At 41.2% G+C, this 69,218-nt stretch overlaps 6 protein-coding genes across 6 annotated transcripts; 2 read left to right on the top strand and 4 right to left on the bottom strand.

Annotated features, from left to right (window-relative positions):
• Positions 1 to 14,469: 14,469 nt before the first annotated feature.
• mrpl22 (mitochondrial ribosomal protein L22) lies at positions 14,470 to 18,373 on the bottom strand. Its single transcript, XM_034240647.1, has 7 exons — positions 18,303 to 18,373; positions 18,163 to 18,205; positions 17,166 to 17,301; positions 16,995 to 17,060; positions 16,056 to 16,133; positions 15,748 to 15,817; positions 14,470 to 14,766 (listed from the first exon to the last, which is right to left on the bottom strand). Exons 1-7 carry the CDS (start codon positions 18,325 to 18,327, stop codon positions 14,558 to 14,560), a joined length of 627 nt encoding a protein of 208 aa, XP_034096538.1. The 5' UTR covers positions 18,328 to 18,373; the 3' UTR covers positions 14,470 to 14,557.
• Positions 18,374 to 18,606: 233 nt separating this feature from the next.
• On the top strand, positions 18,607 to 38,866 carry gemin5 (gem (nuclear organelle) associated protein 5). Its single transcript, XM_034240649.1, has 28 exons — positions 18,607 to 18,863; positions 20,037 to 20,191; positions 20,384 to 20,565; positions 20,995 to 21,134; positions 21,301 to 21,399; positions 21,782 to 21,914; positions 24,429 to 24,594; positions 24,932 to 25,144; positions 28,330 to 28,415; positions 28,805 to 28,887; positions 30,216 to 30,352; positions 31,105 to 31,178; positions 31,528 to 31,709; positions 31,859 to 31,998; positions 33,120 to 33,291; positions 33,397 to 33,600; positions 33,693 to 33,749; positions 33,840 to 33,959; positions 34,071 to 34,166; positions 34,463 to 34,600; positions 34,909 to 35,056; positions 35,309 to 35,428; positions 35,567 to 35,777; positions 36,168 to 36,434; positions 36,597 to 36,759; positions 37,530 to 38,019; positions 38,354 to 38,441; positions 38,614 to 38,866. Exons 1-28 carry the CDS (start codon positions 18,722 to 18,724, stop codon positions 38,773 to 38,775), a joined length of 4,368 nt encoding a protein of 1,455 aa, XP_034096540.1. The 5' UTR covers positions 18,607 to 18,721; the 3' UTR covers positions 38,776 to 38,866.
• A 1,001-nt stretch (positions 38,867 to 39,867) lies between these two features.
• On the bottom strand, positions 39,868 to 48,524 carry cnot8 (CCR4-NOT transcription complex, subunit 8). Its single transcript, XM_034240651.1, has 7 exons — positions 48,395 to 48,524; positions 47,279 to 47,479; positions 46,870 to 47,063; positions 46,099 to 46,260; positions 42,701 to 42,845; positions 40,696 to 40,806; positions 39,868 to 40,266 (listed from the first exon to the last, which is right to left on the bottom strand). The coding sequence occupies exons 2-7, from the start codon at positions 47,393 to 47,395 to the stop codon at positions 40,138 to 40,140; spliced, it is 858 nt and encodes a 285-aa protein (XP_034096542.1). The 5' UTR covers positions 47,396 to 47,479; positions 48,395 to 48,524; the 3' UTR covers positions 39,868 to 40,137.
• On the bottom strand, positions 42,855 to 46,068 carry LOC117562771 (zinc finger BED domain-containing protein 4-like). Its single transcript, XM_034240650.1, has 2 exons — positions 44,168 to 46,068; positions 42,855 to 43,922 (listed from the first exon to the last, which is right to left on the bottom strand). The coding sequence occupies exons 1-2, from the start codon at positions 45,556 to 45,558 to the stop codon at positions 43,589 to 43,591; spliced, it is 1,725 nt and encodes a 574-aa protein (XP_034096541.1). The 5' UTR covers positions 45,559 to 46,068; the 3' UTR covers positions 42,855 to 43,588.
• A 466-nt stretch (positions 48,525 to 48,990) lies between the features above and the next one.
• Positions 48,991 to 58,065, bottom strand: fam114a2 (family with sequence similarity 114 member A2). The gene is made up of 14 exons (XM_034240653.1): positions 57,835 to 58,065; positions 56,911 to 57,149; positions 56,406 to 56,505; positions 56,152 to 56,253; positions 55,958 to 56,061; positions 54,961 to 55,095; positions 53,884 to 54,048; positions 53,664 to 53,787; positions 53,474 to 53,559; positions 53,087 to 53,185; positions 51,151 to 51,275; positions 50,983 to 51,055; positions 50,837 to 50,890; positions 48,991 to 50,422 (listed from the first exon to the last, which is right to left on the bottom strand). The coding sequence occupies exons 2-14, from the start codon at positions 57,127 to 57,129 to the stop codon at positions 50,321 to 50,323; spliced, it is 1,488 nt and encodes a 495-aa protein (XP_034096544.1). The 5' UTR covers positions 57,130 to 57,149; positions 57,835 to 58,065; the 3' UTR covers positions 48,991 to 50,320.
• A 695-nt stretch (positions 58,066 to 58,760) lies between these two features.
• LOC117562773 (microfibrillar-associated protein 3-like) lies at positions 58,761 to 63,004 on the top strand. The gene is made up of 3 exons (XM_034240652.1): positions 58,761 to 58,966; positions 59,704 to 60,043; positions 60,890 to 63,004. Exons 2-3 carry the CDS (start codon positions 59,749 to 59,751, stop codon positions 61,597 to 61,599), a joined length of 1,005 nt encoding a protein of 334 aa, XP_034096543.1. The 5' UTR covers positions 58,761 to 58,966; positions 59,704 to 59,748; the 3' UTR covers positions 61,600 to 63,004.
• The last annotated feature ends 6,214 nt before the right edge of the window (positions 63,005 to 69,218 follow it).

Genomic DNA, 69,218 nt, shown 5'->3' with positions numbered 1-69,218 from the left:
GAGGGGAGATCGTGGACAAAGAAGAATACTCTAATGAAATGAAATGTTATCACATGGTTTGACGATGACAGAGGCTGGACACAGGGTTCAGCCTAATCTGTAATCCGGACACTTAGACTTGAAAACAGGTTAGTTACCAGTTTTTTAGCTCTGCCTAATTCATGATATATCAGTGCTTATATCTGTTGTGTGAAACGTATTTACTTCATTACTGTAATTGAATTGTTAGCATGTTGCATACTATAACTGTACAAACATCCTGCACAATGTACTGTGGTAAACTTACTTTTATGCAACACAGACACTGACCAACCACTATATATCTTTGTTGTTTATCTGAAGGACTGAGAAACAAAGAGGTGCCGGTGGAAGGCTAAGGGTTTCCAATGAGGCACAGGAAGCAGCAGTTACAAACTGGGTTTGGGCAAACAATGCATCACACTTAGAGAGATCCTAAGCATAGTAACTATGTGCTGAGATGCATGTTGCACAGTGTTATCTTTGAATAAAATGTGATTTTGTTCAACAACTCTTTTGTATTTCTTCATTTACTGTATTTCTGAAACTCAAGCAATCTTTCTCTGCAGACACCTCTATGCACAGAGCACAGCCCATAACAGATGAGAGTGCTTTAGAGTATGCTCAGCAGTGTGTAGTTGGGGTGGTCAAACCATCTAGTGTTATGAATGAAGTGTGTTATATTTGGTGCAAAAGTTTGCATTTAGTAAGTGTTTTTGTAGTTTTGAGGGCAGTTTTTCATTTAGCAGGAGAAATGAGGTGTTTTGCACTTTGGGTGTGTGGTTTTGTGAGAAACTGAGCAATTAAAAAAAAATGTGTGTTAGCAATCGAGAAACTGTAATTCAGTGAGATTCAGGTCAGAATTAGATCATTAATTTACAGACCTTATAGATCATCTTCAAAGAGCTGGTTTATATTCAGAAAGATTAAGACCGATTCACGACCACGAAAGAGTATTCAACTCAGTTTTTCTTGATTGCTAACACAATTTTATTTTTTTTAATTGCTCAGTTTCTCAGAACACTAAACACAATTCACAAAACCACACACCCAAAGTGCAAAACATCTAATTTCTCCTGCTAAGTGAAGAACTGCACTCAAAACTACATAAACACTTACCAAATGCAAACTTTTGCACCAAATATAACACACTTCATTCATAATACTAAATTGTTTGACCACCCAACTACACACTGCTGAGCATACTCTAAAGCACTTTCATCTGTTATGGGCTGTGCTCTGTACATAGAGGTTTCTGCAGAGAAAGTTGCTTGAGTTTATCCCTGCTGGAGATCAGCAACAAGACCATCATGTTCCCCAGCACTCCTTCAGGGGAAACATCAGGTTTGGAGGAGGCTGACCGCAGCTCAAACTTTTCTGTCTTCTACATCTGGGTTTGAGTGTTACAGCAGCTTGTTGTTGGCAATCTGAGCAGCCTTAAAACAATGATTTAGAAGCCTGATAATGTGAAAACGGTTTCAAATCTTCAGACTAATGTGGTTCTCAGTAATACTCTGTAGGCAGCATACTATGTTTTGTGTTTCTGTCGGAGATTTATACTCTGTTTTTCTACTTCAGAGGCCCAGCTGGGGGTGCAGAATGGCAAAGTGGAAGTGAGGTGGTACCTGTCATCATTTGCTCCTCCATATGTCAAGGTGCTTTTTCTTTTTACAATTTCTTTCTTCTGTCAACTCTTCAAGAATCAGCGGCTTTAACTTGTTAGTTTATTTCTTTTATTTTTTCATTTAGTTAGTCTCTGTGTATCCAAAAGATCCATCATTTGTTTCATGATTCACTTTGGTATTGGGTTTATCTTGTAAGTTTCGCTGGATGTTGTTGCTCAAACATCCAACTGTGTCTTTTTACCGGGCATTGAGTGAAAGCAGTGACTCAGGCTGTAGTCTCTTTTCTCTCCACAGGGGGTTGACAACACAGGAAATGTTTACCGGGCTAAGTGTGATGGCATTGTTTACCAAAACCCAGTTTGTAACTGCTGCTTCCTGTGCCTCATTGAAAACCCTTAGCCTTCCACCTCTTTGTTTCTCAGTCCTTCAGATAAACAACAAAGATATATAGTGGTCAGTCAGTGTCTGTGTTGCATAAAAGTAAGTTTACCACAGTACATTGTGCAGGATGTTTGTACAGTTATAGTATGCAACATGCCAACAATTCAATTACAGTAATGAAGTAAATACGTTTCACACAACAGATATAAGCGCTGATATATCATGAATTATGCAGAGCTAAAAACTGGTAACTAACCTGTTTTCAAGTCTAAGTGTCCGGATTACAGAGGCGACAGTAAATCGGCTGAGATTAGGCTGAACCCTGTGTCCAGCCTCTCTCATCGTCAAACCATGTGATAACATTTCATTTCATTAGAGAGTACTCTTCCTCCTCCTCTCACTGTCAGCCCAGCTCTTCCTCTTCCTCTTCCTCTTGCTTCCATGTTGGCTTCCATTGTTGCTGTAAGAAAGTACTCACCTGTGGTCTTTTTATAGTGCTAACATCCTGATTGATGAGCCAACAATGATGCCATCAGGTATTTGATCAGGTGGAACGTGTTTCTTGATCATTGGTCCATGTGTGAGGCATTTTGAATATCAGTGTTTTAAACCTGAACACGTGACTTTATGTCAGATTCCTGTATCTTACGTGGAGAAACGTGTGCAGTGCATGGCAAAAAGTGCCATGTTGATTTGCAAATTGTGTGAAAAGCTGAAAACGTGTTTAGAGTTTTGGATATTTGAGCCGATGTTTTGCTCTTTGAGTGTCAGTTAAAACAATTGTGCTTTATGTATAATTTCAGTGTGTTAGCAATCGAAGAAAAACTGTAAACCTAAACTGCTCCCAAAGCCTTGTCAACTGTATAATAGAGAAAGGTTAAGAACAAGTAATAATGTACGTTAAATTCGCCATGTTAATATGTACCCAAAACATCTATCCTAAAGAACTTACTGCTTTTGTCACACCTCGTTCTTGTCTGTAGCTCTCTACTATCGAATTATTTTAAATGAGATCCCTTCCTTAAGAAAGTCAAAATAAAGTTTGAATTAATGAATTCAATAATTGAAAACAGACATGGAAATAATACATACTTTATGTTCATTAAATGCGTGGCCTTAATTGTCCCCTGCAGCTGATAATGCTTAGGTTTACCTCACAAAAGATTGGATATAAAATGATACTTCTGCTTCAAGTTATTTCTGTTCATGATCACCAATTAGATGTCAGCAGCAGGAGAGGAGGTCTGTCTCTTAAGTAATTCACAATACATTACTGTGAGGTTCATTACGCAGGTCTCATTTAGTTGACTGTTATTATCCCATAGTGAACTGTAAAAAGCACAATTGGGTACAACTGTTAGTCACTTACCAAGAGCCAACTACTATAATGCATGCACAGGCAGAACAAAAACAGGTCAATACAAAGATAAGCAGTGTGCCAGTACTTTGTGTCTGCCACATGATGAAGTCCTCTTCGTAGAATTCCCTTTGGAGTGAGTAGTGGATTTCACAGCTTCAGTCTTTCTGTCTAAAGTTGCTAATGAATAAATTACATTGTATGAAACAGTGTCTTTTATTGTGTGTTGATTCACTCCACTGCTCCCTAACAGAATGAATCTTGGTGGAGTTAAGGTAGGACAAATGCTTCTAACGTGTTAATATTTTCTTGTTTTGTTTTTTTACTTTGTCACTCTACAAAATGCACTTTACAGTGATTTAGCTCCAGATGGATTTGTGTGGAAAGGATTCACTGCGGGGCTTTGGCATCAATGCAAATGCAGTGGTGCTTGTCATTCATGGCTGTGTGCCTGGACATTTGATTAACCATTGTACAGCTGAAATGAAATATTGAAATGCACACGCACAGTGTCAGAATTACACAAAGTCAATTTTACTGTAACATTCTTTAATAGTTCTTTTTTGCTCAGCCGGCTGCACATAGTCCCTGCACTGCAAGGCTCTGCAGCATGCGTGGCAGATTGAAATATTGAAATGAATCTTGATGAATAGAAAGACATGCAGCGCACATATCCAGCAGGGTTGTGGCAGATTGGTTTCTGTGTCTCTGGTTTCATGTGGGATGTGTTCCGTTGGAGGAGTCTGCAGATATGTTCAGGGAAACTCAGTCCTGTGATACGTGTTGCTGCTGGATCTTCTGAGGAGCAGTTTGGAGCAGGAGGATTCAGATGTGATGCAACAGTGACACCCAGTGCAAATCAAATACAGTTAACTTATATCACCATGGATTTGTGGCTAAAGGGCTGGTGGATTGCATTTTGATCACCTCTTTCAAAATGTTCTCTCAAAACAACACTTAACACCTGGCTTCCACTCCTTAATTATTTGACTTGCTTTATGAAATACATTTCTTAACAGTGATTAGTAAAGCTTTAATTATCATGTATGCTTGCTTATTCAACTGTTATCATTGACAAACTGTTCACTTGCTTTCTCTCTGCAAGGATGTCAGTTTGTGCAGTCAGCTCAACTAGGAAAGACTTGATTTAGGAGTGAAATAAATGTATTAACATTGGGAAAAGTAAAGTTTAGAAATGTGAAGAGGATAGAGATGAAGGAATATCCCTTGATGGAAACTGAACAGAAGACCTTAAATGGGAATTGACCGCAGCATGCTCTAGAAAAGAACATTTAAAATGTTTGGCAGCAAAGACTGGCTCATTGATATATTGACAAAATCTGACATAATTAATGAGGGGGTTACCATTCTTCCTGAATTGACTCCAGCTAAGCATCATTTAATGCTGATCAGCAACCAGGGGCGCTGCAGAATAGCACACATATTTTTGTGTTCTTCAACAAATCCTTAACAAAATCAGAAAAGGAAGGTTAGAGTAATGCAGTTCTGCTGTTTAACCTACAATTTCTCTCCAGCTCGCATAAAGGAAACAGCATATAATGTTGTCTTTCTTAAGTGATTATAAGAAGAAGGTGATTTAACAACCCTGAACAAACCAGGATCAGACCCCAGGGATGACCCAGAACACGCTGAAGAAATTGTATTTGGCCACTGGAGTCCTAAAGTCTGACAGAAAGCAGATGAACGATACCCAGGAGGAGCTTGAATATGTGGCCAGGATAGGCGCTTTCACACTGCGGTACTTTTCCCACAAAGGTTCATGTGAACTTAGTTCATGAGAACTCTTTAGTTCTCATGAACTAAGTACAGATCACGTTCACACTGGAAAAAGTCCCTGGGGATGGATTAGGCAAATGAAGCCGCTGACGTCACTTGTTCTTCTTCTGCTTTGGGTCCCCTTTGGGCCGGAAGTCCCCGGAGTTAGGGACTGGCTTCAGTAGAAGCTGCTGGGACTCCCAGCAGCTTCTACTGAAGCCTTCCGAGTAAATCGCCAGAATGCCGACACCTCCTCATCTCCACCACTCCCATGTTTTATTTTGTGTTGCCATAAGTTAGTCTCTCTGCGTTTCTGCGCTGGGTTAATGCTAATGCTAATAATGCTAATGCGAGGATAATAAAATGGCGGCTTCACAAAACTTTTTGGGAGTTTTACGGGGCGTGGTTTGCAATCCTTCCAGCCAATCAGAAATGTAGCTCTTTTCTCACAAAAGAGCCGTTCGAAAGTCCCTGCTCTCTAGCAGGGACTTTCGAGGGGGTAAAAAGGTTCACATGAACTAATTTTAGTACCGGCTCTTTTTGGTGTGAACGGGATAAAAGAGTTCACATGAACTAAGTTCACATGAACCTTTGTGGGAAAAGTACCGCAGTGTGAAAGCGCCTGATGAGAGATGGGTTACTTAAGGCTAAGTTAGCTTAAAACAAAGTGCTTGTCGGATCACAGAACAGCATCTGAGACACCATTTCAACAATGAAATTGGGGTTCTGGTGCCATAGTTGCAACAAACCATAAAAAACTGAATCTGAAATGTGGCGATGGACCGTGTGTGCTGAGCTGTGAAAGAAAGAAAGCAGGGTTTGGATGTTTTTCTCTGTTTGTGTGCCATGGAGACCTTTGATGAGAGAATGTCCAGAATGTGTGTCGTTCTCACAATCTATATTACATTACATTACATGTCATTTGTTAGACACTTTTATCCAAAGTGACTTACATACATTCAGTACTGTGGACAATCCCCACAGGAGCAATTTGGGGTGAAGTGTCTTGCTCAGGGACACAACGACATGCTGACTGCAGTGGGACTCGAACTTGGTACCCCCTGTTTCGAAGTCCAGCACACTTTCCACTGAGCCACATCCACCCCATATATCTATGACGGCTGGCTTTTCGCCACGTCTTCAAATGTGTTCAATCGGAACAGGCATGAACGCTAGTTTATGAAGCATACGAAAACGTTTTCTTACTTTCGCCCAGATGAGTGACAATCATTTGGTATTAATAAGAAGGGAACAATAAACAATTTAGAGCCGCCTTTCCAGCCTACAGGTTCTACATAAAGCTGCAGTATTGTGTTGAAGCATGTGATAAGAAAACTAAGTCTGTTAAGAAAGCCTTTAAGTTGTTGTTCCTAAAAACAAAACAACTAAAGCATTGAAGTGCAACAAGAACAGACAAGTGCTTAAGTACTTTTGTTTCTTTTACTTTCTTCCTTTTTTTCTTCTTTGGAAACAGATGTGTTCCTACCAGATAGATAAAGACTGTGAGCTTTTTTTTTCTGTGTAGCTTTATTGGAGGCTGTCCAGAGAGCTAACAAAATGTTTTGTGTCTGGATTTGTTTCTCAAGGGCACAACATCCAGCGGCGGCCAGCAGGCAGCCTGCTCTGTGGTGTTTGTGCCCAAGATTTCATTTGGGAGCTAACACCATTTTGTGGCTGTCGTTCTCTGCACACCGCCACCACAGAGACAGGGGGAGTGAAAAAATGGGAAAGTTAAGAGGAAATGAATAACACCCCGAGGCACTCCCCACACAACTGGCTTCTGATTTCTATTTGTTTCTCAATCTGGGCCTCCGCTGCACTGCCCCGGCACAATGACCGACAACCGACATTAAAAACAAATGAAAGGAAGCATCATGCCATTCCATTATTTCATCCAGGTGTGTGTATGTGTGTATGGTGGCCCGCGTTGTGTAGCACATGTGCTTGTGTACAGTACAATTTAAATCACAATTTCACCCATCGGGAATAATACAGCCCAGACTACTTGAGTTTTTCCTTCAGTTAATTCCCAACTCTAGCAGCACGTTTTCTTGTCTTTTTGCTTGACGAACTCATGCTTGAAATGAGACGATACATAATTCACTTCATGTAGGCCTACACACTGGACACCATGACATCCATTTGCTGGGATGCTGGGGGGTAACAGAGAGGAAAGTAGCTTGGTTTCTTGTTTTATTATCATTTATTTAGGTGACTTCTCATGAAATCCACAATAGGGAAAGTAAATGTTTCACCACACCAGCGACCCCAGACAAAAGACATTTGGAATGAAACGCTTAAGAAATGCTGGAGATGATTCATAGTTTGTCCTTAAGAAAACAGTGACTCTTGATTGTGGTTTGAATTGAAATATTGATTTAAAGGATATTTTTCAAAAATGTTGTGTGTTGTGTTTCAATGGTATAAAATGAAGTAATATCTTTGGTATCTGCGACAACAATTCGGCATCAGTTGGTCTCCAGGAGCGAACAAGAACTGTGTGCCTTTTACAGTTTTAAAGGGACCCTGTTATGCTCATTTTCGGGTTCACATTTGTATATGAAGTTCAAAAAAAGGTTCAGAGCCATGTCTGCTCTGATTGGTTAGCTGGCCGGCTCTGTTGTGATTGGTCTGTTTAGCGATGTCCCGCCCCTTAGCCTATCACGTACAATGTGTTGGAGCGCTATAGCCAATATAATCACAAGTGTTACGTAGTGATATTATCATGTTACGGAAGTTAAACAAAGGGATCCAATGGAGGCATTTCAGTCAGGGGGAGTGTGTGATATTTTAGCCTTGGGAAACACCTATATAACACACTATAGGAAAGGGAACCCCCCCCCCCAAACAAATAATAATAATGGGGCTACTGTAATGAAATGGGAAATACAAAACATTTCCCCTTCTTTCTGCATGTTTGTGTTTGTTCTCAGAGTATGTGAAAGTCTACTGGAGGGGAAGATGATGAAGCCTTTTGCTCTTTTCAGAAGTCGATGCTACTTTATGTTGTGGGACCGAGCCTGCCTCTAACCCAGTGGTTCCCCTGGGGGGCGCAGAGGCATGATAGGGGGGGCCCGAGAGACCAGGAGGAAAAATGGTTATAAAAAAAAAAAGATTAAAAAAAAAAAATCATAATTTTAAAAATTATTGATTCGAAAATAATATGATGCAGTACTATTACGTCTGGGTCTCTGTGTTTCATTAAAGCTTGGCTCTGTGTGTGTGTGTGTGTGTGTGTGTGTGGAACGAGCCATTTTGTGTGCGCGAGCAAGAGAGAGAGCGCACCGTTACTGGAGATCATTGTTGTTAGCTTCTGGTGCTAGCGAGCTACGCTAACAGATATAAGAAGAATAAATGAAATACTATATGACAGTAAAAAAAGTTTAAAAGGGTGATTTCTAAAATATCCATAAAGAAAAAGTAAATCTGTTTAAAGTTCTGTTTCATATGAGTGTTGAGAGATGTATCCATAGATCTCTTCATTTTGCTCTCAAAGTGCACCAGATTGATGCTTTTAACTTCAATATTTAAAAATAAATCTTCCCGGACGAGCTTGCCCCCGGACCCCCCTATGTGAGGTGAGGACCCCCCTATGTGAGGTCCACACACCACCTATAAAAATAGCACTTGACCCCTGCTTACACCTATATGCCGTGAGCTGATTATCGAGCTTTCATTGTAACAGTCACACTGTGTATTTGCGTGGGGAGTGTTGCAGTAGAACATTCCCCTGTAGCGACCGGTACATTAATGGGAAACCCTAAATGTTTGAGCACCCTCTATGAAACGTCAAGCTACCCCACAGCACCCCCAAAAGAAATCTCTGGCACTGCCACTGAGCCTGACTTTTTGTGTTGGGGGGGCCCAACTTTTTTTTTTCTCCAAAGGGGGGGCCTGACAGAAAAAGTTTGAGAACCACTGCTCTAACCTGAGATTGAGGGCATGTGAAATTGGGGCCAGCGGTTGGCATTTTATTTGAAAATTCACTGAAAGCTGCAGAGAGCTGACAAGGGCTTTAGGGGGACGTGGTGACAGGCAGATACACGAGCTGGATCACTCACATCAGGAACAGGAAACGAGGGCCAATTAGGATCAGCAGAGACCAAAGCACTGGGCCTTGACAACACTGAGACACTGTGAGATTTAGAAAATACTAATTCCCAAAGAAAACACTTTTTCATATCAGGATGTTTTCTTTGCCTCTAAATGCAATTTCCTAGAGAAAAGCTGACAATAATAATCAGAAATTCTAAAGAGAATACAATAATAGATTGATAAGACATAACAATAGGCAAACATAATTACATCCTGCGGAAGCTTAAGAAAAAAATGCAAACCAGATTGAATAAACAAGCAATTTTCACATCAGTCCTCTGATAGAAACAAACAATAAAGGGTTGTATGATGTGCAGTTTAATATTAACATAATCATATTTGTATAAGTAGCGTGACTTAACCTTTAAAATCACAATTTAAAAACAAGAAGCTCTTCCAGTTTTCGCCAGACTGAATCTTCATAGCAAAGCTTGACACTCCCAACTTAACGTTTTCTGTGTGCTACGGCAGCTCCGAAGATGTCTGCAGGACACTTCCTCACTGAGCAGTGGGCGAAGTGAAGAGATGAAGAAGTGAAGCTGACAGGTTTATACTCCTTGGAGTAATCATGGTGACTGCTGTCACCCTGCGTCCAGCGCCGGCACAGATCTAAAGTGTGGGGATGGTCTGTCTCTGAGTCTACTGTCCTCCTAACACGACTGCCAGACCCATCACAGTGAAGTTGTGACAGTTCCGCAGACACACACTTAAGGCGTCACAGGAGTAGTGGAGTAGAGACGTTATTTCAGGAAGTGCTGTGGGACATTTTTCCTGTGTCTGCCTGGTGTTTTAGTGACTTGCTGTTTGCTGGAGAGGGGGTGGCAAACATCAATTGTGGTATCAGATTTTACCCAGCCACTTTTTTAATGACTACAATTGAAAATTATGAATACAAACCACAAAGTTACCTACCCACAAAGTTATCTAGTTTTGTTTATTAGCGTTTACATTCTCACTCCCAACTCGTCCTATATTGACGTTATGGCAGGATCACCATGATTTGGAAGGACTGAACAAAACCACATGGACATTATATTATAGGGGAGAGTGGGGTAAATTGAGATTTTTTTTAGTTATGCTGTCCTCTAAGCAAGGAGAAATTACACATAGTAAAAATGAAAACACACACCTATAATTCAGGATGTCTCCTATCAATGGCAATAATAATAATTAATATTTGATCAAGGGCAGTGAAAATATTACTTCTAAAAAAAAATAAAAAAGTCTTGTGGCTCAACTTGCCTCAGTGTAGGGGTAAGTTGATCCAGGTCAGGGGGTAAATGTAACCACGGTTCAAACCTGGGCATACCTGTTCAAACCTGGGGATACCTACAACAAATCTTAAAGGTAACTATAAACTATAAATAACAAACCAAATACAAGCTTAGTTTTTCAAATATTTTTAATATAAATTTCGACTGAATTGATTGATTTTTTTTAACATGTTAAAAGGAAAAGTAATCATACAAATGGTGATACAATTTCATACATCTTACCAATCAAACACAGGGTAAATTCAACTTTAAATGTAGCCTACAATTAGTGCTGCGTACCGGTACGCCGAACCGGTACTGGACTTGTAAAAAGTTTCGGTTCAAGTCCGGTTAAAACCGGAACGTCGGGAACCGGTACTTGGACTCGCAAAAAAACTAGCACTTACGTATATTCTGGTGTCGGTGGTTATTTAAACATTCCCTGATAAACGTTATTCAGCGTCAATCAATGAGTGCTAATCCCAGTGTGCTCAGTGTACAACATCACATGTCATTTCACCTACGATTCATGGTTTGAAAACATAGCATTTCGCCACATGCTAATGATAACCGGAAGTGAGGAATTTTCAGAATAAAAGTATTAAGTTAATAGTGTGAACTTCCGGTTTTTTCAGAATAAAACTGATTTAAATTAAATAGTGTATTTAATTCAAAATTACGCCATATCAACATTGATTTTAATTGCTAACAGTATGTATGTACATCACTATGTATGTAGTATGTACTGTATAATGTACACATGTAGAGTTGTAGAAAATACATGGTGTACAGACTGTACAGTACACTCTGACTGTACAGTCACTATTGTAGCCTATACTGTATAGTAGGTGTGTAACAGTGTAATGCGTATAGTCTACTCTACACTCTACCTTTCAGCAACGTTTTAGGGATTTAGGCTCAGTCAGCTCAGGGACTGTTTGGTTACTTTAGTTTGGTAAATGAAATAAATGTTTGAACTTTGTAGTATTTCACTGTAGTTGCTGTCATAAGTCATTTGTAGACTAAGTGGCAAAACGTTTTTTTTTTACATTTGTACTTTGTAGAGAAATGTAGACACAAGTTGGAAGGGAGCACAATAAACCTGACGAGTTTGAATGTGAGTTGATTATGAGTTAATTTTCAATTGATAATTAGCTCACAATAAGTTCACTTTAGTTACTCACACAACTTGACACAAGCCATGGGTTCAGGTCCGGACTTATAAGTCTGAACCTGAACCTGAACCTCTGGACTTAAGTCCGGACCTGAACCTGAATGTGAGTCCAGGTACGCAGCACTACCTACAATGAGCTGTTATTATCAACTTGGCCTACTTTCATTAATTTACTTACCCCAAGGCCCATGGTTCACTTTACCCCATAGCCACCATTTTAGAAAAAATAGCCTAGCATTAAAATTCAGAGTCATCTTTAGCTTAATGATTCAACATATACAATATATGTGTTTAAACCTAGATACTTTTTTTGACATGACAGCCGATATAGCTGACATCTAGAAAATGTATTTTGACAAGCAAAAAACGTTTTTTTGTAAAAATGTTTACTTACCAGACCACAATGAGTATCTTTTTTTCACAGGCAATGAGAAATGGGTGGAGCTTGCATAATTTCTGGTCACTTGATTACAACTACACTGAACAAAAATATAAATGCAACACTTTTGTTTTTGCTCCCATTTTTCATGAGATGAACTCAAAGATCTAAAATATTTTATATATACACAAAATAACCATTTCTCTCAAATATTGTTCACAAATCTGAAAAAATCTGTGATAGTGAGCACTTCTCCTTTGCCGAGATAATCCATCCCACCTCACAGGTGTGGCATATCAAGATGCTGATTAGACAGCATGATTATTGCACAGGTGTGCCTTAGGCTGGCCACAATAAAAGGCCACTCTGAAACGTGCAGTTTTGCTTTATTGGGGGGGTCTGGGGGGTCCGAAAACCAGTCAGTATCTGGTGTGACCACCATTTGCCTCACGCAGTGCAACACATCTGCTTCGCATAGAGTTGATCAGGTTGTTGATTGTGGCCTGTGGAATGTTGGTCCACTCCTCTTCAATGGCTGTGCGAAGTTGCTAGATATTGGCAGGAACTGGAACACGCTGTCGTATATGCCGATCCAGAGCATCCCAAACATGCTCAATGGGTGACATGTCTGGTGAGTATGCTGGCCATGCAAGAACTGGGATGTTTTCAGCCTCCAGGAATTGTGTACAGATCCTTGCAACATGGGGCCGTGCATTATCATGCTGCAACATGAGGTGATGGTCGTGGATGAATGGCACAACAATGGGCCTCAGGATCTCGTCACGGTATCTCTGTGCATTCACAATGCCATCAATAAAATGCACCTGTGTTCGTCGTCCATAACATACGCCTGCCCATACCATAACCCCACCACCACCATGGGCCACTCGATTCACAACATTGACATCAGAAAACCGCTCACCCACACGACGCTGTCTGCCATCTGCCCTGAACAGTGAAAACCGGGATTCATCCGTGAAGAGAACACCTCTCCAACGTGCCAGACGCCATCGAATGTGAGCATTTGCCCACTCAAGTCGGTTACGACGACGAACCGGAGTCAGGTCGAGACCCCGATGAGGACGACGAGCATGCAGATGAGCTTCCCTGAGACGGTTTCTGACAGTTTGTGCAGAAATTCTTTGGTTATGCAAACCGATTGTTGCAGCAGCTGTCCGAGTGGCTGGTCTCAGACGATCTTGGAGGTGAACATGCTGGATGTGGAGGTCCTGGGCTGGTGTGGTTACACGTGGTCTGCGGTTGTGAGGCCGGTTGGATGTACTGCCAAATTCTCTGAAACGCCTTTGGAGACAGCTTATGGTAGAGAAATGAACATTCAATTCACGGGCAACAGCTCTGGTGGACATTCCTGCTGTCAGCATGCCAATTGCACGCTCCCTCAAAACTTGCGACATCTGTGGCATTGTGCTGTGTGATAAAACTGAACATTTTAGAGTGGCCTTTTATTGTGGCCAGCCTAAGGCACACCTGTGCAATAATCATGCTGTCTAATCAGCATCTTGATATGCCACACCTGTGAGGTGGGATGGATTATCTCCGCAAAGGAGAAGTGCTCACTATCACAGATTGTTTCAGATTTGTGAACAATATTTGAGAGAAATGGTTATTTTGTGTATATAGAAAATGTTTTAGATCTTTGAGTTCATCTCATGAAAAATGGGAGCAAAAACAAAAGTGTTGCATTTATATATTTTTGTTCAGTGTATAAGGCGTTGCCTGGTTACAGGGGGTGGTTCAACTTACCCACTGGCTCAATTTACTGAGGAAATAATGTACAAATTAGAACGAGGTAAGTTTAGCTTAACATTCACTGCTGCTGCTTTGCTGTGCACTTTATCTGGAAGCGATGAATAAAGCTGGCATTGATTTGTGGTGTGGTACTTTATTTATCTTATTATCTGTTTTGTGTAATGCACTGCACCTATCTACCAGCAGCACTTTGCTTCCAGCAGCTGATTTTGTTATTTTTCAATCAATTTCCCAACATTTTATTCATTTAAGAATTATAAATAAATGTAATCATTGTTCATTTAATGTGTTAATTGCCAGCAGTTATAAGCAAACTGTACAACAAAATGAACATTAAATAAAAAAATCGCCTGACTATTAATCGCCTGACTGGACATGATTCTGTTAAATGCATCTCAGGACTTTTATGTCCAAAAGATACAAATTTTAAGAAAAGGAAAATCAAGGTAGCTGGAATAGGCTTGTCAAATAAATAAACTTGAAACTGGCAAGCAACCTCCCGAATGCAACCTTACACAATTCATGTATTTTAAATGGGCTTTATGATTTCTGACTGAACTAGTCATCAGATAATTTTAAAGTGCATTACTGATGGAATAATATTTATATTCTATATATTTATACAAAATACAAAAAATAAGTAAAGTTTTATGCTTTATTTACAAAAGTCAAATGACACACACACATACAGAGAAAAATATCATGTGAAATATCCTCCTATCAGCAGGTCTACAGGCTGTGGACGATGGTTCTGCTCTTGAGGTACTCGACGTACTCTTTGGCCTGGTCGAAGCTCGTCCTCTCCTCCACTTTGGGGGGTGAGCCTTCCACCAGCTTGACAAAGTAGTGACAGTTCACTTTGTCCATGATGCCGAACCTCCCGCGACCGTGGTAACGGATCCGCTTCAAGTACCTCCCTTTGCCAGAGTTGGACTCAGCTGCAGGAGGGGAGGGGGTGTGATAAAAGAGGGTGTGAGATAAACAGAGAGAGAGATATGGTAGAGAATACTCATTTAATTTGTAGAGGTGACTTTGAATGAAAACCGGTGAAAATAACAAAGATTGTGCCCAGTTTAGGCTTATCTGTAATAACGTCTCTACTCCACATAAATTACTCACACAGCACAACATCTGGACTCAAAAGAATGTACTGCTTTGAAAAAAGAAGACCTGTATTTACTGAAGGTCATTTTCTGAATTCTGAATTTTGAATTCTTGCTTCAGGCACAAAGGTTGAAAGTCTGTGACAACTAATAAGGTTTCAAGTAAATAATTAGGGAAAAGCTAATGTTCTCTATTTGTATGGATAAGTCTTTACAAATTCAATTCTACATATTTAAATATATCCTGCATCTTTAGTACAACAGCTTGAAAACCAAATCATACTGAATATGTTGTAATTGTTTTGTCTTTCCGTCTTTTCTTTCTTGTGAGTCAACAGGATGTCAAAGACTACTCGATAAAAAAGTAATACTGTAAACAATGTATGTTGAACGTAAATCCATGGGATAAAAAGATTATTTCAGTTTACTCCAAATGTCTTGTTGAACTATACATTTAATCAAAGAACAGCAATTCATAAGAACATTTATTATAATGTTTGATTTATTTATATTCCCGCTACTTGTACACACTTTCCAATTATTGTCTTTTGTACCTAGTCTTGTATCTTGTTAAGTACCTGCTTTTGTATCTTGTTGCTTACGCCTTATGTTTCATTATTTTGTTTTTCACTGGAACCTCTTATCTCTCCGTTCTTATTAGCCCCCATGTTAATTAAAAACCACAGCACCAACATTTGTTGTGCAGACTCAAGTGTTTGTTCTTTTTACTTGGCAATACAACCACCGGAGGTCATGTTGTGTTAATAATGTGATGCTGTTTACACAGTAAAACCCATCAGTGCTGCAGACACTTACCTACATACAGGTTGGATTTGTACTCTACATTGTGATTTTTGACCGCCATCTCCTGGGCTTCCTCAAGAACCTGAACAAACAAAGCAGTGACAGCCATAAATACACTCCATCTGGTGTGATGGGGAGTCATTTTAGAATAATGTATGAATACACAACAACTTAATGAAAAAGACATGAGCTGTGAACATTTAAAAATGAAATGAAAATACAGGAATGTGATTAAATATGTTTTGAAGAATGTGGTGTATAATTGTATTCAACCCAAATCTTGGCCAACCGTAATTAACAGTGAATGTGCAGCTTCAAACCTCTTTCATGATCTTTGCTCCCTTCTTGTCGTTGAACTGCAGCTGTGCAATGGCCTGATCGATGCTCATCCCTCTGATCTGTAAGGGAGAACAAACAGTGAGATGAGAAAAACAATTAAACATTTCCCAACTGTTATGACAGCAAGGCGCAGCACTGCCGAAGGAAGTCCCTTTGTAACTGCAGTATACTAGTACTTAAAGGGTAATTTGGCGGCATCTAGCGTTGTGTTTGCAAATTACTGAGAACTGTGTAAAAGGACCCATCGGCCTAGTTCGGGGGGAAAAGTACTCCAGTGTTACACAATAATATCCTGCATTATATTTGTTACTGGACATTTGTATTTCCACACATTTTATTTTATATTCTTTAACTTTTTTAATTTGTAATGCTATTTTATTTATATTTCTGAAATATTTTTGGACTGTTTATTTCTTGTGTCTTAATTTTTCTAATGTACATTGCCTTGTGTTTTTTATGCTGCTGCAACACAAACATTTCCCGAATTGGGATCAATGAAGTACCTATCTATCTATCTATCTATCCATCCATCTATCTATCTATCTATCTATCTATCTATCTATCCATCTATCTATCTATCTACCCATCCATCTATCTATCCATCCATCTATCTATCTATCTATCCATCCATCTATCTATCTATCCATCTATCTATCTATCTATCCATGGTTTTGCAGCCATGGAGATAAGATATTGAACATGATTAAAATACTTCTCACATTGTTAAGAAATAATTATTAAATATCCCTGGATACATGAATCACTTGTTACTAGGATAAAATGCCCTGACTTTCAATGACATGACTGTCATCAACTGGCATCTCTGCATTTGCTTGTTTGTAGCCAGGATTAGGTCAGGCATTTGATTTTGTTGGTCATCTGAATATATGATATTGACAAGGAAACTCCACCACTCTCACCATGTGGGCCAGGTACCACATCTTGTCTTTGCTGTACTTAATCTGCCTTCTGCTGTGGTAAACCTCCTGGAGAAAGAAACACACCACAGTATTCAGGTGTTTGAACATCACAGAGACAACATCCAAACAGTTCATTATGTATAATTATTAAAAGCAGAGAAAAATACTTACTGCTGGCCGGCGAGGTTCATCTGGTTTCTGAGGTGGAAATATTTTCAGGTTGTTCCTCTCCCAGTGCTTTGATTCCAGTGACGTGCTCGTGTGCAGACATGAGAGCTGCAGAGGACCGGCACCCAGAGCCTGTAACCTGGAGACACATTTAAGAAAGTTGAACAAATAAATGTAATTGCATTTGTGTGGTGTACAAGCTCAGACATTCATGAACATGTTACTGTAAATTTGTATCAACATGTATATTTTCTACTTTTTTTAATGCCATTTTATTTATATTTGAGATGTTTACAATTTGAATTGCTTATTTATATTCATTTAATTGCTCTAATGTACATTTCCTTGTCTTTTTATGCTGCTGCAACCCAAACATTTCCCAAATTGGGATCAATAAAGTACATCTTATCTTAATAAAAATAAGAGGAACACAATTAAGTATTCATCCAAAATAATAGGCTTCCAATCCCTATATTTATTTAATCACCGTTCACTAGATAGAATCATTATTTGGCACACGTTATAAAATAAGTGCTGCCATCTGGGAGGTGCTAAAGGTCTGCCCCTTATTTTCAGAAGATAGCTCTACATTCACAGTATGAAATGTGTTTTGGAACATCTCAGAATAATGTAATATATGTTTGGAAGGTAATATGATTAAGTGTATAGCTACACTGAACGGAGCTTGGTTACCACACCATACCAAAAACAAAAAACACAGCTTCTGTTCATTTAGTCATTAAAGTTCATTGAAATGACAACAATCTGAAGGTGAAATGGCCAAACACATTTACATTGTTAATGTGGTATTATGTGTGGACTACAAATAAAATGTCTATACTTTTCCTCCGAGATAAAACAAGATACCATAACATTGCTCACACACAGTGCAGTTCTGTATTTCACAACGTTACATTATCACGTAGATGTGTTTATTATAATAGCTAATTAAACCAGTCTACAGATATTTGTCCTTCTGCAGAGATGGCGATGTGCTTACCGTGATTGCAACACCCCAGATATACTTCTAATGAAAGCCATACCTGAAAACACAAACAATGTTCCGTCAAAACGTCATAAGGGGACACATTTGTGTCAGAACATTGTACATTTGAGGTTAAAAGGCTGAATTTGTCTTACCACGTCCTGTCATTGCAGTCGCCATATTTCTTTTTTGCGACACTACAGTGTTCACTTGACGGCAGTGATGTTTACTGAGTTAACATAGATATTTGTTTTGCTTTATTCACTGCGTATCAGACACATTTTATTTTATTATACATTCTTAAGTTTAAAAAAGGAATGAATGACAACAAATGTTAATGGTCGTGTTGCAAAAAATATATAGAAAGGATTTGTACAATGATAAACTAGCCAACTCGAAATGGTTTGACCCAACTAGGATTCCGTACTTGGCACCGGTTGAATTTACGACACCACGCTTGCCACACGGCCGGTAGTGTATTTGCTACGACAGTGCAGGCAGCATGTGAGAAGTTGGGGTTTCCTTTATCATACTTTATTCGTAAATTAGTTGAATTTAAACTTTCTGAGGCGTCATGCATGAAAGGTCGCTCCCCGCCTCTCCCAACTGGTACTGCTCCCGCAGCAGTGACGTCAGCAGCAGTGGTTTGTTGGGCGTCGGAGCCAAAAACATCATCTATTTGATTGATGTGTCTGCATCCTCCTGCAGAGTTGTAGGTGAGTCTACTGTCACTGCTGGACATCACATACACACAGGGTCAGTCTGGCACTTATCCACTGGATTCTATTTTGGTAAAAGTTATGTTGCACGCGTGTTTTTGGGTCCAAATCAAGGTGATCAGATATCCTCAGGTGTGATGATTACAGCTCCTGGACTCACCAACTGAAAGAGGGAACAGATATCTGATCACCTGGCTGGATTGGGAACATAAAGAGCCAGGTGATCAATCCCAAAAACGACAAATACATATTTGTCTTAAATCTTCACAAGTTCAAGTTACAGACCTTTTTTTCCCTTTTTGCCTTGTCGCCTTTGTCTGCGTAATACTGAGATAATAATTAGAATGTTGCTGTTAAAAGATTACTTCAAGTCATTTATTAGCAGAACACGATTCGCTTTCCCTTTTTACTCAAGAAAGGTTTAGGCTGTTGATTAGACACAACAAGCTATTTGAAGTCCCTTTAAATAGTTCCCTCGGTACTCCAGTGTTTTATAACTGCACTTCCATTATATGTTGAGACCTGTAAGTGACAGATAAAAAAGAGGAGAGAATCCAGGTTATTCAACTTTTAACTAAGTTCAGGTTTTAAAGTTGCTGAGTTGACGGTTAATGGGTCACCTCATAAGGGTACACTTTTGTGCAAATACACATGTGTAAAAATGTGGTGATTGTCAATCGTGTGTTAGTCATCTTACAGTTATTAAGCTTTTTACATTTTCAATGTCTGTTTAGTTGTTTTTGAAATGCTGCTTTTTTCTTACTGCAGTAAAATGAGACCTATGATGTAAGTTTTTTTTATGTATTTAAAATCATATCTCAGCCCAAAACAGAACTGTTTATTCTAAATGCTGGTGCTTGTGCTGTGTTTATTTCTGTGGTTTGTCAGTAGATGACTGAATTCATTTCAAATGGCAGGATGTTTGTGGAGAAAATATTTTCAATGTCATACCATTGATACCATGTGTCAGTTTGTTTTTTCTACGATGATGGCCATATTGAAATAAAATTCCTTAAAACGTTAAAAAAAAAAGAGGAGAGGTCAAATTCAAAGCAGTTAACTGAAGTCAGGTCAAGTTAACACTAGATCATATGATCCCCATTATGGTGCTCAATACATTATTTCATTAGACTCACACACATGAAATATCCTGACACTCTATGTTTTCAGGTGAGCTCGTTGGCCACAAAGACTTGGTGTCCGGCTTTTCATTCTGTCAGCATGCAGGGCAGAGTAACATCTGTGTCAGCTCCTCCACTGATGGGAGCATTCGCTTCTGGGACTCCGACAACAAGGCTCTTATAAGGGAGGCAGCAGCTCATCAGGTGAGTGTTGAATTTCCTGTTCTGTGTCATGACAAGAGGAATGATGCATTTTCACAATATCCTGGTGCCTTCTGCAGACTGAAAACAGCTGTTTGCCTACCATAAAAACTCTCCACCAGAGCCTGACGATTAAAACATATTTTGTTATACAGTATAACTAGGATGTCCCTAAAGTTTTGTTCCCACACACAGAGCTCCGTATCAGCGGTGCACTGGTCTCCGGTGGATAAAAACCTGGTGGTGTCGGGGGATGAGAAGGGTGTTGTGGTGTGTCACTGGTACAACACCGGCGACACCACCAGCTTCTTTCCAGAGCCCAGGACGATCTTCTGCCTCACCTGCTCCCCTCACACCTGGAGCACTGTGGCTGTCGGGTAAGAAGATATCAGAGAGCACAGTTCACTCTGCTGGATTTACAACTTTAAGTAGTTTTCTTTAAACATGATTCAGAATGTCAAATCTGAATGACTAATTAGGTTTCAGTTAGGCTTAATTTGTTTATAATCATAAATAAAATATTACTAGAAGACATTTGTGATTATGAAACCCTTGTACTCAACTGTGAAAATAAAACAAAATCTATTCTCAAGCTCCGGGAAAAGAAAAATCTTAGGATCTGTTAAACATTAATTTATTTAGGTTTTGTTTATAAAAAAAAGTATTCTTCAAATCTAAGAAGTGACCCTGTGTCAGGGAGGATAACAGTAGGAAACATGTCAAGTTTGTTCAACTTCAATCTTAAGCTGCCAAACCAAAGTGTAATACACATATCAGTGACTGTTCTGTCTTCGTCCTGTCTCAAGGTACAAAGATGGGATGATCGTGCTGATCGATGTGAGTAAGAAAGGCGAGGTGATGCACCGTCTGCGTGGACACGAAGATGAGATTCACTCTCTGGCGTGGTCGCCTGTAGCCAGCGAGGACACTCTCTACATCACTGAAGGTAGCAGTCATTAAAACATTTTTAAAAAAAGCAACATTTCACAAATGCAGTAGCAGCCATGTTTTATTTCCTTGTGCACTTTTTCTCCACAAAGAAATACATTAAGATGGAAAATATGTTTTAGATATTTGTAAACACATATATGTATGTTCTTTGCTTCCTATAGCAACCAGTGGAGCGACTGCAGGAGAGGAGAAGGGCTGCTATCTAGCATCTGGGAGCAAAGACCAGACAATGAGGATCTGGAGCTCAGCCAAGGGAAAAAGTAAGAGATTCAGCCTGACTATTATTGGTGTCTATGTGAAAAAAACTGTTACAAGTTATATATTTTAAACCTTATGCCAGGAATTTTGTTTTTCTTTTCTAATTTAAAAAACAATATATATTTTTCTCCTGTCAGTGTTCAGGAACAGAAAAAAGAAAACATTTATTTTTCATTGCATTAACATACAACAACTGTACGTGTTTTTCCCAAACTCGAAGTTTGACCACTGGTAAAACTTCAGATTAAAAAAAAAAGGACTTAATAATAAAATATATATTTATACAAGAATTTAAGAAAATTGAAAAAAACAACTCAAATCCAGAGAGGATCAAAAATCACTCTGCTTTGTGTAATCCTCTTTTTCATCATTTTTCCCCTGCAGGTGTGATGACTCTGAAGCTGCCATATCTGAAAAAAAGAGGGTCTGCAGTTGACCCCGGGGTCAAGGAGAGACTCTGGCTCCACGTCCACTGGCCAAAGGGACGACCCACACAACTGGTGTCCAGCTGCTTCGGGTACACACAGTTCTTATCATTTTAGAACATCAGAGAAAGCTTTAAAAAAAAAAAACATGGCAACAGCAAGGTTTTGTGGTCACTTAATTGTGTCTTGGAGCTGTTATTTTGCATTTAGAACCCCTTCATTAATAACTTTCCAGCTGTCAGCATCTGGTGTTTTTACTTCCAGTAAGGAATCAATGTCACATTGCAGATACGTGTTATTATCTTACGGTGATGCAGATGCTTTGCCTTTTATTTATAGTCTACTCAGTCTCAGATCAGGGTCACGTTGTTTAGTATATTGGCGAACATAAATAATAAAAAGACTATAATTAAACATTTAGTTTTATTGGCTTTTATCATTAATTGGCACAGGAATATAAGTGTATATAATTATTAGGGCTGGGACTCGATTAAAAAAATTAATCTAATTAATTAGAGGCTTTGTAATTAATTAATCGAAATTAATCGCATTTTTAATCACATATAAATATTTGACCTGAGAACAGTGAGAAGCAATTTTTTTCACATGGATTTTAGTATACCATTAGGCGCATTCACACCGCAGTACTTTTCCCACAAAGGTTCATGAGAACTCTTTGAACCTGGGGGTGGATTAGGCAAATGAAGCCGCTGACGTCACTTCTTCTTCTTCTGCTTTGGGTTTACTGGCAGGCCGCAAACCACTTCACGGCGTATACTGCCGCCCAAAGTCCCCGGCCGGAAGTCCCCGGAGTTGGGGACTGGCTTCAGTAAAAGCAGCCTTCCGAGTAAATCGCCAGAACGCCGACACCTCCTCATCTCCACCGCTCCCATGTTTTATTTTGTGTTGCCATAAGTTAGTCTCTCTGCGTTTCTGCGCTGGGCTAATGCTAATAATGCTAATGCGAGGATGATAAAATGGCGGCTTCACAAAACTTTTTGGGAGTTTTACGGGGCGTGGTTTGCAATCCGCCCAGCCAATCAGAAATATAGCTCTTTTCTCACAAGAGAGCCGTACGAAAGTCCCTGCTTTCGTACGGCTCTCTGCTCTCTAGCAGGGACTTTCGTGGGGGTAAAAAGGTTCTCATGAACTAATTTTAGTACCGGCTCTTTTTGGTGTGAACGCGATAAAAGAGGCTAACGTCCACGCTAGCTTCCACGCTAGCTGCTATATGTTTTGCATTGAGGTGATACTTGAGGCTTGATGTGCTGCGGTGATATGCAAATTCCTTTTTGCATAATTTGCACACAACCGTGCTCTTATCGACGCTTCCATCCGTCCGTTTTTTAAAACAACATTTCCCACTGTTGTTCACTGTGGTTTGTTGTTATCTGAAGTCATGAACGTTAGTTGGTGCTCCAGTATAATCGGTACGCCTGAAACTCATCCAGTGAGAAACTCATCCAGTGAGAAACGTTCCGCGGTGCAGTTAAAATCATTCAAAGTGACCTTTAACATAAATAAAACATCATACAAATCATTAGATGATAATTCATCAACCTTTTTATTTGAGTAAATCAGTGAATCACATAAACAAAGGCCAGAGTAACCACTAACCAGGATAACAGTCTGTAACACAGTATGGAGACCTTTACAAACTGCCCGCCCCCCTCGCACACAGACGGGAGAGAGATCTCGTCTGGATTGGAAAGCTCGAAAATACATCATAGATGCATGTTGTAGTCTTATTGCATATTAGAAACGGAGTTGTCGAAACTAAAACTGCGATATAATGTTTATGTAGCAATAATACATATGACCAGTACCGATAAAAAGTCCGATAACGTCGGAGCTTAACATTACCACTGTCTTTAATAATTCCGGCCCGGGGCCCGTTTAATACCAGGGGCTCGGTACCCATCCCTACATGGGGAGAGGCCATAGGGAGAGGCGCAGCATATTGCTAAGGACTAAATACGATGGAGAGTTCTCATCTCAGCCTTATTACCCATAGGGGATGAAGAGGAGTAAGTAAATAAAGAGGCCGGCGCTCCAGGGTCTGGTTCTGCTGTGCGTTTTTGTGATGTAACGGTACAACATTTCAGAATTCCTCCACGGGATGCCATTGTACATCACTCAACCCGCGTAATACACACAATCAGTACATAGCTAGACCCGCGAATTTGCGGGCCAGGAATTTGTAGCTGGCTGACAGCCAGAGGCACAGCTGTAGCTACGTACTGTGTGTGTGTGTGTATGTATTTCGCGGGATGCTAAATGTTTTGTGCGTGTGTGTTTATGTTGACAAGGAGATTTAATAACTGTGTGCTACACAAAACGTGCAGTCGGTTTCATTTCCATCGCCGTTTGTAGTAGAGTTAGCAGGGTATTTTTATTTTAACTCTCATCCCAAATTCGTCCCAAAATTATTTGTTATCCTCCCCGACACTATTTTCTCCGACGACGGGACGTCCTTAAGCTCGAGCCCTGATATGAACCATAATCGTGGAACAAGAACATACACACAGCGTAGTAGAAAGGGACAATGCATGAGACAAAAACATGTACTCCTGTGTGTAAATAAATGTGTGCGTGTGTCTTATCAGTGGTGAGTTGGTGATCTGGGACCTAACTCGGACAGGGAAGCAGAGGTGGACTCTGTTGGGGACATCATCAGAGGGGCAGAACCACAACAGGATCGTCTTCAACATGAGTTCAGTTCACCTGCAGGACGACAGAGAGCTGATCATCAGCACCTCCATGGACAGAGAGGTGAGTCACCGTCTTTGCTCTTACACATAACGGAAATGTGTTTCTTTTTGTATAATTTTTTCATGTACAGAAATTGCACCTCTCATCCTTACCTGGTTGTTGAGCCTTGTATAAAATACACTGAACAAAAATATAAAGGCAACACTTTTGTTTGTGCTCCCATTTTTCATTAGCTGAAATCAAAGACCTGAGACTTTTTCAATGTAAACAAAAGGCCTGTGCAGGAGCGTATTTGCAACTTAATGATTGTTTAATAAAGGGTACAAATTCTAGTCTTGTTGCAAGCAATGTGTTCAATGTTTAAGTATTAACCTTTTTTCCACTTTTTCTTCTCCAGATTAAATGCTGGGACCTGGCCTCTCTGGACTGCTGTTGGACTCTGCCCACCCTGGGGGGGTTCGTCTACGCCCTGACCTTCTCCCCTGTGGGAACAGGGAGTCTGGCGCTGGGTGTCGGGGACAACATGATCCGGGTGTGGAACACACTGACCACCCAGAACCAGTACGACACCCGGTCCTTCTGGCAGGGCATCAAGTCCAAGGTCACAGCGGTAAGATGAGACTATCAGGATGTTTGTGGAGACGATTATAATGATAACATTAAACTTCCATTTTTTTGTTTTCTATGAAGCATCCTCCATTTTAAACAACTGTGACAACTCTTACATGACATAAATATAAGATTTAGTGCATTGAGAAACTTTCAATACTAAGATGGCGCCGCAGATGGCTGCATACAGTACACCAAACTCTTTCACTAGGGAAGAGCTCCTAAACATTATAGAAACAACTTCAGCGGATTACTTTCCCACTTTTCTCTGTTCTTCCGTGGAATTATTGGACATTCTTGTAAAAATTTCCCTCACGTGCATCCGAGCACTGAAACGCCACAGGAGAGGGAAACGGGCCGGGACACTTGTGCGCCTCCGAAACAGACTTTTCTTCATTTTGTGTTTTGTGCTTCACTGAGACCTGGCTGTGTGGATCGATTCCGGACTTGGCGCTGCAGCTGGGAGGCTTCCTGCTGTTCAGAGCGGATATGATATGGAGCTCTCTGGCAAATCAAAAGGTGGAGGAATATGTTTTTACACAAACAGTGGCTGGTGCAACAATGTGACAGTGATTCTGCAGCACTGTTCTCCCACTGTGGAAACTTTTATCATCAACTGCAAACGCTTTTATTCCCCACGCGAGTCTTCTTCATTCATACTGGTTGGTGTTTACATCCCACCGCATGCGAACGTGCAGGAGGCGCAGCGCACACTCGCCGACTAGATCCTGTGTGTGGAGAGGACTTATCCGGACTGCCTAGTTATTGTTCTTTGTGACTTTAACAAAGGCAACCTCAGCCACGAACTCCCAAAGTACAAACAGTTTATTAAATGCCCCACCAGAGAGGGGAATATTTTGGAGCCTATCACGCTGTCCCCCGCGCTGCACTGGGTCACACCTGATTCCTGCATACAGGCAGAAACTCAAACTGTGTAAACCTGTAGTGAGGACATTTAGGCAGTGGAGCAGTAAAGCTATGGAGGAACTTCAGGCGTGTTTGGACTGTACTGACTGGGACATGTTTAGGACTGCTACTCAAAGTCTGGATGAAGAGGCTGTGACGTCATACATCAGCTTCTGCGAGGACAGCTGTGTACCAACACGCACCAGGGTGAGTTTCAACAACAACAAGCCCTGTTGATGTGCTTCTTGGCCGTCGGCTGAAGTATTTGCGGTGTGTTCCAGTGCGACACATGGCCAAGACGCAGAGACGTGAGACGATACAACAGTCGGGGGTCCGTCTGTGTCAGTTATTTGGTGTCAGCTTGGTGTGTCCGGGCCTTAAGACAGATCACAAACTACAAGTCAAAAGCCTCACTCTCCATGAACGACTGACGCCTTGCAAACAATCATGAATCAGTTCTACTGTAGATTTGAAGACAAAGAGTTCAGGCCTGACACCATCCCCCATGACACATCCCAACAGCTTCGGTCTCACACCTCGACGTCCCCCTCCCCTTCAGTGTCCCACTCTCCCACACCACTGACCTCCCCAACACATCAAATACTCTCTCGATAAATGAAAGGGATGTAAACAGACTTTTCAAAAAACTCAATAGCAGAAAAGCGGCTGACCCTGACAATGTCTCCCTCTTCACCCTGAAGCTCTGTGCTGATCAGCTGTCTCTGGTGTTTCCAGACATCTTCAACACCTCACTGGAGACATGCCACGTCCCAGCATGCTTCAAAACCTCCACCATCATCCCGGTTCCCAAGAAAACAAGGATCACAGGATTAAATGACCCGTCGCCCTGACCTCTGTGGTTATGAAGTCCTTTGAGCGCCTTGTCCTGTCCCACCTAAAATCTATCACAGACCCCGTACTGGACCCCCTGCAGTTCGCCTACAGAGCCAACAGGTCTGTTGACAACGATGGCCCTTCACTTCCTCCTCCAGCACCTGGACACAGCAGGAACCTACGCCAGGATCCTGTTTGTGGACTTCAGCTCCGCCTTCAATACCATCATCCCGGCTCTGCTGCATGACAAGCTCTCCCAGCTGCACGTGCCCGACTCCACCTGCAGGTGGATCACAGACTTCCTGTCTGACAGGAAGCAGCACTTGAGGCCGGGGAAACACGTCTCTGACCCCCGGACCATCAGCACCGGTTCCCCTCAAGGCTGCGTTCTTTCCCCTCTGCTCTTCTCCCTGTACACCAACAGCTGCACCACCAGTCACCAGTCTGTCAAGCTCCTGAAGTTCAGACGACACCACCCTCATCGGACTCATCTCTGGTGGGGACGAGTCTGCCTACAGGTGGGAGATGGACCATCTGGTGACCTGGTGTGGGGACAACCACCTGGAGCTCAACGCTCTCAAGACAGTGGAGATGATTGTGGACTTCAGGAAGAATTCAGCCCCACCCACCCCCATCACTCTGTGTGACTCCCCAGTCACTGCTGTGGAGTCTTTCCGCTTCCTGGGCACCATCAAATGGGAGCAGATGATCTGCTCCCATTTGAGGTCCTGGGCAATGAAAAAAAACCCAGCAGAGGGTGTTCTTCCTGAGGCAGCTGAAGAAATTCAACCTGCCAAAGACAATGATGGTGAACTTCTACACCTCCATCATCGAGTCCATCCTCACCTCCTCCATCACCATCTGGTACGCCGCAGCCACAGCCAAGGATAAGGGCAGGCTGCAGCGGGTCATCTGCTCTGCAGAGAAGGTGATCGGCTGCAATCTGCCACCCCTCCACGACCTGCATGCCTCCAGGACCCTGAGGCGGGCAGGGAAGCTAGTGGCCGACCCCTCCCACCCTGGACACAAACTGTTCACCCCCTTCCCCTCTGGCAGGAGGCTGCGGTCCATCAGGACCAAAACCTCTCGCCACCTGAACAGTTTCTTCCCCTCCGCTACCGGCCTCTTAAACAAGGCCCGGCCCCCCCACTGACACTTACCTCAGCCACAACATAGTCTCTATATGCATTACATTAATGCACACAATGTTGCACTGCACATATTTCTTGTTTCATATTTCATATTTTATATCCTATAATTCATTCATAGCATTCTATTTCCATGTAAATTACTGCTTTATTTTATTGCTATTTAACTATTTTATTACGGTGTCCTTAAAGATTTTTTGTTTTGTATTTTATGTATGCACCATGGCATCAAGTCAAATTCCTCGTATGTGTGAACCTACCTGGCAATAAACCTGTTTCTGATTCTGATTCACTGCAGCTGGCATGGCACCCAAAAAAAGAAGGATCCTTGTCTTTTGGAACAGATGATGGAAAAGTTGGCATCTACGAAGTGTTCTCAAATAGGTAAGATTCCAGATTTTTAGTTTTAAGTTATGTACGTTTCCAACACTTTAACACACCTCCACACGGTCAACCTCACCCGGCTTACTGTAGATTTGTACCTGCAGTTCCTCATTGTCCAAAGGAAATACAAAAACAAAAAACCTTAGTGTTTACAATAAAAATCCACAGGGGACCTTTATCAAAATGACGATGGATATGATTTTTCTAACTGCTCAAAGAGACAATTGCTCTGACTTGGACTTTGTGTGAAGACTTTTCTGTAGGTTAAACCATTGTTTTTCTTGTGGGTTTGTCCCATAATCCCCAAACTCCCCAGAGTCCCATTGTCCTGCAGGTATCTATGTCATGTATGGCTGACTCTCCATTTGTTCTGCTTCATCTCCCCCCAGGCCTCCTCAGATATCGAGTTCCTATCACAGAAAAACGGTGTACACACTGGCCTGGGCGCCCCCAGTCCCCCCGATGTCGTTTGGTAAGCTCCTAATGAACTGGAAGAACCTCCTGCTGCTTGTTGTGAACGCTCTGACTCAGGAAAAAACTCCTGGGATATTATTTGTAATTAACTCCTTAATTCAAAAAGCTGGAAAAAAACACTTAATGCTCACCTCCCGCTCGTGCGGAAATCTAGACATAGGAAGTTCATTTCACCAGCTGTCGGCAGCTGACATTTTGATGAGCTTATCAATCGCTCGGCTTCGAATCCATAGATCCAAAAATCAGCTGGTTGCTCCTTAACTCACTAGAGAAAAAGCGTATTTGATGCCTTGACACCAACTCGGCTCTCTTCATGTTCCTGGTGGAGCTCTGGGATCCCATTGGTTTAGATCCCCAAGCTAAATTTAAAATAGTGGTGCAGAGGAAAATCAGGGCCAAATGCTTCTTACGTCTCTGGATATCTGAAGACTATCAACTGTCACACTACTTTTATAGTTATTTACAAGAAGACCTGAGAACGCAGAGTGACTATATGTAGAGTGCCTTTTTAGCTGGGTTTCCAGAATATATTTCAACTTCAGCAGTAACCAGACTGAAACACACTGAATGGTTCACACTTTAGTTTGTATCTACATTTTTAAGGTAGTTGCCAGAATATAGTTTAGGTGAAAGGTTACTGTTCTTTTTAAATAAACCACGTTGAGTCATTGTGATCAATCATTTCTGAAAAGTGTCATGTATTTTAATCAACCTCTGTAATGCAGAATACAATTAGTCAAAGCTGAACCAGGAAGAAGTTCTTCAATGAAATGTGTTTTGTGTAATTCCCCTATGAGCAGTTAAACCAAAAGGTCAATAAAAAGCGTATGACACGAAGTTAATAATAATAATAATAATTACTTACATTTATTATAGCGCTTTTCCAGATGCTCAAAGCGCTTTACAAATACACATATCATACATGCAATGGTCATGTACTGTGGACAATACCCACAGGAGCAAGTTCAGGTGAAGTGTCTTGCCCAAGGACACAACGGCTTTACAGACGCAGCAGCGGCGGGTTTCACCCCTTGATCTGATGATCATTGCACAGCGCACTGCGCCACGCCGTCCATCTTCACGCCTCGAAGTCATCGAGGCGCTTTTACAAGTACACATTGATATCATACATGTACTGTGGACATTACCCACAGGAGCAAATCTGGGTGAAGTGTCTTGCCCAAGGACACAACGGCCTGACGCAGTGGCGGCAGGAGCGGGTTTCGAACTGGAGTTCCCCAGCACCCCCCTTGATCTGATGATCAGATGCACAGACCACTGCGCCACCCGTCAGACCCTAATACTGTGTTTGTCTGTGATGTTCAGGTGCCGCAGGAGGAAAGCCGTCCTACAGCCTGTACAGCTGCGCCGGGGAAGGCACCATCTTGCAGCACGACCCGTCTAAACTGAGTGGAGAGGCTGCGGACATCGACAAGCTAATCAGAGACACCAACAACATCAAGGTGAGAGGGGTGATGATGGAATTCTCTGGGCCATTTAACATGTTCTAATGTGGTTGATTTAGAAGTTAATGCTTTTTTAAATGTGGGTTGGTACCATGATTTACGCACTGAACTGTTCAGGGTACTAGTTGCTTTTCATGCTGCTGACACTGCGATGAGCAGTTTAGTCATTATTATATATTCAGATTGGTGCAGTGTTCCTGTAATCATTTTATAAGTCCCTTTTATCTTATCTCTGTGTCCTCTGATATCCATGCACATACTTCAGAAAGCCTTTACTAAACCAGCGTCACAATCTGGCTATGAAGTCATTACAAGAGATAGTGACGCAGGCTGAAGACAGATAACAGGAGGAAAATAATAGTAAACACAGAAAAGGAAAAACAATTGATTAGATATGTTTATCAGTAAAGTCAGTAGCGAGGGGGGTGCACGGGTAGTTTGAGGAAAATATTTTACAAGGCACAGGAGAGAGCCTCTTGGCAAAGAAAGGAGTGATTTATAGTATGAGAGCACTAGTGGTTCGTCCAACTAAGATGATCACTACTTCGACCCCTATGTACCAACAGAAAGAAACAATCAATCAAAAACTCACATGAGAAAATCTGTTTATTCTATCTGTGATGAAGCTTTAATCGAGGTTAATACCAAGGTTGGCGCTCCTGGCTTCGACTGTTTATTCTATGTTTTCCTGCTGATAGAAAGAGAGGTGATTTTAAAAGGTCATAAAGATGAGCTCTGCTTCCCAACAGCACAAGCTGTCTCCACACACAGACTTCAGCTGGAAGCCAGATGGGAAAGTGGTTGCCATCGGCAACGAGGACGGGTGAGTGACGACCGTCTCATAATGAACAATCAGCCTGTCAGGTCCTCTCTACTCTGTGTGGTCTTCATACAAAAATACTGGCTAGTTAGGACCTTGCTAATTAGTATATTGTGATGTTTTGTAATGCATTATGTATGTAAAAGGACAACACATTTAATTAGTTTGCTTTCCAAATCTGGCTGTTCGGCAAGGAGTGTAGTGTCATCCAGTGTTGATATTATAACCGTCTCTATCGTTTTGTCATGCCTTACTAGTTTTCACTTGGTCTTGGAACTACAATTACTTACATTTTTTTATTGTGGTTCCTGTGTGTTTTCCAATGCTTGATAACACATGCTCTCTGTCACAGGTGTATTGATGTGTATGAGGCTCCCAGTCTGAAGCTTCTGTGCAGCATCCAGCAGCACCACAAGATCATCAACACGTTGCGCTGGCATCACGACCACAGCTCCCCGCCGGAGCTGCACGGCCTCCTGGCGTCAGGCTCCAGCAACGCCACTGTCTACGTGCACGATCTCCGCTCCATCATAGGTTGGCCAAGCAAATTATACTATTCAGTCAGTCCTACATCATTTGTAAGAGCTTGTATTTTTTTCTGAATTGAAATAATAATATTCAACATCATTTTAAGATGTTCTAAGCTGGGTAGGTATTTACATGCTGTTTCCCTTTCTGCACAGAGAATCCTCCAGAAAGCCCTGTAGTGTTGACAGAGCCGTACCGCAGGCTGTGTGGTCACACCGCTAAAATCACCGGTATGGTCTGGAGTCCACACCACGAAGCCCGGCTGGTCACCGTCTCATATGATGGAACAGCTCAGGTTAGTATCAGGCCAGTATCATGTGCATAAAACCATGATAATGGTTAACTCAGTCTGAATCAACCAAAAACTGTAGGGATATTTCTTGAATCTGTCTGCCACCTTTCTAAGGGTTTGGACTTCGCTTTACCTTTGATTGAATAAGTAGACTTATTTTCTTAAAGGTCCCCTACTATACTGTTTTTCATCAATTTATTATAGGTCTCAGATATATACAAAACATGTCTTTGAAGGGGTTGGCTCCAAACACCAAACAGATCATTGTAGCATCCCATAATCCCCTCTGTTTCAGCCCTGTTTCAAAAGTGCTGATTCTCTGTCTGTTACTTTAGATCAGTGTTTCTCAAACTTTTTCATACCAAGGACCACTTAACCAATTAAAAAAAAACACTCGCGGACCCCCTAACTCCACAAATATCCAAAAACACATCGTTTTTCTAGAACAGATTACAAATCGCCTGAAAATGGTACAAACAAGTGGCAACATGTGTGACGAAGGTGTTGCGCTGGGCTATATCATGCAATTGAATATAGCTTAACTTAAGCTCGCTCCATTGCGGAGATATTCCCGCGAGAGTGCGGAAAACTGAAATAGATTAATTTATTTAAAATGTGAAATGTTACCAATATACTCACGGACCACTAGGGGGCGCTCACGGACCACCAGTGGTCCGCGGACCACACTTTGAGAAGCACTGCTTTAGATGATAATAAGGAGCCCCTCCCCACGTCCCTCTGAGAGATATTTGGTTAGAACGAACACAATGGTGCTCTAGGAGGAGATTCAGGTGATAAGGTGGGGGGGGGTTACCTTGGTTGGTTATTGGCTAATGGTTACACAAGCCAAAAAAACGTTATGACATCATAAAGTGACCAAAATCTCATCGGCTCATTTTCAGGTTTTTATGTAAATGACAGGAGAAAAAGAGAGCAAATATTTTTTCTTGAAACTTTCAGAATCTCAGAAGGGACACATATTTCTCTATAAATGATTTAGCATAATAGGTGACCTTTAATGTCAACTGTTGCATTAGACATTCTTATCGATTTGAAGTCCCCGTTTCATTTAATTGTTTCTTTTCAGATTTTAAACCTTCTTTGATTTGTTTTCTTCTGTTCAGGTGTGGGACGTGTTGGAGGAAGCAGCTATCTGTAACTACCGCGGTCACGTTGGTTTCCTGCTGTGTGTGGACTGGTCGCCTGTGGATCCAGATGTGATCTGGACTGGAGGAAAGGACTTCACGTTGCATGAATGGAAGGTCTCCACACAAGAGTTTACAAAGCCACCTAAAGGTGAACATCTGTCTTGGGAAACCAATAAATCCCAACCTCCAACTCTCTCTTTCTGGACTTTAGTGAAACGAACTGACTGTAACGTTCACATGCTTATCCTTTCAGGGAAAAAGATGGTCAACCTGAAGGAGAAGAAGAAGAAGAACAACAAGAAGGTGTCGGGGGCCGGAGGTGCCGGAGGTGCCGCACCACTAGAGATGAACGGAGGTTCAGTTACAGGAGGAGTGAAGGCGGTGAAAGCCCAGGAGCTGTCTGGTGAAGATGAGGAAGATGAAGTCAGCTCAACAAGCAGTTCCGTACCTCCATCAGGTAAAAGAGTTGTAGTTATAGATTTAACAAAAGTAAGATTTGTAGGACCTTTTTTAAAGTGAAGCCAACTTAATTCTGAAATGTTGTTTCAGCCATAATTGAGACGCAAAGAAAATCCTTCACTGCCGTAAAGAGCAAAGACAAACCAGGTACGTGCTCTAGTTCATAAAACAACTTCAGCTGAATGTCTGCATCTGTTTTATATGTAACTGTATGGGTGTGTCTGCAATTCTCTCCAGACTTGCTGAAGAAGAAGAAGCCTCGCTCCATGCTGCCCGTCAGCACCGCCATGGACCATCGGCCCAAAGAGGATCTGCTGCAAGACTGCATCACTCTGGCCTCGGTCAAACACAACAGTGGTAAGACAGAGAGGATTGATTCGCACAACTGTTATAATACATAGAAAGACGGTTCGATTTACTGTACTGTGTGTGTGTGTGTGTGTGTGTGTGTGTGTGTGTGTTTTCCAGCTCCCCCTGCAGGGTGTGTCCCAGGCCAGGGAGAGCACATCTATCTGGGCCTCTTTTCTGACAGACAGGCTCTGCACCGCATGTTTGAGGCAGAGGGTATGTCATTATTTCCTTGTGTTAACACAGATACGTTAATAAAGCATGTGCATATCTTTCAGGCCGTTATTGCCTGTACTTGAAGCTGCCTGTTTATAGTAACACAAGTTAGCTGTTCCTTAGACCTGAACACTTTAGATACCCTGAGCATGATACACACAGTCACTGCCAGATTCATGTGCTCCTGATATAAATCACTGAGCTATATCAGCAATATTGAAATGACCCTTGAATGAAGTGAGATTCCAGATGTTCTGTCAGTGAAGTAATTGTATCCGTTGTCTCTTGTTCTTCAGAGGAGGGTCATGTAGAGGCGGGTCACTTTGAATCAGTGGTATACCTGCGGCTGTGGAGCGGAGACCTGGAGGGGGCGCTGCAGCTCGCCACAGAGAAAGGAGAGCTGAATGACCACCTGCTCTCCCTCGCTCCCATGGGTTAGGACCTGTGCTATGTTGGATATACATGTATCTTTAGCTAACACTCACTGACACGTTCTCTTGATGTAGAGCAAAAAAAATAGACTCAAGCTTTAATTAAGTCCATTTTCTTCGATAAAATCAAGGCACACCACAGAGTGACTATAAGTTGCACTGATTACATCTCATTAAGCTGTAAATCAGACCCTTCCACACTCACTCTATGAGCAGCATCAATGTGGTGCTTCATTCATGTTTAAATCGTATACAACATAACATTAGGAGGCTTCCAGGCATTACAACAACTCCTGTGTTTCCTCCTCCAGCGGGGTTCCAGGTGTGGAGCCGGACAGTGGAGGCCTTTGTGAAGCAGCTGTGTCTGCAGGAGCAGTACCTGAAGGCAGCATCTCACCTGCTGTCAATCAACAAGCTGTACGAAGCCATCGACCTGCTGCGCTCTCACAAGCTCTACAGGTTCCCTCTCTTCATCCTTTTGTTCAAATGAGCATTTATTTACTTATTTTTGTTATTAGCCTTCGGTCAAATACCTACACAGTAATGTGCACAGTTTGTTTGGTCTGCACATGTTGTTGTGCTACAGCATGGAGGGTAAAATGAAAGAACTTGAACATTTCTAGTTGTTCGCAGCAGATCTAGCCATGTTTCTGGTTTTCACGGCAAAGATGTTTATATGCTAAAAGAACAGATCTGTGTGTTTTACGTCAGAGAGGCCATAGCCCTGGTAAAAGCCAGGCTGCCAGCAGAGGAGCCGGTCCTGAAGGAGCTGTACACCTGCTGGGCCGCCGTGCTGGAGAGGGACGGACATTTCTCTGCAGCCGCTAAATGGTAAGAACTGGAAGGATTCCTGAAAGTGTCTTCTCGTACTCCTGGTGTGATTTAACTGCCAGTTAATGTCAATGTAAAACTCTATTGCAGACTTTATTTAAACGTGTCCTTTCCTGTTTGTTTTACCTCGTCTTCCAGTTACCTGGCTGCTGGCGCCAGTTTCGACGCTGCTAAAGTTATCGCCAGGAAGAACGACGTCTCCTCGCTGAGCACCGCGGCCAGTCTGGCCAGAATCTCCGGAGAGGTTGCCCTGGCTCAGTCGCTGGCGCTGCGGTGCGCTAAGGACCTGGCAGCCGCTCAGGACTGGACCGCAGCCCAGGAGGTCCTGAGCTCACAGGAGAGCCTGCTGGTCAGTGGAAACAACATGACACAGAAACACTTTCCTGCAGCGCAGAAAATAAAACTTTTATTGTTTTGTCAGTTTGAGACAGGATGATGATCTTTTTCTTGAATTACAACAAGACATGCAAAAATGGTTGGGAACCACTGCAAATGTTTTGGGTATTCCTATTAAATATTGCTTTGGGCAGGTCTTGAAGAGAAATCTGCATTTTGAGCATGATATGTTGTTTTGTATATTTAAATTCCTAATCTCTAAAATCCATATGCATCTTAAAGAAACCTGCTCATCTTCTCAAATAAATGACTTTACAGGTTATACATCCAAAGAATAGGGTCAAAAAAAGATTTGAATTTTTTTTGAAATAAACTCTTAATAAAGTGTTTCCACCCTGTACAGGTCCACAGGCTGCATCTGTGTGTCGCTGAGCTGCTGGCCGTGATGTTGGCAGACCCTCAGGCTGCGTCTCCGCCCTGCGTCTCCACTAACCTGTGGGCGTCTCCAGGCGAGCGTCACATCAGCATCCATGGCCGTGTGAAAGCCGTGTGGGAGGAGCAGTTTGGCGTTTCACAAGCGTCTGCAGGACACCGCAGCGTCAAAACTCTTATGCAGGAGCTGAAGTCTTTGGAGAGTCCTACACCCACCGCCAACATTCCTCTCAGACAGGTGCACAGTCTTCAAAGTACTCGCATGATTTTAAACAATTTGTGCTAATTAAAGTGGCCAAATGATAGCGATTGAAGTGTCTTATCAGTTATAAGTACCTCAACCATTTCCCTGATCTGTCTCTATCTTGTTGTGTGTCTTTGTTGTTGTCCTTGTCCTCAGGTTCAGCTGTATTCCTCCCTCCATCTGACCCGTGCTGTGTTGAGCTGGTTATCAGACGATGACGGGCAGCTGATAAAGGAGCTGTGGCAGGCGGTGGCCTGGCTCAGAGACGCCGGACACTTCTGTGTCTCTGCAGAGCTCTGCAGGCTGCTGTTCCCTGACGGTATGTCTGTAATCCATCAATCTAGTTTTAATTTGGTTTCTTTCTTAATCATTTAATTCTTTGAGATTTTGGCTAGAGTAATATGTTTACGTTTTTTAAGTCAAGCCTCAAGACATCAGTCTAGAAGATTTCTGTTTTTGGTTGATTTGACACTGTTCCTATCATAATTTAGTGTTATGCCCTTTAATAATAATAAACTTTATTTATATAGCACCTTTCATGCTTGACGCAGCCCAAAGTGCTTTACAGAGTATGACGATAACAAATGAGGAACATAATTAAAATATGTTAAAACAATAAAACATGAACAGTGATACTACTACAAATGTATAAGCCAAATTAAAAAGATCTTTAATTTACTTTTTTTAATTCCAATTGCCGTTCTAAGATCAAATGGTTCCACAGTTTGGGGCGATATAAAAACAGAAAGCAGCCTCCCCAGTGTTCTTGTAATGCACTTTTAAAAGTGAAACATTGGAGGATCTGAGTGTCCTTGCTGCTTGATCAAATGAGAGACAGTCACTGTACTCATGTTGAAAGTGCCTAAAAGAGATTTTAGCAATTGGTACACATGAAATGAACTAAACCAATTTGAAATACCAGATATACATTTTCAAATGTCAAATCGTTTCTGCTGTAACATGATTTGATCCATCAATGGATGAATTGATCATGGAAATAATCATCATATGCAGCCCAAATATATACATTTGATTGATCTGTAACTAGAGCTGCCACACCAATCTTTATTTTTTTCTCCATTTCACCAGGTAAGGTCACTGTTTGTTCATTAAATCACCCCAAAGTACTTCAGTACGCAGAGGAGGAAGCCAAAGCTGCTGCTGACAGTCTTGAGGCGTTCGTCCATTACCACCGTCTGTACCAACACTGGTGGAGCAACCCCACCCAGATCCAGAGCAGATGTTCCCTCCCATTAGCTGACTGCAGTCGTGGAGAGGAGGTGGAGGAGAAAGTGGTGAATGGAGAAGGAGATGTCTCTGAGTCAGGGGAGAGTGTCAGTCCGGAGACTAGGACATTTGATGACTTGGACCTCGTTGCGTATGGGCTTCTGTCTGAGCGTCACGCCGCCTGTCAGGCCTCCCAGAGGTCAGTGAGGGAGATCCAGGAGCGGATCGCAGCCCTGGTGCTGAGGCACAGCCGGGCCCAGGTAGGGCAGCTGGACTCTGGGGAGAAGGAGGCCGCAGACAGGCCCCTGCAGCTCTCCTCCAGCAGAGAGGGCTCTGCTAATGCTGAGCAAAGGTGAGGGCTCCGTTACTGATGATTACTGACACATTCGTGGGTCTCTTCATATCATGTTTGTCTGTGAAACTATAAAATATACCATTCAGTACTCTTTGATTTACTGATTTAATTCTAACACATGCAGTATCCAAAATTATGCTTGTCTAAATCTCTAGTTTCAAATGACATGACGTTTTTTTTATGGCATAATACTATGCCTTAATTTAGTTCACTTTGTAATGACATACTAGGTGATTAAATTCAGCAGTTCCAGGAGCATTTTGAACATTTCAAGTGTTCAGCTGATCTTGTTGGATTGTCCCATTAAGCTTCTGTATGTGCTCTCCCTCAGGCCTGAGGAGCAGGACACCCTGCTCTCTCTGTCTACCAAGATGTCAGAACACCAGAAACAGCTGGCTAACCTGCCGAACACAATCAAGGTATTTAATTATTGTTAATTAAAAACCAAGTTGTTATGACTGAAAGAGGTCTGCGGTGCAATACTAAAATATTGATAACGACACAACTATCAATACCAAACAAGCTGACTATCAAGTGATTTAAGAAGGGTTTCATTTCTAATAACTCAATCATTTTCCTGTTCCCTCTCAGATGTATCCTCACCCCGATGTTGTTGAATGCTGTCTGGTTCTCCTGCACATCAGCAAGTCTTCGTCTCTCTCAGAGTCGCACCAACAAAAGGCCAAAGATCTGCTCCGCAAATACGGAAAAGATCCCTCCGTCCTCAAAACTGCTCAGAAATTCCTTACCTGAATCTTTCATTTAAAGACTGAAAGAAGCACTTCCTTTGTACAGCTTTTTTTTTTTTATGAGTAAAAATAAACTTTATTTGATTCTACTTCCAGAAAAGCCTGAAAGTCTTTTTTTTTGTTATTCGATTATTATTAGAGGTAAACGGTTTTCTATAATGTAATAAATGCAAAAAAACAGTAGTTATATACCTGTATAAGCTATCAAATGTTTTGCAGCTCCAGACAAAATAAATTGGTGGATAAGGGGGCAAAATGGCTCCAAAAGGTTACAGACCCCTGTTCTAGTGTTTCAATAAATGTTGTATATCTTTGGGCAGTGAAGGTAGTGTGGCTTTACAATTTATGGCATGAGATTTTACTGACAAAACAAATATGTAAAAAGATGGAAAATATTTGGCATTTTTATGCTTGATAAATTGGCAATTGTGCACAAAGTTTATACATGTTCTTTCTTCTGACTGATTAATCCAATTGTTGCAGCCCTAGTTTTTTATTTTAAATGCGAGATTGCAGACATGTTTGGGTAAATCTGGCATTAAGTCTCCTTTACTTGAAAAGCCATTGAAACAAATGTTAAACAAGCTGCTTGTCAGTGTGGCTGGTAAAAAAGATTGAATACTTAACGTTTACATTCAAAATACAAAACAATTTAATATACAACTGTTTAAAACAATGTAGAATGTAAAAACAACAGCAACCACAACATCTGTAAACCTGGTGGTGGACAGTTTGTCATGGTGGGTGAATGTACAGAACCACAGTAGTTTGCCCATTGAGACACATGCATAACCAAGCACAGTTACACACTTCGACGCCCACTGTTAAAAGTTTCTGAAAGTGGAAAAGAGCTAAAACATTTTTATTTTCATCAAAATTATACATTTTAATTTACAGGCCCTTCCAACATTAACTTAAAAAAATGAAATCCCTGCAACAAGAGACGAGTCCTGCTGATGAGAAGGATATTCTGAACTGAACAAACTGACTGTTTTTGGCAAGGTTTGGTCTGAAATCATAGTATGATGGAGGAGCTGGTCCCATGCTGTTGAAGGGGGGAGGGGGGGAGGGGGAGGGGGGAGGGGGAGGGGGGGGGGGGGGGGAATAATGCTGCGAAACAAAAACAGGTTTAAAAAAATGGTTCTGAATATGTGGCCATATACTCAGTAAAAGCGACTAAAAAGAAACGTCTGAGCCAGTGAAGGATCCAATGTCACTGTGAGTCCGTGTCCATTTTACAGTCACTCGGGAGGAAAATGTAAAGAAATATGTTTAGTCTCGTTCAGGGATCACGTGTTGAGGGAGATCAGGGGGGAATCTGCTGGTTGGGTTTTTAAAACAAGTGCGTGTTCCACTTGAAGGTCAGTCAGTGCTTGTTGTTGGTCTCCTCCTGACCCGAGCCGGAGATGCCGTTCTGTGGCTGGGTGGAGCCCGAGCCCAGGCCGTATAATCTCCCACAATACTTTGCATCATCGATATTGTCCTCAAAGAAAAGCTGAGACAGAAAAAACAGATTTCCATTACATTCTGCAGTAGATATGAAAGCCCATCTTCCACTCTAACATGCTGTATTCGGGTATGCAAACTTATCAGGGTGAAAAAGTATTTCCTTGGTATACTGCATTTCCTTTTAAAACAGGAAGTTACATTGGGAAGTATAACAGTAGGTGAGTGAAGCTCTAGCAAGGCATGGTAACCTTAAGCCTAGGGCCATAAAAGCCGATTTTAGGTCTTAGAATAAAGTCAGGTTTTTCACGTGATGATCCCAATCGTGTTTCGGACAAAAAATAAATAAGAATCAGAGTGCATCCTTCTGCACAGTTTACAGTAAACGAATTCTAGAAATATTGTAATTTATCAGGGATAAGACATTTGAAGGCGGCTTAAACTGCAGCTCAGCTAGACTAAAGCATTTTAACCGTACCTCTTTCATCCTGAAGAAAGCCATGCCGGTGAGAAGCGAGTCGGACCCGGCCTGATGCTGCCGCCCGATCCTCTTTAGCTCCAGTTGCTCCGCTACTTCCTGCAGCCCTCCCTGCAATAACACATGTCAGATAGCTCAAGACTTGTTTTGACATCATTTGATTTCTTATATTGTAAGAAGGATCATTTGCCCAATCAACTAAAGTTGATTGAAATCAACTAAAGTTGATTGAAATCAACACCTCTGATGAGGTTTGGACAAAATGACTGTCTTATACAGTGGGGCAAAAAAGTATTTAGTCAGCCACCAATTGTGCAAGTTCTCCCACTTAAAAAGATGAGAGGCCTGTAATTTTCATCCTAGGTATATCTCAACTATGAGAGACAGAATAAGAAAAAAAAAAAATACAGAAAATCACATTGTCTGATTTGTGAAGAATTTATTTGCAAATTATGGTGGAAAATAAGTATTTGGTCAATAACAAAAGTTCATCTCAATACTTTGTTATATACCCTTTGTTGGCAATGACAGAGGTCAAACGTTTTCTGTAAGTCTTCACAAGGTTTTCACACACTGTTGCTGGTATTTTGGCCCATTCCTCCATGCAGATCTCCTCTAGAGCAGTGATGTTTTGGGGCTGTCGCTGGGCAACACGGACTTTCAACTCCCTTCAAAGATTTTCTATGGGGTTGAGATCTGGAGACTGGCTAGGCCACTCCAGGACCTTGAAATGCTTCTTACGAAGCCACTCCTTCGTTGCCCGGGCGGTGTCTTTGGGATCATTGTCATGCTGATAGACCCAGCCACGTTTCATCTTCAATGCCCTTGCTGATGGAAGGAGGTTGTCACTCAAAATCTCACGATACATGGCCCCATTCATTCTTTCCTTTACACGGATCAGTCGTCCCTTTGCAGAAAAACAGCCCCCAAGCATGATGTTTCCACCCCCATGTTTCACAGTAGGTGTTCTTTGGATGCAACTCAGCATTCTTTCTCCTCCAAACACGTCTAGTTGAGTTTTTACCAAAAAGTTCTATTTTGGTTTCATCTGACCATATGACATTCTCCCAATCCTCTTCTGGATCATCTAAATGCTCTCTAGCAAACTTCAGACAGGCCTGGACATGTACTGGCTTAAGCAGGGGGACACGTCTGGCACTGCAGGATTTGAGTCCCTGGTGGCGTAGTGTGTTACTGATGGTAGCCTTTGTTACTTTGGTCCCAGCTCTCTGCAGGTCATTGACTAGGTCCCCCCGTGTGGTTCTGGGATTTTTGCTCACCGTTCTTGTGATCATTTTGACCCCACGGGGTGACATCTTGCGTGGAGCCCCAGATCGAGGGAGATTATCAGTGGTCTTGTATGTCTTCCATTTTCTAATAATTGCTCCCACAGTTGATTTCTTCACACCAAGCTGCTTACCTATTGCAGATTCAGTCTTCCCAGCCTGGTGCAGGTCTACAATTTTGTTTCTGGTGTCCTTTGACAGCTCTTTGGTCTTGGCCATAGTGGAGTTTGGAGTGTGACTGTTTGAGGTTGTGGACAGGTGTCTTTTATACTGAACAAGTTCAAACAGGTGCCATTAATACAGTTAACGAGTGGAGGACAGAGGAGGCTCTTAAAGAAGAAGTTACAGGTCTGTGAGAGCCAGAAATCTTGTTTGTTTGTAGGTGACCAAATACTTATTTTACGGAGGAATTCATAAAAAAAAAATCCTACCATGTGATTTCCTGGATTCTTTCCCCCCATTCTGTCTCTCATAGTTGAAGTGTACCTAGGATGAAAATTACAGGCCTCTCTCATATTTTTAAGTGGGAGAACTTGCACAATTGGTGGCTGACTAAATACTTTTTTGCCCCACTGTATATCTGTGGATATTTTTTATTAAATAGTGGCGCTCCAGTCTCATTTCATTGTGTTTCAATTGCCATCTTCGCTACAATGTTCATAAGCCCTCTATTGTTCTTAAGTGGAGTTAGGACTCCACAATAAAGGACTCTTGAATACCTTCAAGTTCTTGCAGCTCTTCATCAAGTACTTGACGTCGTAGATGGCGGGGAAGAACAGGTTGAGGATCTGGAAGAAGTCGTGTTCTTCCTCAGGGAGCCGTGCGTCTGTTAGGAGCTTCACCAGGTAGCCGAAGTCGTAGCCGCTAAGAGAAACAGAACAGAGGTTGGGTTTAGGATGGACTCCAGAATACTGTATCAAACAGAAAGCTGTAAAAAACACCAATTATGGGTGCAGTTACAAGTAGGAAACTAATCAATGCTTCTCTAGAGAATTGGGTTGGGTTCTAAACTTTTCAGGATAAATTCAACTGCTGTTATTTTATTTTTCTATTTTCCCAAAATAACATTGGAGATAGAAAGCAGGCTATGTCCGGGGGCATTTCTGCCTTGATCGAAAGGTGTGCAAGATCCACTGTCCCCACTAGGGGTGCACCGAATGGGAAATTCTTGGCCGAAACCGATACCGAAAATAGGAAACAGTTGGCCCGAAAACCGAATGCCGAAAGGCCGAAAATGATTAATAGAAATATATATATATAATGTATACATTTTTTACCAATGTTGTTCAGCTACCTGATTATGGAAATAGACATGATTATGGCAACTTATGGCATAACTTAAATAATAATCACTATTATGGGTCCATAAAACATTTATTCAGCACTTTTGAACATTTGTACATTTATTTTCTCTGTAGGATAATAACTACAACAAAGTGCATTCAGAACAAAGCCAAGGGGCTTTAAAACAGCATAAACATCTAGGCCAGTAGGCCTACAACAAAATAGTGTCAACAACAACAACAACAACAACAACAAATGCACCTATAAGTGCATGCATACAAATGTGCAAACTGGATAAATCCACATGAATGTAACTATAGTATTTACAAATGAAAGCCTATGATAAGCCTATGATAAGCCAGCCTTGTGTACTTATTAAGGAAACGTGGGAGGTTCTTTTTAATGAACAGTAGCTTCTCTGCTTTATCAGCCATGAGTCTGTTCCTCTTCTCATCAAGCACATGAGAGGCAGCGCTGAACAGTCTCTCGCTGTCAGTGCTTGTGCATGGAGCACTCAAATACTTGCGTGCCACCTTGGCCAGGTCAGGAAAGCGGTCTTGTTTGTTTCTCCAGTATCCAAGAGGGTTCTCGCTTCTGGGGATGGGTACTTCTGAGAGATAATCATCTAACTGTTGAGCGGTTGAGCTTGTCACCAGCCTGGCATTTGAGAGGTTTGAGAGAATAAGATTGTATTTAAAATAGGGACAGTGCATAATGAACATTTAGTCAAATGTATATTTACGCATGCCAGATCACTTGGCAGACAAATAAAATCATCTGACATGTCAAAAGAAATTACAACATTAAGAGCATATTACATGGCAGCACATACAGTACTAATAAATATCACATTCAGTAGCACATAGTACAGTAAGTAACCAAGTCAGAACAGAGTAGCCTACCTATTTGGGGTAGTATTCTCTTCCATGATCTCGTTGAACATATCAGACAACGAGGGTGGTTGCCCCCTCTCCTCCTCTGCTGTAGACAGACGAGCCCTTTTTTCTGTGGTCTGCGTCACGTCTCCTGTGCTGTGCGCAGCAGCCTCCTCTCGTGGGTTCTCCTTATCCAACACAGCCTGGATCATGTCTCGTGCGCTTTGCTTTTTCCCCGCATCAAAATAATTGTCTTTATATCGCGGGTCAAGTACAGTCGCGATACAGTACAGGGGATCAGAGTAGATATCAGCAAAACGTGTGTTGACAGACTCCAAGAGTGTACTTTTCATAGTTTTTACTCCACGGTCCGTTTCAACCTCTTTCCTTAGAAGACGCTTTAGAGCCGCATTTAAAGGGATGACGTCTGCCACCGATGCGTCAGATGAGCTAATCTCTCTAGTTAGCTGTTCGAATGGGGCAAGAATGGAGAGAATGTTCTCCATTAAGATCCACTGGTTTGGAGTGAATGATGCGGGGAGATCATGATCTGCGCTGTATGTAGCCAAGGTTCGCTTTTGAGCAAAGAGGCTTTCCAGCATATAATAAGTACTGTTCCACCGTGTACTCACATCTTGTTGGAACCGTTTCGTTGTTACTCCAAGCTCATCTTGTATTGGCTCAATGCGAGAATAGGCCAGTTGAGAATGTTTGAAGTGACCAACAATCTTTCTGCTTATGGCCAACAGATCTTTTACGCTGCGTTGAGCCAACACTCCCTCGTTCACAGCTAATTGCAGAGTGTGGGCCATGCAGCGTATTCCACTCAGATTGCATTCTTCTATAGCTTTAGTCATATTTCTTGCGTTATCACTGACTATTGCGTGCACTTTAGGTCGGTCGATATGCCATGTGTCGAACATATTGGCGAATGTCAAGGAGATGGATTGTGCTGTATGAGACCCCCTAAACTCTTGCGAATGCAGCAGAATCTTTTGCAGTTTAAAATCCTTGTCGATCCATTGTGCAGTTAGACTGAGCATACTGGTGATGCTTACGTCTGAGCTCCATATGTCTGTCGTGAAGCTGATGGCTGTAATATCTGTAGCCAAGAGCTCATGGATGTGATTAGCAACGACATTGTACAGTTCAGGTAAGCACACGTCTGCTAAGTGTTGTCTGCTAGGCAAGGAATAACGTGGCTCAATATGCTCAATAAGCCTACGAAATCCAACGTCCTGTACGACAGAAAACGGTTGATCGTCCATGGCGATGCATTCCATTAACTTCCGAGTAATGCCCTTTGCCTTAGGACCATCACTGGGAAACTTTTTAATCTTTTCAAAAAGGTCCGCCACAGAAGGAGTCGGGGTGCTGGGAAGGACTTTTTTTTCTCTGTGCGCTGGTGATTTCATCATACTCCGTATATTGGTCCGGGTGTTTAGATTTCAAGTGATGGAGTAATCCCGAAGTGCTGAAAGTCTTTGAAGTTACACCCCCTCGAGAAATGTCAGCTGAACACGTTTTGCAAATCGCAATCCGCGCCTCTTTATCTGATATTGTGAAGTATCTCCAAGCGGCAGATATGTTGGCTGTGAGCCAGCCGTGAGCATGGTCCCTGCCTCGCCGCGTCGCCGCGTCTTTATTACGTCATCACAACAACACGTTAGGTTGCCTGTTCTGACATTCGGTGATATTTTTTCGGTGCTAAAACCCTTTCGGCCGAAAGCCGAAAAGGGCCTTTTTAACCATTTTCGGCCGATAATTTTCGGTGGCCGAATTTTCGGTGCATCCCTAGTCCCCACCAATTAATTCTAATATATTGTATAGTCTTTAAGGCTCTAGTAACATTTAGAGATGTAACCAAAATGATATGAAGTGATTTTTTATGAATTATTTAAAATAAATAATATAACATTCAAGAAACTGTAAGAGCTGAATCAGAACAGACGGCTGACCTGTGGAAGGAGAGCCACTTTGTGTTTTCACACAGCACCAGGCCGGATGTCATGAGGAGCTCAGCAAAGTAGAGTGTGTCGATTCCCTCTTCTTCATGCTTTTTAAACTGGAGGCCGGAGTTCTGGAGTAGGTCTATGGAGTCCTGCGAGTACATGTCTTCTCTGTGATGAGCAAAAAAAAAGCAAAAACATAGTGACATTAAAGGAATGCTAATAATTAATAATTAATAATACCTTACATTTATTATAGCGCTTTATCAATGACTCAAAGCGCTTTACATATACACACATTACACATATATGATACATGCAATGGTCAGATACTGTGGACAATACCCACAGGAGCAAGTTCAGGTGAAGTGTCTTGCCCAAGGACACACCGGCTTTACAGACGCAGCAGCGGCGGGTTTCACCCCTTGATCTGATGATCATTGCACAGCGCACTGCGCCACACCGTCCATCTTCACGCCTCGAAGAAATCGAGGCGCTTTTACAGGTACACATTGGTATTATACATGTACTGTGGACAATACCCACAGGAGCAAATCCGGGTGAAGTGTCTTGCCCAAGGACACAACGGCTTGACACAGTGGCGGCAGGAGCGGGTTTCGAACCGGAGTTCCCCAGCACTCCCCCTTGATCTGATGATCGGATGCACAGACCACTGCGCCACCCGTCCCGCAATGCTACCATCACGTTCAACCATCAGCCGATACGTCTTTTAGGTCAGGATGGATTTGATTAGACGGTGCGAAAGGACGGTCCACTTACGTGAGGTTGAATTTGAAGTTGAACTGCCACGTCGACGTGCCAGGAGGATATTTTCCCGCCTCGTTCATGAAACTGAGGCCGAGCTGGATGATCTTCAGCAGGTCGACATTACACCGGAGCAGCTGGTACTGGTAGTCTACTGTGCTTCGAAATTCACCGATTGGCCGGACAACCACTCCAGGGAATTCTGTGTCCTGATGAAACATAAAGACAGCGATGAAAACTCCACCTTTAATTATTATTCCTGCACTGTTAATGCTCAACGTAACGTGATGGCAAATCGTCACTCAATCACTGCAGTTGTTTAATGTAATGTTTTTGTCTCCAATGCATTATTTAAGAAAACAACATACAATGTAAAGCTTTACTTAGAAATAAAGCAATCATTTACAGCAACGTAATCTCTTACCATGGCAATGAAACTGTAGCTTTGAATAACTTGCCGGATCTTCCTCATTTCGTCCTCCACATTACTCGCCCAGACTTCACAGATCATCTGACTGGCATCAGTTATTGCGGCTGGCATGTTGGCAGGTTTGGACGAGAGCTAAAAGCCCAACAATCCTGCAGCACGTGTGAAGGGGAGGCGGTGAGATGAAAAGGGACGACTCTGGGAGAGGATACAACAAACATGAGTTGGTGAATAAGTATAAATCTAACTGCAACACTGGAGTTAAGACAGCATTATTTAAGCAAGGATGAGGATAGAACGACTGCTGTTTCAATAAGGAAAATGCACACACTAATGTTTAAAGCACATCACACACACACACACACACACACACACACACACACACACACACACACACACACACACACACACACACACACACACACACACACACACACACACACACACACACACACACACTAAGTATTCTAAAAGATAATAAACTGAAAAAGCAATCTTTATTATAGTTTGAAATATCTATATATAAATTAGTGAATTAGTCATCAATCCAAAGTGTGAAATGTTGCAACACATGTGCAATACAACCATTAATATCCCAAGTGATGACTGTTTGCTGTTTATAGTTTTTATTTTATTATGTTTATACTTTATTCAACCTTTTAAATATTGTAATGCCTTAACACACTGATGCTGTATTAAAATAACTTCCAAACGTGGGATCAATAAAGTATCTATCTATGCGTTACCATGACAAGAAGATGAATTAGCCTCATACAAGTTAGCTAGCAGTTGTTTATAACATCGAGCTAACACATCATATATACCTAACAAAAAGAACCACAAACGTTCCTCTAACCTGGAAGTATTTGGAAAGGGTTAAGGGTGTTTAGTCATCATTTAAAAATAACATTCATACGAACTAACGATGTTGCGGCGCTAGCATGAGTGGCTAATGTTCACAAGCTAATCCTCGCGTTATTAGGAAACACCGGAAGAAAACATAAATAAAACGGCTCTGCTTGTCCACTTTTTGCAATGTCACACAGCTATGAACACTTGAGACATGCAAATGTATTGTTGTTGAAAGTATATACATATAAAAAATAGGTTTACCTCAGAATTTCCTCGACGTTACCCGCCAAGCTAGCTAAAAGCGCCTGTTGTTCTTCTTCTTCGTTTTCTCCGTCCCCTACGTCTTCTTCTTTGTGTATGTTGGCGGGTGGCAATTAGAGGGTAAATGTGCATACCGCCACCTACTGCACTGTCATGTAATGATGTGATTTGAGATCTCTACAGGCTAAACGGGTAAATAACACATTTTTTCCACATTTTGAATCCTGCTTCCAATCAAAAAGTTGAGGAAAGATGGATTTGTAAGCTCTACAATACTCTAAAACGTACTGAATTGCTTATTGCTACTGTAGTTGAAGAGTACTTTCTTGTTATACTAGTAATTACCTCTACCTTACTTCATTTTAAAGGCAACAATTGAACTTTTGTTTTCACTACATTTACCTATTTTACATAATTTTACTTTTAAAATTAACATCCAGCATACAAAACATATGAGTAGGCTACATGATGCATTGTTATCATTTCAAGGGTTGTTTTCATTACATTAAAGACTTTAACTTGAAACACTTTTTTGTAAAAAGTGTGTTACTTCAATGACATATATTTCACACTCATATAAAAAACAAACACAAACGTGGCCTCTAGGAAAGCACATTTATTTGCAAACCATCAAAAATATCTGATACATTACAGTATGTTTTTTGAAAAAATATCCCTTTACTTGCCCACATCACATAGCTGTAGGCAGTGTAATATCATACAACTGGAAGTTATTGGCTTAAAGACAACCTCAATTCTCATGGCAGGTAGAAGCTGAAACACCTGGAGGTAAGCTTACGTTTCATGCATAATGAAATTCATGACAACAAAGTTGGAGCACTGAAATTTGAAATAAAGATAAAACAGAGCTGTGAGTGTCGTCAGGTTCATCAGAAATTGGGAAAAAGCTACAAATGGGGCCTAGTTGTTAAAAATACAAGCTGAGTCCAAAAAGGTCCTGTCTGTCATTTGTTGTGTTCCAGCAGCTCAAACTTAAAACTTGCATGTCTTTGCTTTAAGTTATTTTAGTTTAAGCTACAAGTCTCACATCAATACAAATGTTATTAGTGTTAAGTCTTTAGTCTTCCATTTTAGCTGTGGCAAAAGAGAAAAAAACCAGCCGGAAGATATTTGAACATGGAGTCACCTAAATATGTAAGGATGCCTACTGTATTTGCAGGGCAATGGACATACTTAAAAGTTGATATTGCTCTACAATAAAATGAAAAAAAGGTTGTCAAACTATAAAATGACAATACATGTGTTGTATATTTAAAAAAGTAATCCAAGGCTTTCTGAGTCAGCTAGAACCCAGAGTGTTCCATTTTGTTCAATACTTGCGTCCAAAGACACTCACCCCTCCCCCAAACTGCTGCAAGGGAACAGTGTTAGAGAAATACGCATACAAAGTTCCAGCTATTGTGCAGTAAAGAGAAAATACATTATCAATCTATCTTACAAATTATTATGAGACACATTTTTAAAACAAATAACCACTTTTGTTTTTATGGCGTATGTATCTTTCTTAAGAGCGGTTCCTGGCGGGTATAGATGTGTTCAGCATTGTGTGAACAGTATTGGAAATGGCTTAAATATAAATGTCATTGATTTATATGTAAAAGTCCTCCACTTCTGCTTTAAATCGACAAGTGCTGTCAGTAAGAAAGAGTGTACATGTTGGAATACAAGAAAGAATAATAGGGTAAGGTTTCTCTTAGCTGGTAGACCAAGACCTTCTCAACACTTTACTTCAGCGAGTACATCTACTGGGATTATCAAAATGCCTGCAAAGTTAACACTGTTTAACAAAAACACACTTTTCCTCCCAGATGTGCTGTTGATTCTGTCCTGAATACGATGTGTCAGTTCTGTGCTGTCAGGGCAGCGGGGTGGGGGTGGGGGTGAGAGAGAGAGGACGTCAGCGTCTCACTGCTCTGTGGACTCAGCGCTCCTCTGGATGTGGGAGATCTCCACTATGGGCCTCAGCAGCTGGAAAGCATCCTGGATGTAAGACGCACTGTTGGATGCCTGAGAGGAGGGATGATTCAAACATGTCAACACCAATTCAAAATCATTCCGAAATGGTCTTGTGGGTGCCTGTAAAAGCCCTTTGGCACGAATACAGACAATCAATCTTCCTATCCTGTTACTTCGGCTTTAGAATAATTGATTTTGTCCTTCAAGGAGAAAAAAAAGTCTAACAATGATCTGAGAACACATGCACCATGTATTTTCCACTCTTTACTAATCTTAAGAAATTGATATTTCCCTAAATAATCATGTAAAATTAAGTTTTATCTTTTGCTGATGCAGTATCATCAATGCCTCATATAGGTTTCTATTTTTTGATATCCAGATGATCACAGATTTACTTCCTCTGGACTGTTTGAAAATGAAATATTGTGACTTAATGTGACTGTATGTGAAGAGAGTGCCACAAACCTCTAAAAAGACTCCTGTTATCAGCGGGTTGAGGACATCTCCCTTTTCGTTCGACTGTAAAAAAGAAAGATCAAATTCGGTTGGTTTCTGATGAATAAACAGCAGCAGTGTAAAAAGTAGAGAACAGTTAGAAACATCACACTCACCCCTGCCGTTGTTAAGCAGGAGGTGAACTTCTTGGAAAGCAGTGAGATTTCTTTACACAAGACAACAGTTAACCTGAGGAAGGAAACATAAAAATACAGATGTTTAATAACAGTCCAGATGTGACTTTCTACAGTCCTGCAGTGTCCCCAAACAGAAAGGCATCTCACTGTGACAGGGCGCTGGCCTCTGTGCTGCTGTTGGAGAACAGGATCATCTCAGCCAGTTTGTGGAACAGCTCGATGGAGCGAGCCGTCAACTCTGCCAGACTCCTGATGGCTGCAGCGTGGACATCCTTACAAATACAACACACATACAATCACACACACTAAATGGACAAGAATCAACATGAGAAGAGAAACTGTGTAGATGGAAATATTCAGCTTTCTACAAATATATCCAGCAGCACATAATAATAATAATAATAATAATAATAATAATAGCTTGGATTTATATAGCGCCTTTCATGAGACCCAAGGACGCTTTATAAAGAAGAACAGGGGCAAAACAAACATAACAAAAACAAAAAGGCAGTCAGACAACCAGTCAGACAGACAAAACAACAAATAGATTAGGGGCCAAAGGCCTTAGTAAACAGATGGGTCTTGAGGGCCCTTTTGAAGGCGTCAAGTGTGGGGATGTTGCGGATCTCCGCAGGGAGAGCGTTCCTGAGGGTGGGGGCTGCCACACTGAAGGCTCTGTCCCCGAAGGTTCGCAGTTTGGTGCGGGGGGTGGTAAGCAGGCCAGAGTCTGAAGACCGCAGGTTCCGGGGAGGGGCATGTGGGTGAAGGATGTCCGATAGGTACTGGGGGGCAAGGGCATGAGGGACTTGTAGGTAAGGAGGAGGACTTTGTAGGATATGCGGGACTTGACCAGGGTTTGTTGGGAACCCCAAACAGGACACCATTGCAGTAGTCCAAGCGGGTGGTGACAAACGCATGCACTAGGGTTTCGGCAACCGACTCCGAGAGTGACGGTCGGAGTCTGGTAATGTTCCTTAGATGGAAAAAGGCCGATTTTGTCACAGACTTGACGTGGGAGTGGAAGGAAAGGGTGGAGTCGAGGATGACACCCAGGTTGCGGGCTTCAGGAGATGGGGAGATGGAGCAGCCGTCAACCTTCGAGGATGAAGTCACCAACCTTCCGTAGCAGCGCCTTGGGTGCCACAACCATGAGCTGTTTTCCTGCTGTTTAGTTTGAGATAGTTGGACGACATCCATGCTTTGATGTCATGCAGGTAGTTGATGAGAGACTGAGTGGGGAGCTGGGAGGATGGAGTGGTGCTGAGATACAGTTGGGTATCATCACCCGGATGAGTGTACAGTGGAGTGAACAGTGGAAATTGAGTCCATGATGTCAGATGATCTGGCCGAGGGGGAGCATGTAAATGGTGATGATGACCACCATGTAGGGACAGAGGGTGGGTAGGCAGTCCTTGACCAGGGCTGTGGGCATGGGGTCCAGGGAGCAAGTGGAGGTCTTGGTCGAGCTGAGCAGTTTGGCCACTTGGAGAGCATCCACAAGGGAGAAGGAGGAGAGGTTGGAGTGGGGGTGCGTTACCAGGTGGCTGAGGTGCAGGTAGGGGGGGAGGGCCAGGCGCCGCTGATGGATGGCCTCGACTTTCGCCTGGAAGAAGTCGAGGAATTTGGAGCACAGATCCGGAGCCCCTGAGGGCTGGGGGGCGTCAGGGGGGTGGAGTAGGTGGTTGATGGTGGAGAACAGTGTTCTGGGGTTGCTTTGCTGGGCACCGATGAGACGGGAGTAGTAGTGAGTCTTGGCGTGGGAGAGAGCTTCCTTATAAGTTTTGACATGGTCACGAAAGGGTTAATAAAGGGTTTATATGAAAACTGTTTCACTTCACCAAATGTCCTGCCTTTACTCTGACACCCACACAAATCAAAGGTCCAATAGCAACGTTTGCTAGGAGCATCTTAGCATGTGAGTAAAGGGTGGTGCAATGAGATAATTGATCAATCAAACAATTAAGTAAAATTGCCCTACATTTACTGCATCCACCATCCGACTGTTAAAAAAGCAAATTCATCTGATAGCGACTTCAAATGGTTCCCTTCTTTTTAATATTAAATATTGATGATATGAGCATACCTCCACAGAAAGTGTTTTCTTCACACCCTCCTCGCTCCCCTCTTCTTCCTGCTCTGGTTTGGTCATGTCGGTGATCTGGCTGCAGGTGCTCCTACAGGCCTGTTGGAGGTAAGAGACTATGTGAGTAACTTCCCCAACCCAGATTGCTTTATTGTTTACCACAATAAAAACAAGAACTGCAAAATCTAATAGAATCTATAAAATAACACCTGTACTGCCAACTCTACATAACTTTTGAACCTGTAATGTATGATTATTTTCTATACCGATACATATGCCTGTTTTTTTGTGTAGGGCTGCATCAAAACGACTAAAATATCAGCCTCACAAATAATGTTCTCAACTCAAACTGAACAATCTAAAACACAGAAAAGTGTGGGTTGGTACCTTGCTGAGTTTCTCTGCTGTGGCAGTGACACTGAGACCCTCCAAGGACTCTGTTAACTCCCTCACAAACTCTGAGCCGTCTTCATCTGGAATCAGAAATGTACAATTAATCAATACAAGTGTATCATAAATTCGGGTAAGTTTGGGGCTGTATTAATGTCGCAGTGCTAGCATTTCACAGGGATTTTACCTTTCTTCTCGTCCACATCCTCATCATCAAACTCTACCAGGGAGAAAGACTCCTTGATGAGCTCCAGATCCGCTCTGAGCTGAACCCGCTCATCTCCTGAGAGAGTGGTCAGCACTGACTTCACCTACAGGACACACACATAAAAAAACACAAAAACAAAGTCACATTTGAGGGTATTATCAGGAGGAATTAATTTCAGCCACAGCAGGTTTCATTGTACCTTAGACTCGCTCTCTCGAGACAGAATCTCCAGTGCCTCGAGGTGTGACAGACCCTGAAATTCGTCAAACAGCATCCCGTAGTGAGCGACCATCTTCTTCTCGGAATCTGAAGACTCTGTTTCTGCCGTCTGCTGCTCCTCACGCTCCTTCGCCTCCCTCAACACCTACGATGCAGAGAGAGATGAGAAGTTGAGAGAGAGTGGACAAATGTTACACGCTAGACAATCAGGAGTTCAACTAGAGTTAGTCTGCAACTTTATTTCAGTTTGGTTCACATTAATGCTGATAAAACTGATTTCTGGAATTCTGATTATTTTGTAAAGATACCTAAGTTAAAGGGGACCTATCATGCAAAATGCACTTTTGTACGTCTTTTATACATGAATATGTGTCCCCGGTGTGTCAGGGAACTCAACAAGTGTCAGAAAACACAACCCTCTCTCTTTTCCTCCATACCCAAATCTCTAAAAACGGGGCTGCAACGGATCTGATACAGATTTGCAATATCTCTGACGTCAGAAACGGGGTGCTCCGCCTATATGGGCAACTCTCCACCTATCAGGGGAATGGGGGGTTGCCGTGGCATGGTAACAGCATGGTAACAGCATGGTAACAGCATGGTAACATGGCGCTCGAATCAGCCCTTGTGAAGACAGGGCTGGAATAGAGCAAATAGAGCGAAATGAGACATGGCTAAAATGCACTATCTGTTTGGTATTTTGAAAAAAAAACTTCACAGACATGTTTTATATAGGTATGGCCCTACAATATATTATTCAAATATAGCATGATAGGTCCACTTTAAGTTTGTTTTTATTTACATCTTGTGTCTTCTTATTGGATGTATATCCATTGGGATATTTGTCTTACAGTAGTTTTACCTTATTGTTACAGTACAGATGAAAATGTGCTTTTCTCTTCAAACCAGCAGTCAATCAAGTTTCTTCTTGCTAGATACATTTTGGTTCAGCTCACTTTTGATTATAAACTGATATGAAGAGGTATGTCATGATATATTATCTGTCTTTATAGGTGTTTGTCCTCCTAATGTACATGTTTGACCCCAGTATGCCCACCTGAGACAGAGTGGAGTTCCTATTCATCAGCCCTTTGGTCTTCTTGAAGCCAGGATCGCCTTCTGCTATCACATCCATCGTCTTCTTCCCGATGAACTCCAGAGCATCCAGACCGCCAGTTATCATCGTTTTCCCCTGAGAGGAGAAGGAAATACAAATGAAAGAAAAATCATCATTTCCCGAAAGCTGTATGTTCTTAGCATCCATTCACCTTATAAGATCATTTTTGTTGGGGAAATATTTTCCAAGGCCCATAACTTTGACCCAGTTACCCGTAACCTTGGCTGCTGTGCTCTCAGTGTTCTGTCTCCCTGTTCCTGCCTGTTGGTGTAAGCTGATAGAGGTGTTATGATTCTATCTTGTTATGCAGCATATTGATGATGCTCTCTGAACTAGCTAAATACATGGGTCTGGGGTAGAGTTCTTCAGATTTGACGTGGCAACTCTACCGTGAAGTCAGAACCTCTGGCTCTTGGACTTGTTTTGTGAATTCTCCGGCCGAAGCTCCAAATAAACCATCAGTGTTTGACATCAAAGCTCCTGCTCTTCCTGTGTCGGTGACTCCTACTGCATTGCTACACAGAAGTTTCCCTTACAATTTTCACTGATGCCATGGTCAATCCTTATCAGAAGAATCAGAAGCAGGTTTATTACCAGGTAGGTTCACACGTACGAGGAATTTGACTTACATAAAAGTAAAACAAGAATGCCATGGTTGAGTATTGTGAGTCCAATATCAAAAGTCCACAAAAAAATGTATGTTTTGGGACAAAGCATGTACTGATGCAAGATAATGTGCATGCATGTGTTCCAATGGTTACACTAGGTATTAAATAAAGACACATAAACACTGTTACCTTCCCCATTCCTACTTCTATTTGTACTGTATACAACTGTTACTACTATTTCAACTCTTCCATATGAAACTGGATATTTCAGATGCAAAAATATAAACTTCTCCTTCCTGAGTCCCAGAACAGTGGATATTCCTGCTTACTGTGCTCTGGACAACGCTAGTGAGCGAAGACAGCATCCCAAACGCACTTTCCACCGCCGCAGAGCCATCGCCCGGCACTCTGTCCGTCCCACTACTGGATTCAGCTTCAGGAAGAGCAAATAAAAACCACATTATACAAGGCTAAGACAATATGGAGAAAAGGTGGGATGTGTTGTCATACAGTAAAGCCCCACCTTGCTCCTTCTGCTCTTCCTCTACTCGTGCTGAGAGTTCGGTGGGACTGGGGATTCCCAGCGATGTCTCAGCCTTCTCTATCACCTGAGTGAGGCCTTGGCCTGGATGGACAGAAGAAATGTAATGGTTAAAAACAGAAATGTGGTGAGTTTAAACCCTAAACATGTGATAATTAGACTACTGGCTGTAGTTCTCAGAGTAGATAACTGAAAGGACCACCATGAGCATTGTGTATATGGTGGTCTATACTCACCCACAGTTGCCACAGTAGCTGTTGCTGTAGATAAGATGGTTTTCCCCCAGCTGCCCCAGTATCCCCAGCCACCCTGAGACACCGTGGACTGACTGGGTGTCTGAGAGAGAGGAATACGGGAAAGAAAGGGCAAAAAAAAGGAGGAAGTAGAAAAGAAAAGACAGAGAGAAAAGTTGCAAATGAGTAAGAAATCAATTACTTCAGTGCAAAAGTGATCTTTGGTGGTTTTGCTTTAGTAAAAGAACACTACAGCATCTTGTTTAAAACACATTTATAATACTCAATGTAGAGCCAGGAGATGACTTGAGATGGTTTTAAATCAGCCTCTCCTTTTAGAATACTTAAGTACCCAAAAGTATCTGTCCCAGACATCATTTTATTTTACGTGGCTTAGCCTCACCATAATCGTCAGGCTCAGAAAATGTTACCAAATGTTTGTCTTTTTAATGGCATATGCTCTCATACAATTAGTATGTATTTCTAGTATAAACAATAATTATCTCACCGGTGCCTCTGCCGGCTGCTCCTCTACTTTCGGCTTCTCCTTGACGTCAGCTACTGGTTGGATTTCTGGTCTCCTCCTCGCTTTCCTCGTCGGGGCAACGTCAGTGGAGTTGTCAGGAGTGGTCGGTGAGGATCTGTCAGGGGTTTCTGCAGGAGAGCCATCCTCTGTAGACACCTCTGTAGACGCCTCTGGAGCGCCTGGAGCTTCGCTGTCTGACATCTCAATGTCTTAGTACATGCCTTTAAAGTGAAAATATAACAATTATAACATAATATTTGATGTTTAAGGAAATATCCAATCAGTCTCAATTATTATATCAAACAACTTAATTCCAGTTGTTACTTTACAGAAAGTGTAATTCACTGTTTTTGTGAAACCACTTTCCTTCAATCAGTGATAACATACATTTTCCAGAATGCATTTCCTCAACACCCAGGGAACAGCAGTCAACTAAGCAGTCAGTTATCTGTGCAGCTGCAGAGTGTCAGTTTAAAGTCCATTCTGGGATTTATTTCAGTCAAACTACAACAAAAGGTGTCCACATAAAGTGGTAAGTACAGTATCTCTGTGCATGCTAATACACATCAGGAATAAGAATCGATGTTATAATGTGTATAATATGAAGCTTACATTCAGTGACATATTCCTTTGACAATTAGCAATATTATGGTTGTATTAGTTAAATTGCTATTAATGCATTACATTGAGATGCTAATATGTTATGTTAAGTAATGTATATAAGTACAGTCCATTTAATATCTATCTGACAGAATGACTAGAAGAAGCGCACGTTTAAAACATATAACGCTGTTTGTATAACTATATATAAACACATTCTTTAGTGGAAAAACAACACACTGATACACTTTAGCTACACACATTGATATACAACACAAATTGATTCACTTTTAGCTACCAACTCACCTTGTTGCTGTCAGTGTTTTGATGCTAGCAGTTAACCCCAGCCTGCTAACCGTTTCCTTCCCCAAATCAACAGCACGATAGGTCTGCCTCTAATATTTCAGTTTGCACCTGTAACGCCTTTTAGTTTCCCCGTAAACAGCTATTGCTTCAGGGTTTCTCGTTCTTTTTGTCCACAAGGATTAGCCACGTCACATTTTGTTTTTACTGACAAGTAACTGACAGTTAGACAAAATGAGAAGAATAGCTTCCGGCTGACTTTTCAAAACAAAAGTTGACGGTTAAAAACAGAGGTCAAAGGGTAAGTCATTACCTAAGTAAGTATTCTTGTAAAGCGATTCCATCCAACGAAACAGATTGAAAGACATCTTCCTATCAAAATATGTCAAATATGTCCTCTTTTTATTGTATTTCATAGAATGAGATATTTACTCAAATGTCTCTTTCCTTCAACATATTATTTTATTTTCCAAGCGTTGGAGGTGTAACGATTTTATTTTGAAGAAAGTCAAACCGTAATGCCGGTCATCGCATAAATCAGCTTGATGCAAGAAGTACTGTAAAATACAGTCAAATCAAAACAGTACTTCCGGAACGGTATTTTTTCACAACAAAATTACAGTAAGGAAAAAAGCTTTTAAAACACAAGGCATTTATGTGTATTAGTTGTATATTCATTTATTCTCGAAAAAATGCTAACAATTTGCACTATCCTCAAAACGTTTAACTTGATGGCAAATACAAAATATAAATGGATGACAGTCTTATATGAACATGTTATCATTATTAATTATTAGTAATTATCATAACACATGCTGTACTTCAGCATGTCATCTTTCCACTAGCCGGTACAATCATGGATGTATAATAAGAACAATCCTACACCATAGTCCTACACCCACCTTCTCCTGCTGCATCTTGGGAGAATTGCCAACACTTTAGCCACACCCACTCCCTCTTACTTGAAGCAGGAAGTAGACGGACCGGACAGGCAGCTCGTGTCTGCTTTGTTCAAACAATTGCGTGTTAAAACTGAGTAACATACTTTAAAACTAAAAGGAATATATTCCAGTTATTTTTTTGGATGTCTATGTCGCTCGAGGATTAGTTGGTTTGGTCGCTGTCCGAGCAGCAGGTGGGAAACATTGTGAATGTTGTCAGTTTAGGTTCTTGTGAATTTGGTGATTCTGTTTTATCTGTAGGTTTTTACTTCAGTTAAATGCACTAAATACACACATATTATTCCAGCTGAGCTTGAGATACTGTTGTTGTTACTTGATAACTGTATTATAAACTGATTGTTTACTCTACTATTCCTTTCACATGACACCAAAGCATACATGTACCGTAGGCCTATGTACTGCAATACTACGCTGAGTTATGATATAATAGTGATACGTCTCCTATGTTATCACCCTATACACACACACTACCCTATACACGACTGTGCTCCCTAGACATCATTTTAATCAAATTATTTTTAGTTTAAAATAAAGAAAATTAGATATCTAAATATGATTGTAGTTACAAATTGTGATGGAAAAAGCAAAGGCAACAAATGAGTGGTAATTATTGAAGAAGAAAAACATGTCTGTCTTTTTATATCATAACGTTTTGGCCTTGAACGTCTAGATGTTAATATTTGGTTTAGATTTGTCACTAAAAAGGAATAGGCCTACATTAAAGAAGATGTTGTGAAAATCCATATGTCTATGTTAAAATACTGAATTGTAGAAAGACGAAATGTCAATGATGGATTCTATAAAGATTGTTCTAATATGGACATGACTCTTATGAAGACACAAAAAAGTAAGTGTTTAAAATCCTGTGTTGCTGTGTGAAACATAACCGTAGAGTCTTCCTGTTTTGCAGGTTCTTCTCATCTAAATGTGAGCTGAAGCTATAACTCTTTCCGACATGTTGCCACCTCAGAGACGCCACCTGTCTCACCTGCTTCTCACAGTCCTGCTCTTCGGTGGCTGGGCAGCAGACGGAGCTCAGAATGGGTCAGAAGCTGAGGCGGTGCCGGTGCCGGAGGCGGTGCCGGTGCCGGAGGCGGTGCCGGTGCCGGTGCCGGTGCCCCTCATGCGTCTGGTTATCCTCTCCAGCGGGGACATTGTGGTAAATGAGGGAACCACTGCGCTGATAGAGTGTAATGTGACCGGAGGCTACAATGACACCAAGTGGTTCAACTCTAATGGACCTCTGCTGAGTAAGGACTGATGAGAGGGGAAGAAATGCTGTGCTGAGAAAGAGTTCATGAAGAACATTGAGTTATTTAGACCCATAGTTGTTGTTTATATTTAAAAAAAGAAAAACATACACTCCATCTTCTTGTGTTTTTTATCAAGACTTGAAATCTGTCATTACTGCCTGCCTCATCCTTAATGTACATGTGCATTGTTCTGAAACTGTTGTTTCAACAGAGATTTGTCAAAAACCCTACTATGTCAACAACATACTTACAGCACTCTTAGATGATAATAATAATACATTACATTTATAAAGCACTTTTCCTGGTGCTCAAAGTGCTTACAAGCAAGTAAAACAAAATAATCAGATCCTTTGCTAGTGCACTTTGACACTACACTGGAGAAGCATCGATGTTCTGAAATCTATAATCAAATCAATATACAGATCAAAATCAAATTGGTGATACAGGGTCCCACAATTTAATGAAGTTAGACTCAATCACTTTCTTTGCACCAGCCAATCCTTAAATTGAATGCAGTCAATTCACGGTCAAATGTATGTTAAAGATTCTTGAACAACATATAGTGCTCTGTCATTGTAATGTTATGTTGAATCAAGAACAATGTCAAGCTTGCTCTGACAATAATGTATTATCGTATCGTGAACCACTTTTTTCTTAATCAGGTGTACTTATTTAAATGATATTGAGAAATGAGTCCTTATGGGGTTTGTTGACCTATGTAAATGTTTTTGATGCTGTGTCACTACAGTGAAGGGGATGAGTTGTTCAAATCAGCTAACATTTTTTTCAAAATCACGGTTTTTGGTATAAAAAAAAACCTTGTTTTTTGTGTTTCGCCTTCAGGTGAAAAATGGCAGATTCAGGAGAATGGAGCTCTGAACATCACTCTGGTCTCCTTCAATGATCGTGGCCGCTATACCTGCGTCACCACCAGTTGGACAGGCGAGACTAAAAACTACACCGTAACTATTCGTGTTGCCCACAACAGCAGTGGCCTGGGCCTGTACTTCGTCATCGTCTGCCTGGTGGCCTTCGCCATCACCGTGCCCCTCAACATAGCACGGCTTTGCATGGTCAGCAGCCACCTCAGGAAGACCGAGAGAGCCATCAACGAGTTCTTCCGCACCGAGGGCGCAGAGAAGCTGCAGAAGGCGTTGGAGGTCGCCAAGCACATTCCCATCATCACGTCCGCCAAGACGCTGGAGCTCGCCAAGGTCACACAGTACAAGACCATGGAGTTCGCTCGGCACATGGAGGATCTGGCTCGAAGCGTTCCTCTGCCGCCGCTCATCCTCAACTGCCGCACGTTCTCAGAGGAGGTCGTGGACACGGGGAACAAAGGGCCTCAGGGTGAGACATCGTTGTCTGTGATCAGACCAGATATAGGCCATGAGGAGGAGGAGGTTTGCCAGGCACTACTGTCAAGTGGACGCCACACTGAAGGTGACTTGGATGTCAAAGTTTCAATCCACACAGTTTCTGATGAGGATGCTGAGATGGGCCTACGTTTGCCTGGCTCACGAACAAGTGTGTCCTATGAGAGCAACATATAGGCATAGATCTTAGATCGGTCAGAAATAAAACACATCTTCGGAAGTGTTAGCTGTCCAAATGCAAGGGTTTAGAATACATTTGAAAAAGAAGAGACATGAGCAAATTGGGTTGAAAATTGGGGTTTGTTATCATTAAGATTTAGTGAGTCTGGTTCTGCTTGTTGATTTGCAAAAGAACAGCTCTAACATTTTTTTCTGTCTGTTTTCCACTTTGTTTTCTGTGAGATGGGCATCCTCGCTACAAAGGATCTTGTACAATATGACTACAACTTTGGCGAACCAAATATCTGCTGAGTCATGTTCATCCTCCCTTCTGCATGAAAGTATTTCCATGCAGGGATGACATTTGACTAGTCATTTGCCACATTATTAATACTACATGCTTTACCAGTGATTGTCAAGGGAGTACAACAGGTCAAATGTTGCTTTCAGAAACCAAAAAGCTGTTTCAGAACAAATGGTTAATTCTTGTAAACTCCATCAACATAGCTCAGAATTTGATAATATATAGCTTCATTGTTTATCTTTCAGGACAAAGTTGTAATAAAATATTGTCATTTCATTGTGTTGATTGTTTTCATGTCACTGCTTCCTGTCAATCATCTGACACTCACTGTAAGAAGTGGAAGACTTAGAAATGATGCCTCAATAACAACAAGTCACTTTGACGTGGATGTTTCAAAGGCAGCAGAGGAACTGGAATTTACAAGTGATTACACGGCTTCAATGTCTACGGAAATGGAAAATGTTTGAAACATTACCATGCAGGTGTAATCTATCATATTTTGATAAATGCATGGTCAGGGACTCTTTTTTTCTTGGTGATGGTGGTGCAGCGTTTCCTCTGCATTTCTCATTTTGGACATTTTCTTAAGAAGTTTCCATGTGTAATAAGAACACAGTTTGTCCATATACTGGGTAAGGTGTCTCCTCATACAAATGTGTCCTCAATAACAGCGGTACCTCTACATGGGGTCAAAGGCTCAAGAAACAGATTTGTTTCAGTAAAATTAAACTATGAAGATGTTTATAATGAGCTTCTTTATGCTTTGGAAGTTAAAGACAAAATAGTCATTTAAAAAAAAATGACATTGTGCTTGTAGAAGTGGTTGATAAGTTTTATAACAAACAACAATGTTTTAGCCATAATTAGAGACACAGCTCCACAGATGTGTTCCTGTATCTCGGGAGTAAAACATGGATATCAGTTACGTGGATGGAACAAGAGTTTGGACAATTTGTGTGTTGTGTCTTGTAATTGTTTATGTGCTGTTGTTGATATGAAGGTGTAATCATTTAAAGATGTTTTAGATTTGTGAAATGGGTGCTAAAAAGGTCATTTGCAGGGATCCAAAGCAACAGTTTCCTATAAGTAATAATCATTAAATAAATGCAATAAAAAACATCCAAATGTTTGTCTGGTGGTTATTTCTGCCCGTTCAGGTAACACTGCAAATAACCCACTGGGGGGGGATGTTGGGTAAAACTTCACTTTCACAATCATCAGCTATAATAATATTGGCTCATTCACCACCCAAAAAGCTCCTGAAAGGTCATTTTACACATAATGTGCGATATCTTTGTTAAAGAGACAGCAGAAGAGTGATTTAATCACCAGATTTATGGGACCTGTTTGTTTGAAACAGTGAAAATAGTTAGACAATCTTAAACTGTTGTACATCTTAGTTTGACAGATGTCATAAAAGGGATAAAGCTAGAAAATGCCAGTGTAATATTTTTAATATACACAGTCCAATGTATACCAGAGCATCATTATTTATTTATATACACACAAACTTGAAGATACACATTTATTTCCCTTAAGCAACTGCTTGCTCCAACACTTTATGTACATGTATGGCTTTTTTGGGCAATTGCACTGGAAGAAATCAACACTTACATCACTTTTCTTTAGGTGTCATGTATCTGCAATAACACACTACCAATTAACACATTCTTTAATTACCCCTCTTATTAGAACATGATGTACTGATGCTTTATTTGGCTCATCCTGTACACAGCTGCTGTACTCGCAGGACTTTCTCAGAGGTTAATCTCTTAGAAAACAGCTATCAGTCTGTCCTACCTGAACATCAGGTTGGAGAGCAGCCACAATAACCTTGGGCATCTGTGTTGAATACCTCAACAAATCCATCCTTCTTCCCTTTCCTGTCCTCTCTGGAGGGAAGCTTATCTAAATAGAATTGATTGGTCAGAGCGATCATTCATCATGCCGAGCCAAAGCAGACATTCAAATAGAAGGGGGAGAACGATTTTAGAGATAGGATATTTCTAGTGGTCTCTGTCATCAAAGTTAACCAATGTACCAGTCTAAAAAGGACTGAAGGTGCATATGGATGTGTGTGTGTGTGTGTGTGTGTGTGTGTGTGTGTGTGTGTGTGTGTGTGTGTGTGTGTGTGTGTGTGTGTGTGTGTGTGTGTGTGTGCGTGTGTGTGTGTGTGTGTGTGTGTGTGTGTGTGTGTGTGTGTTAGAGTAAATATAAAGAAGAATATAAAATAGATTAAGTAGCTTGAAGGACATATTTATAGCAACTTGTTTGTTAATTTGCAACTTGAGTGTGTGTAAATGCAAGACAGGGGCTTCTAGAGACTGGATGTGTCTTGTAGATAAATGAATACAACCTGTGCATGCACATTTTGAATTTAAATTTAAATTGCTCATAAACCTAGGTCATAAAAAACTGTGGCTGATTACATTTTATTTTCAATCACCCTGAAGGAACGAGAAGAGCCAAGGACAGGAGATGATAAATTAATGACACAATGAGAATAGTACTTGTCATTACTGTTCATAGACAAGAAGACACGGTGTAGATCCTGCAATAGTGATTAGTTCGGCTGTTCTGGCGGTGTGTGCGTATGAGTGTGCGTTCACTTTAGTGATTTCTTGGCATGTTCCCAAACACAATGTTCCCTTTCTTAGCTTAGAGCTGGATTGTCTTGTAGACTGAAGGACAAACAAACACTCCAAAGTTTTCTTTTCCCTGTAACAGCAACAGATAAATTGCTTTACTATCGTTGCAGAAGATTGGTCCATCTTTAGAATCTAAGTCTTCAACTTGGCAAAAGCTCAACTTCCCTGATAAAAAAGCACTCCCAAAAGTACATTTTGAAAAGTGCTCAATAAATAAAGTGTACATGCTCAGGTATGTTTTGGTTTAACATAAAAAAAGCTTAAATCAAAGTGTTTGCTTTCAGTGAGCAACCTATTTACGACCAATGTAGGTTTCAAGCTTGTTTGTCCTTATTTTTAGATAACCTCCGCCAAATATGTGGACCCACGAAGGGTCCATCGAGGTCGAGCAGCACATCTGCCAACAATAGGGCAGAGGCACTGTGGCTGACCTGATTCTCTGCAGGGTCTCGCAGCTACAAACGGCCTGCTGTCAAGCACTAATGGGAAATAATGGCTGAAGCAGCATCACAGTGGCAGGCTGGGCTGCTGGGGACCTGGTGGAGGTATTGGGGTCATGGGCTCTCATGGCTCCTTGGATATTAGACAGATATTTACCGCACAGACAGAAAACATCAGGAGGGAGAGTGGCGAGCAATGATGTCGCCCAAATTAGGTCGCATGGAAAGGTTCTGACTACGAGGAAGTCAGTGTGAGATGAATGTGTCTTTAAAGACCTGAAGGAAGTTGGAGGTCAAACGTTGGACCACTGCACCCTGAGATTGTTTGGGAAACATAATCATCACTATGCAAATTGAAAGCTTCTGGTTAGGTCTGGGTGGTTATTTCCCAGCCATTGTTCCTTCCTTTCAGCACATGTCACACTACAAAACCTAGAGAGACAAATAAAAGAAAAATATTCACATCTTCTCATCTTGGATTGTGGCCACTTTTTGAGCGCACAGGTAGGCTAGGTAGTTATTCTCTCATTTTGCTCAAATTAACATTTCCAACATGCGTGTTAAATGATAGGACTACATTGTTTTTCTTATTTTAATGAAAGAGTCAACTGTACAACTGCTATGTACAGAAAGATATCTCCATGGCACAATGTCTGTTGCCATGCCTTTAAGTAAATAGTCTCGAACTAGCTCACAATAATTCAGAAAATACTTTGACACACTATCTTGCAAGGGCCTATGTGTAAGGCTTATTTGTTTGTCACCACACTATATTCTAACATCAACTATTTAAAGTTATTGGCAGAATATTAATTACCCACTGTGATCCTGAGCTCCGAGTTCCTCCTCAACCTTGATTTTGAATAAATAGAAGTCAGAAAACTTAAAACTAAAATACGTTGTTGAAGTGTTCCAGAATTCAGTGGAAATAATTCAAGTATTAGATTCAGAAAAACAAATCCACTTTTAATGGATATTAACAACAAACATCACTCTTGCATCTGTTGCATGTCAAAACAATACGTGCTTTCCTATTTTTTATTGAAATACAAAGAGATTAAAAATAAAACACAGGCTTATATTATGAAGAGACAAATAAGGATAAATTAGAAATGAGTTACTTATCAAGTGCCAGAGTCCCTAAATGTATTTAAAAAACCATTAGAGTGTTCTGCAAATGGTAAAAAACATTTTTCAGGAATAACATACCCTATTGTACAGACACACCCACGTTGTGGATCTATTTTAGAAAAGTTATTATCAATTTTAAAACATTGCGGATAATAGAAGTTCATTTTGATCCAACCCTCGCTGTCACTCACTTCCCTCTCTAAAAGGCAGGGATAGCTTTATTTTCTGAGCCCATTGTGTTTGTTTGTTTGTCTGAATCAAAAGCTTAAGGTATTAATAAAAAAACTTTTTCTTCCAACTTCAGAAAGTCAGAAGAAAATCTAAACTTGAGCAGGAAATTGCCTCCACTCTGGAGTCCAGGTTTGCTCTTTCCACTGAGAGCAATCCGAGTCAGAAATGAACAAAGAAAGCCTGCTGCAGCTTTTAATTAGTTGCGTTATGTGAGTCAGACCATGATTAAGTGCCTTCAATTATGGCTCTGGGTTCTGTAGAAATTGCCGCAAACGTCCTTCATTTTCATTATCTTTCTTCAGTTCAAACACAAAAGGCAATTGTGTATGTATACTGTATATTTTTGTGAAGGTCCTCTGCTCAAGCCTGCAATTCAAAATGTTCATTATATATATCAAGCGGCTATTTTTCGATTTTGGCCTTGATCCAGTTCATTTTTTTAATATTCAAACAGCTCATGCCATTACAACCTACAGACTTCACATCCTGTTCACCTGCAGCTTCCAGTCTCCTGTGCCTAACTTCAACCAAGTGCCTAAACATAGCCAATAGAAAAGTTTGATAATGCAGGATCAGCTCTTGGATTACACAATCTGATCTTTTGGAAATAAAACAAATAATTAACTGATATATTCAGAAACAAGCTTGATGCTATATTTTTATTTGGGTACATTGACCTAGGAAAAAGGGATGTTTTTCACTGTCAATGTATAAAAAACGTGTTTTCAGATCTCGCAGCCCAATTGTCAGAACAACAATTTATCAGAGTTTTCCAAAACAGGTGCCTGACCATTTGAGTGTTTTCTCAACTGCCAACTTTTGTGGTTACGTTTTTGAAAAATATTGTGTTCATGAAAATCAACACTGATTCTTGGTAAGAGCCAGGATTTGAACAGAATTATGTGTGACAAAGACAAATAATCTAATCATTAAATCTAATCTAAATGACTCTTTTATCCAACCACCCACCCTCACCGTGAAGAACCAAAGGAAGATATAATCACACAATATTGATTCTGCCACGTCTCACTCTTTACTGAGGCTGTGCCAATGCTGGAAAGCTAGCAAGTTGCTTGCTTATTAGCAAACACTGATAAAGTAAATAAGTACATTTACAACATCCAACTATGTATATAACTTGTTCTGTGTTCAATATGTCTGCAGGGTAAAAGGCTTTGTGGTGCGCTGACACTGCTTGTTCTGTAAGGGAGACAGCAGTCATCATTTGCACAAATACATAGGGTTGCTTGCAAGTAAAATGTGGTCATTACTTTTAAACATCAAATAACATTATGATAACATGATCTGTGTACTGCCATTTAGTAAGGAAATTACTTTTATTGGACATTTGGACTTTTATTTGTAGATAACATAAATATAGCCAATTCGATTTTAGGGCAAACTCGAACTAAAGTATAATGATGAAAGTCTCGGCTAATAGGAGAAAGTGTTATGAAGTCTATTTTAATTAGTTTTTCTATCGATTAGTTTAACAAACACACACGAAGATAGTGATTGCTTTGTCGCTGTGCATTTCAAATGTACTTTTAATTTACATTACATCGATTTAACAACTCACTTTTCTTTCCCTGAAAGCTAAAGGACTATTCGCACTAGGAACTTGGTATCAAACTACCAAAGTTTCATTTATTTAATGACCTTCACTATTAACTGAGCAATATCTGCCCCATATTGTTTCATTTTAAAACCAGCATTTTCAATATGTACGTTTGTATTGAATGTCTTTTATTTAGTATAAATACTTAAATTCAGACAACCTTGTTATTATTAAGTGGGAGTTTTTTGGTTTCTTTTTCCCGTTAAATACTGTTTTCTCACCTTTTCAATGCTTACAAAGTTCTCAATCTACACTTTTATCACTACTGAGGAGAAAACTAACTGACTGTATAAAGCAAGATCACAAATACAATCTCAAATTCATTGGAATTTACAAGTTAATTTCCATCACTGCAGTGAGTATTTTTCTGTCGCACATGTGTCCTGACGCTTTCAAAGACAAACTTCACACAGCAGTGGATGAGCAAACAAGATTCTGCCCTTGTTGACATTTGGCTGGCAGTAACGGCTCTGTGGGCTTCATTTGGCAGGATGGTTGAATTAGATGAGACGGCCTCGCCTGCGCTGCACGGCTCAACTTTGTGGCTTTTGGGTTAAAGATTGTTTCAGAGCACGGACTCAGACAGATTCACTGAGTAGCAGACACACTATAAATATGCAGTAATGAAACTCGTGAAATATTTATTGATCAGCTTCTTCCTCCATCTTTTCACGGACAGGTAGGATGTGCTCCTCAGTGAAATAAGACTGAAAGTTACTGTGTAACATAACTGTAATGACTGCAAGTTACTGAAGCTACTATTCAAATAGGAGATTTTTGCTCTGTTTTTTTTTATTTACATAAATCAGTCTAGACGAGCTGTCAGCGGGAGTCCCAGCCAGGCTACAGAGGATTATTTAAGGACTTGCCAACATCCAACATGAGCTCCATACAGGCTGCATAGCAATAACATTCATTCAGTTGTATATAGGTCATGGCAACTGGCATGTCAATTATACAGTCTGTGCTCAATCTTCAAATAACCGACACACTGCAAACACGTTTACCAAGTGTGAAAGTTTGCAGTGGCATCACATAAATAAACCAACTGTTGTTTGAGTTTACACTTCTTTTCCAGGATTCCAGGAAGCTATAGTATATTAGATAGTCATGTACATTCAGATGAGATTTGTATAGTTTTGTCTTTGTATTGCAATTGCTATATTTCCTGAGTTTAATCAAACAATGACTGTTGGGTAATAATTATCTTAATATTTGATAAACAGATGTGACTAGATGTAGCATTTTGTTACACAGTCCCTTAA

Source organism: Gymnodraco acuticeps, unplaced genomic scaffold (genome assembly GCF_902827175.1).
Source record: "Gymnodraco acuticeps unplaced genomic scaffold, fGymAcu1.1, whole genome shotgun sequence".
Classification (NCBI taxonomy): domain Eukaryota; kingdom Metazoa; phylum Chordata; class Actinopteri; order Perciformes; family Bathydraconidae; genus Gymnodraco; species Gymnodraco acuticeps.
The sequence above is the reverse complement of the archived record's forward strand: the minus strand, read 5'-3'. Positions and strand labels throughout refer to the sequence as shown.

What these genes read in the sequence shown, in the direction of transcription:
- fam114a2 (XM_034240653.1), bottom strand. Translation starts at nt 57,129, where the DNA reads ATGTCAGACAGCGAAGCTCCAGGCGCTCCAGAGGCGTCTACAGAGGTG. An exon ending in GGATGTGGACGAGAAGAAAG is followed by an intron (nt 53,560 to 53,663) that starts GTAAAATCCCTG and finishes TTCTGATTCCAG; the next exon opens with ATGAAGACGGCTCAGAGTTT. An exon ending in GAGGCCAGCGCCCTGTCACA is followed by an intron (nt 51,056 to 51,150) that starts GTGAGATGCCTT and finishes TTCCTTCCTCAG; the next exon opens with GTTAACTGTTGTCTTGTGTA.
- LOC117562773 (XM_034240652.1), top strand. Translation starts at nt 59,749, where the DNA reads ATGTTGCCACCTCAGAGACGCCACCTGTCTCACCTGCTTCTCACAGTC. An exon ending in CTCTAATGGACCTCTGCTGA is followed by an intron (nt 60,044 to 60,889) that starts GTAAGGACTGAT and finishes TTTCGCCTTCAG; the next exon opens with GTGAAAAATGGCAGATTCAG.
- cnot8 (XM_034240651.1), bottom strand. Translation starts at nt 47,395, where the DNA reads ATGCCAGCCGCAATAACTGATGCCAGTCAGATGATCTGTGAAGTCTGG. An exon ending in AGAGCTGCAAGAACTTGAAG is followed by an intron (nt 40,807 to 42,700) that starts GTATTCAAGAGT and finishes GTGTTATTGCAG; the next exon opens with GGAGGGCTGCAGGAAGTAGC. An exon ending in CTTTCTTCAGGATGAAAGAG is followed by an intron (nt 40,267 to 40,695) that starts GTACGGTTAAAA and finishes TTTCTGTCTCAG; the next exon opens with CTTTTCTTTGAGGACAATAT.
- mrpl22 (XM_034240647.1), bottom strand. Translation starts at nt 18,327, where the DNA reads ATGGCGACTGCAATGACAGGACGTG. An exon ending in GACTGCAATGACAGGACGTG is followed by an intron (nt 18,206 to 18,302) that starts GTAAGACAAATT and finishes TTGTGTTTTCAG; the next exon opens with GTATGGCTTTCATTAGAAGT. An exon ending in ATGAACCTCGCCGGCCAGCA is followed by an intron (nt 17,061 to 17,165) that starts GTAAGTATTTTT and finishes TTCTTTCTCCAG; the next exon opens with GAGGTTTACCACAGCAGAAG.
- gemin5 (XM_034240649.1), top strand. Translation starts at nt 18,722, where the DNA reads ATGCATGAAAGGTCGCTCCCCGCCTCTCCCAACTGGTACTGCTCCCGC. An exon ending in TCAAGTCCAAGGTCACAGCG is followed by an intron (nt 25,145 to 28,329) that starts GTAAGATGAGAC and finishes GATTCACTGCAG; the next exon opens with CTGGCATGGCACCCAAAAAA. An exon ending in AGTCCCCCCGATGTCGTTTG is followed by an intron (nt 28,888 to 30,215) that starts GTAAGCTCCTAA and finishes TGTGATGTTCAG; the next exon opens with GTGCCGCAGGAGGAAAGCCG.
- LOC117562771 (XM_034240650.1), bottom strand. Translation starts at nt 45,558, where the DNA reads ATGATGAAATCACCAGCGCACAGAGAAAAAAAAGTCCTTCCCAGCACC. An exon ending in GAGAATACTACCCCAAATAG is followed by an intron (nt 43,923 to 44,167) that starts GTAGGCTACTCT and finishes CTCAAATGCCAG; the next exon opens with GCTGGTGACAAGCTCAACCG.